This window comes from Calliopsis andreniformis, chromosome 1, assembly GCF_051401765.1.
Source record: "Calliopsis andreniformis isolate RMS-2024a chromosome 1, iyCalAndr_principal, whole genome shotgun sequence".
In the NCBI taxonomy this organism is placed as follows: Eukaryota; Metazoa; Arthropoda; class Insecta; order Hymenoptera; family Andrenidae; genus Calliopsis; species Calliopsis andreniformis.
In genome coordinates this window covers 14,681,484-14,753,572 of record NC_135062.1, presented here as the reverse complement: position 1 = coordinate 14,753,572, position 72,089 = coordinate 14,681,484, and the positions used below count along the sequence as shown (strand labels likewise).

At 47.4% G+C, this 72,089-nt stretch overlaps 1 protein-coding gene across 1 annotated transcript; it reads right to left on the bottom strand.

The window, feature by feature from the left end:
- Positions 1-33,746: 33,746 nt before the first annotated feature.
- On the bottom strand, positions 33,747-66,833 carry LOC143188391 (homeobox protein abdominal-A homolog). Its single transcript, XM_076392608.1, has 4 exons — positions 66,080-66,833; positions 61,307-61,339; positions 35,264-35,281; positions 33,747-34,147 (listed from the first exon to the last, which is right to left on the bottom strand). Exons 1-4 carry the CDS (start codon positions 66,831-66,833, stop codon positions 33,747-33,749), a joined length of 1,206 nt encoding a protein of 401 aa, XP_076248723.1.
- Positions 66,834-72,089: the final 5,256 nt, after the last annotated feature.

The window sequence follows — 72,089 nt, the reverse complement described above, 5'->3', positions numbered from 1 at the left end:
TGCGCCCTGTTAAATGGTCTTGATCAAGACCCCGCTGGAGTCCAGTAACGCGAGGCGTTCTTCGAGGCTTGGTTTTTTGGGGAAGGAGCTAGTGGAGATGTGGAATAGAGGATAGGTATAGCTGACTTTTTAATGGACTTTTTGGATTACGTCTTCGTCCCGTGTTTATAGGGGCGGATAGATAGTATTTATGGGGAAGATAAACGATCGCTGTGTTCCTCAGAGAACCGACCCTCATCCCTTTTAATGAACTCGATCGCCGAGAATGATGTCTGGTCCCCCTTTCAGCGGCGATTCCATTGAATTTGGAAAATGGAGACGTTATCGGTCGGGCGAGTTGCTGAAAAAGTGATGGCTGTATTGAAAGTTACATAATCACATTTTTCTTCTTCGGTGAGATCGAAGAGGGGAATCCTGAAGCTGTTTCAAGGACACTAGCGTTTCTTCAGACCCATACGCCTTATAGGGGTCGTAATGGGAGAAGACAGTGGCTAGGTACACGAAATCGCTATTATCTGCTATCGTATTTGCCCAAATCTGATAGCACTTTCAATGATTCTCTTAATCAACATTTACCGAGGCAGCAGAATCTGCGCAAACGGCGTAACGAAATGAAAAGCGTTTAATTCGAATAGGTACACCTAATTCTCGCTGTCTGATTGTTTTAGCGAAATATTCGTGCCAACTCCGACGTCCTTTTACAAGAATATTCCCTTCGAATTCACTGTTCTTCCCGTTTGCCAACAGAGTATGAAATCAAGCTTTGGCTAATTCAATTTCTTACTTTTCTTTATTTCAGACGATTCGGTAGCTCTATTGCAGGATTGCCAGCGGCCTTGAAGCTCGACGAAGAGATCGTTGAATCAGGTAAGGTGTCGATAACTACCGAGAAACGTCGTTGACGAATTGGCGAGGAGTCGAGACGGGGGATGGGGGATGGCGATAGGATCGCAAGGTGAGGACAGATAAGGTTGGCTCTATCGAGGGAAGTGGTAGTAAGTAATCCTATCGGCGTGGTGGCATGCAAGGAAGAAGACAAAATGGCGGTGGGTGAAAGGACGGAGGAGAAGAGGCGAAAGGGCGACTTTCCTATACGCTCACGAAAACGCCGCGCGGGCTACCAACTTGATAGCGTATCGCTTTCCACGGACCCAAAGGTTACCGAATCGTTTCGAGACTATCTTAATGGTCGGATAGATCGTTTGATACTATGGGTGAGTCGTAAAGGCTATTGCTCTGCCCTCCGTCCTCCCCCACCACGTATTTCCACCCCCTCTGTGCCCTTCAGGGGCCACAGGAAGCTGGCTTAGCGCCACCCGGATGCCTCGTCCCTCCTGTCTCTCTATACGCACCTCATTTATACCTACCCCTGAAATGTCGACATTGAACATCGACTAAGTCGACCAGGAATTGCATATTTTAATAATTAATTATCGAATGACTTCTATTTGCTTCTTGTAGTGAGTGGGAGTGAGTCTATACTACCACAAAGTTATGAAACTGTTATATAGCACTATATTCAATGACATTTTTCGTATTATGTAATGCAGATTATTGTACTGAAATACTTTGTTGATCCTAAAATCAGTTTGAGATAAAAATTCAATACTTTTAATGTTTTGTCACACAGTGTAGACTTAATGAGTGATATTTAGCGCTGGAAGTATCTTTCACGTGTTAAAACCTCCAAAATTGGACCAGATTTGGGCTCATAAAAAGTTGCTGAATCCCAAATAAAAACAGGACTCTGTAACGCGTGGGGGGTTCCCCCGGAAAAACGAGAATCAGTGAAAATCAACCCCTGCCGCTCGCGCTAATGTATCGTTAATCGCTCGTCCATAATTTCCAGCCGTTCGCGGTCCTTATCTTCGTAAATATTTCGACAATTTCCGGCGGCGAGCCGCGCCCCGTTTCAGGGCAATATGTAACGCGATTCCCGCAGGTCGTATTTAATGGCGTTAACAATAATTAAAAATTATGCTTACGGCCACGGCTTAACCCGCGAGCTTGTACGCGAATGCCACTGAAAATATTCTAAAAATCGATCGCTAGGAAACCATCGCCGACCTCGACGCACTCTCGAACAGTGCTCGAAGAACTCTTCGACGCTGACGTCCCTCGTCGTCTTCCCTTCGAAAAGTTAGCCTCGATTAACGTATGAGAGACAGAGGGGGACGCGAGGGGGATGCTCGTGGCATGGTTCTTCGCAAACGAGAGAAGCCGATATTGAAACTAATTAATATCATTCTCCCCTCTTTTGCAGTGACATTTATACGCTCGGAACAATGCGAGCGGCGTGTAACTTAATTAAGGCAACGACGCGGACCTGACCGTGGCTTTGCGGCTACCGTTTCCCTATATCCGGTTCGCGCATTATTATCTAGTCGGCTCTCTCCCTTTCCATCCCTCGAACCCTGCCTCTCTCGCGCCCTTTCGCAGCCCCGTGAAACACCGCAACGCTCCGGCAACCTCCACCCTTCGGGGGCTGGAAACGGAATTGTATTTGTTGTTGCTGCGATGCGTACCGCGGCGCGTACGTTTAACTGCCGCGCTCTGTCTTCCGTTAAATCTGGTTCCGGCGGGCCGAGAAAATGGCCGAATATTCATAGATATACACCGCTGAAGATTCGCCGAAGGAAATTAACTTTTCGATGGCGCGGAATCTAATTTCGCGTTATCGAGGCCGGCCGATAATTCACGGGTAACGACCGCTCTGGAAAATTGCCGGAGGAAACGCGTCGCTCGCCTCTCCTGTTCCCTCTTTCTTGTGAAAAATACCGTAAGATATGTAAATCGCGAGAACGCTTTTAATTCTATCCGGATGGGTCGGGGAATGAATTTCTTCTAGGCACTGGGGCGCAGGAACAATGACACTTAAGAAGTTTTCTGAGAAATTACCCGAATCACGAACAGGTACAAATATCTGATTTAAAATCCTCCTGTAGAAGCTGCTCTCGAGTAGTAACAATACTTCATGGATTAGGTTACCCTTCGAGTAGGGGAATAAAAATTCTTGACACGTGGAAACTTTTTACTCGTCTCAATTAGGACGTCTACCATACAGATGTGCCGCTACTGATAGACACGTATCACACAGTTCCACCGCTCTCCAAAATTGTATGTATCTATCAGCGGTACTCAGAGTTAATTAAACGCTATCCAAAATTCGGGGAATGGTAGAGCACAATAAATCACTGATACCGATACACGATTAGCCTGCGATAATGTAGTCCACGAATCCTTGCCCAGTCCGAGACGAGTTCATCTAAGAATCCAATCGTGGAGAGGCACTCCCTGGTGTCCTCCCAGCAGGCCAGAGCCGTAATACAAGTTGGACTATCATTAGCGACATCGAGACTGGTCGGGCAAAAAGCGAGAGCGTGTCCTCGACAGTGACTCGAGAGCCGAAATCGTAAACGGCGCTTGTCCGTTTCGACGGTTTCGCAGGTTTGGTCGGCAGGCCTGCCGCGGGACGTTAAAACGTCAGAAGCCTGATAGGTAGCTTGGTAAGGCAGTGCGCATAACTGCCTGATTAAAAGTAACGACTCGGACGTAAACAAAATTTATGGCCAATCACGGAGCCACCTACTTTACGTCGTCGGCTACCAGCGCGAGACGAAGAAGAGCGACTTGCCGACGCTCTCTTCGTTCGATCCTCTCCCTGTTTCGGTGCCTCTCTTTCTTGCTCGCTCCTTCATCCCGCCCCTGTCATTCAAAAAGGTGTCAACGACAATCGCTTTTACGAGATACTTATTAATTGTTACTGCGCTTTTACGACGACATAAAAGCGCGGTCTACGACCGTTTGAGTGGGCACGGCGATGTAAGGGGGATTCCCCCGGTGGATTATTGCCTCCGATGAGGCTATACGACGTTTGTATAGCTACACACGACGCCACAGACTGTCTCCTTGTTGACTCGAAGACGGGAAAACAATATAATGACTGAGTAGATGCATACATTTGCGCGAGGAAGAGGAGATGGATCGAACCAGTCTCGGTTTCGCCGATACCTGTAGACCTGTTTCGTTGTTTTTCTCTTGCGCGGAATTTGTTTGTTTCGCGCGACTAATCGAGAGGTAACGATGGAAGAATTTCTTAATAGCCTTGGCAACTTTTTTTTTTCTCCTCCATTTAATGGGAATATTTGCCCGATCGATGAGTATACATTTACACATATCATCGATTGAGACATTCGAGGCTGCTTCTCTTCCTTTTTTTTTAAATTAATTATTATAAAAAGTGACGTTAATTTTTCAATTAAGTTTTTAGTGGTTTTTTGGAGGGGAAATCGAAGAGAGTAAGGTTTCATCGAAATACTTAGTTTAGGTGGGCCTACGAAGCACCTGGCTCGCATGACAGCATGTGGTGCTACATATGCGTCAGGGGCCAAGGAGCAGGCTGTCCAATTGAATCATTCAGCAATTTCTCTGTATATCTAGAATATCTATTTTCAATATCCAGCGTCGTAGATTAATTACAGAACTATATAAGAGCAATGGTGCAGCTTCTTCTTTACAAAGCAATCTGTATTTATCAAAGGTTCACATAAAAGCGATACCTGTTATGTGAAACCTCCAACACTTGATTTATCCATGAGAGTAGCCATTCATGACTCATACATTTTTCATTTCCTTTAGAAAAATACTATCCACTAGATACTATCATACTACAAAATAAAATCACATCATTATCTACAAGCAGTCATCTATCCAATTAACCTCATGTTTTGCCACTCTTCCTACTGACTTCTATTACCATCAAAGAAACTATTATACTTGTACATATCTAATGAACAAACACTGCGTCTTGTGTCTCAAGATTCATCAACGACCTCCATCGATCTTCCTCCGACGCTTAAGGGGAACTTTCCTCTCGAAAAGTAGCCAAAAAAACGGCAAAGCTTGAGAAGAAAAGGGAAAATTAAATGTCGCGCAGATTCGAGGGCGAAACCAAAGAGTTGTAAGAGTCGACGGAGGCGGAGGATGATGGCGCAGTCTAGGTTTTAAGCTTTGGATAACGACAACGTAGAGGCGACGGTAATGCCGGCGCGCAAGTAAAAGAGAGTTTTTCTTTTCCTTTGGCTCGTAGCCCCTGCCACGGCTTATCTCCCTACTAAATCCAGCAATTTTAATACGCGTTTCTCGGCAATTTCCGTGCTACACGTTCCGCCGTCGACTTAGCACCCCTTCTGACTCGGAAACCTTACGCTGCTCCTCTTCCCTTCCTCCTTGTGCACCCTCACCGTCGCCTCTCTTCAACCCCCTACATCTTTCCCTGCACCCTTCTTTAAATAAACTTTATTTTTACGGTGCTATTTAAAGCAATTTCTGATTTCCCTTAATTCATTACGACGCCGTTCCCTATAGCCCTCTTAATGCGCTTCGGGCATTGTTGGCATTTCTCATTTCCCCTCCTTCAGCGACAACCTATCCCGTGTTCGATGTCGCGATTCCGGAATTCCATGAGATTTGATTTTTCCGAGGGCTGATACTGGATACTCACGAGGAAAAGGAGCGGAATTCATTTCTTTAATAACTTGATCGCTCGTTAGCAGACAGCTTTTCTAAGGTCCCATCAAATGGCGGTGAATTTCGAGTGAAAGATTCCTATCGTTGTGTGATCTATAGCAGTGAAGAACATTCACGAGGTGTAGTAACAGCGCTCGCCAAGAAATTGTAGAAATTTTTGTCGCGACCACGGACGAAAGGATCGCTCGGAGTATCGCAATAATCGGTCATAAAGACGCGGGTTAATAAACCGATCGAGGACTGGTGGCGGGCACAGTCGGGGCTCCCCGAGCAAACTTTCTTCCCGGGAAATTGAGTCAGATTTGAGTTATGGAATGGCGTTCGTCCCTCGCGCGGGAATCGCCCTGGTCTAGCGGCCACCCCCCGTGTCTATTTCGACCCTCCTCCGCGCTCGCAACACATCTATCGCCATTACCCGGGGAAATGGCTAGAGGAGAGGGGAAACTTGTAAATAAAAAGGAGTAACGATGACGTAACCGTCGTTTCGCGGTCGGCGGCGTTGCCACCCGCCCCCTCGCTATCGATTCGTGCGAGGAGCAGGGCGTCGATAACAATCGATTATTGTTTCAGGAGTTGCTCGTAATAGGCTCGATGTCTTTATTTTCCTCCCTCGGTTCCGTGCCTCGAGAATTACCTTCCCATTACCAAGGAAACGATCGAGCTTGAGACGAGATGTATCGAGACGAGTGTGATAGGTCGCAGCTCCGCGAGAAGACTGTCAGAAATCGGTGATATTATTTCTTCAGTATAGTTTGTAGTGAACACGCATTATTATTAAGGGAATAGAGACTACTATACGAAAATGAAAAAAGAGTTGTAATAGACTACTGGTTAGAACCTACTCCATAAATTGGTAATCACTTTTGACAACTTCCTCGCAGGGATATTTGAAAGATCAGAAAGTATGTAAATCATCTCGCGAATTTTCTGCAAGATAAACCCCGAATCACGGCAAAATCTTGGAAGGCAAGCAAGGATTCTCACGTTACGTCTACCGCGCTCCCGGCAATTCGTATCAGTTCAGATCATTATACATTCATACCCCTCCGAAGAGGTTAAGCGGCGAGGCGAGTTTCTACTTCGCAGTAAATTCGGGCTTGCGAGGCAATTACTCCGGCCAGCCATAACGGGCGATAGTTTAAGATTAAAAGAGAAGAGGGCAGCCTCCCTGCGCCGCCATAAAGGTGGAACAGGGGTGACAGGGAGTCGGTCGCGCAGGTAGGCGACGCGATAAATATGATTTTTGTGTGAAACCGTCTGGAAGATGCGGGATTTGATCACCAGGGGTGGTCCCTGCGCTCGTACGTCACCCCTGCGGCACGATCCTCTTCTCCACCTTCCAGCCACCCCTCGCCCCTCTGGACCCCGACCGCATCATCGAGAACCCCATGCACAAGCAAAGAAATTCAAGGTTCCCTGGCGTCGTTCGTCACTTCGTCTCGCAAGGGGACGAACAGCTCCCTTTCTCCGCCACTCCCCCTTGTCCATCCTTTCCCCCTTTGTCTACCTTGGCTCCTTTCCTGACGCATCTTAATCTAGATATACCCAACCTCTGACCCCCGTGCCTTCTCTCGGCTAACAACTAATCCTGTCCTCTACCTAAACCCTCCCTCCGCCGTGGCCCTACCTTCTCGAGCGATCCCCCTGTCCATCTACCTACCCTCTCTCTTCTCCAGAGACACCAGGACCGACAGGTTCCTGCGACACGGTCGTTGTTTCGTCGTTTGCAGTTGAATCCCTTTCTCTCTTTCCAGACATACCTCCGCTCTATTTATGGGCCAGCGGACAAGAGATACAACAGCCAGCGACTCGGTAACTGTCGTTAATAGAGTCGTCCTCTCGGCTAGCTTGCGGAGGCTGCGACCGGTTATCGAGCTGATTCAATTTTGTAAGTAAACTGCTAATGGATGGAGATTGGGCGAAACGAGGGTAAGTGGAGAGATGACTTTTATTCCAGGGCCGCGTGAAACATGCGTCTGTTGTTAATAGAGATTGGGTACGTTGAGAACTGCGGAATTTACGTTTGTTTTGACGGTCTGAAGCAGCTCCCCGTATTTGCGCCCGCCGAGACGCAGATTCAGCTACCGCGGTAGAATTTTACGAGCCGATAGCCGGGGACACGCGAGAAAAGTATAAAAAGCTTGAATTACGCGCGCCTGTTACGCGGTAATCTGCGTCGAACTGAATTTATTGCGACCACCGTGATCAGAGTTTAATAGAGCGATAAATACGAGCTCCCGCGGCTGATAGTACGCGTCGCGTTGTCTTTGTTCTCTTCGTCCCCTCGAAAGGAAAAGAAGCGATAATTAAGGTGCAGTTAGAGACACTCTGGTAGTACTCGAGGAAGCGCTACGTAAAAATTTGAAACGAGGTCCAGGAGAGCCACTCTTCGGGAACTTTGTATCATCTATTGTTCCTCCCGACGTTGCTGCAACGATGCCTGCGCCGAGATTCGCGGAGATTTACGGAGCAAGTATAAACATTGAGAAGATTACGGCGGAGCTCATTTTAAGTTCTAACGAGCTCCCCCTCGGCTCGGTGTCGGCGGCATTATCAAATAATTGAGAGATGTAACTCAGCGCTATCTGCGCCGCGCCCTCCCACAACGCCCTCCCTCCACTGTCACTCTTCCCTCCGCAAAAAGCCCTCTGGAACGAGATCGATTCTCTCTTCGGCTAACTCGATGACCTCGTTCCTGATAAGTCCCTATCTCCGAGGGACCTTGGAGTCCCGAGCAGACGTTTTAATTTCGATCTTGACTCTGTAAAAGTTACGATCCCTCGCTGTTTGGGTGTCAACTCGTTCCTGAGGAGTTCGAGGCTGAGTTCAATCTCTCGCCTCGAGGTTTCGATCTTTTTTCCTAGATTATTTGTAAGTGCCTCTTTCGCGGAGGGTCCAGAGGACTTTATTCTGCGGCAAGCACGCGACGTTAAGAGGGGTTGCTTGGAAAGGGGCGAGGGGGGACGGTACCCCGTTGAACTCTCTGGTGTAACGAGGATGCGGATCCTCGTGTGGCGCTCCAGCGAAATATAAACAAGATCCGCGCAGCTTAATGCGTCCCGTACGTCACGTGGAAAGATTAAACAGTTAATAAGAATAAGAGTCTCCCGGAGCGTGTTCTCTCCCCCTTTATTCCTCGAACGGGGTTTCTTTCGCAGGTCGCCGCCGACGGAAGTGGAAGCGAGAGGAGAGCGAGTAGGTGGAGAAGGAGGGGGGGAGACACTTGCACGGGTGGTTGGAGGGAAATGGCGGCCATCTTTCCCACGGGCTCTTCTCGAGAACCAATCGCCTTTCTCCGACGAGCATTAAGGCGGCAACTCCGGCTGAAGAATTGCCTCTGCCACGTTAGACACATTTTTCTCGCTTTTCCTTTATTCTCTTCTCTGGCTCCAGGAGTCCCGGGACTCTCTCCTCTCTCTCTGTCCCAGGGAAACCCGTTTTCCCTCCATCCCTCCGTCCCTCTTCCGCTTCGCGCACCATCTCCGACGCGTCGTCGTTTCGCATCTCTTATTTTCTTTGTTCACCCGGACCAAGCCCCCGCATCCCTCAGCCTCCTCTTCTTCTTCTTCTTCTTCTTCGTCCTCCTCTTCTTGGGCTGCTGCCGCCGCCGTCGCTTTCTTCTATTTTTTTTTTCCGCCCTTCCCCCGTTATGTATAGCTATAGCACAGAGGGGTATAATAGTGTTCATCCCTGAAGTGAGCTCCATCGAGCGGCAGGTGGCTGACCTTAATAACGCGCCACGCAACCGTTCCAGCGGCCTCTCCTCGGGGGTAAAAAGAAAATCGTCGAGTGTGCCATCTATGAGACACGTCGGATCCAGGATTTATGCGGTGACACGGAATCACGGAGATACTGCCGCGGAGAAAGCGGTCCAGCGAGGGATGGGGAACCAGGGGCGAGTCGGAACTTTCGAACTTCCAGCTATCTCCTGTGGGAAAGTTCCGAACAATCGATGCACGAGTGCCCTTCTCTACCGTGTCTAATAAACAACTTGTAGCATTGGAGGACGAGGACCCTGAATAAGGTGTATAAAAATGGACCGAGAGTGTTCGTCGCGTCCGAAAATCTCACGCGATGATAGAATGTCGTTGATTCTGATGTTGGCTCATTGTGGGTCTCTGCACGAAACTGGTGTCTACTTTGGGGCTCTGTTGTGGCTTGAGGATCTGTGTGGTCCCAGTTACCATTCTGTATTGTAATCGTTGCAGTTGAAAGGTGTAGAAAAATAAATATGAAATATGACTTTTGTGGAATTCTTAGTTCAATGGAAATTATTTAATCGTTAGTATAAGTGGGTTCCAGAAAAATGGTCGAATGAGAGGGAGCATCCCTACCATATAATTTTAAGTTCAGAACAAATTAAAGTAGAATTAAAAAATATAGCTGAGAATAAATTTTTGTAGTTTCAATAAAAAATTCGATATCTCTTGAATGAGCTCTAAATTACACCTACGCATAGCTCAGTATTTGCTGTAAAAAAATATTGGCAAGATTAAAGATAATGTAACAGTGTTAAATAAAAGTTACATATCGTTAAAATACATTTTAGAGGCGCTGTTATTTATTTAAAAATGTAGCAGTGAAAAATATAACGAAGAGTTTAATGCGAGTTCAAGCGGTCGAATGCAAGCACAGAAAATGTTTTTTTGTTGACTCATATAACGCGGTGGTTGGCATACGTGTCGCTGCAGTGCTGATACGATGATATTCCGATACACATAGCGATTTTATTCGTTTTATGACTTCTTTCGCTGCCACTATAGGACATTTCCAATTCATGAACGAGCTCACTGAACCAGTAACGAATACTGCGCTGCCATAGGTAGTCGAACAGCGTTAACTGGAGCTAGGAAATACGTAATTGTATGCTCATTGATAAACCTTTTATTTTGTAAAAGACAAAATAACGAAAATGTATATATATACTTAAACAATGCAACTGAGCAAGCAAAAATGATCAATTGAATTACTTAAAAAATAAAAAGTCTTTCTACGAACAACAAAGATTCCCTACATAGATCCAACAATAAAAAACAAAAATTATTCACCACATTCAACATGAAAGTGTACGAAATCTAAACGTCTACTGAGTCGACGTTCTGTACAATGATTTCATGCGAAATAATGAAGGACGGCTGTCACAAGGTAGATAAGCAAGTGTCAAGCCCTTTTTCATCTTGGTTTCAGTCAAAGCTGAATGGCCGAAAGTGGGATAGGGGATGAGAGGCATGGGGAGCTCTTTTCTTGACTTTATGGCAGGCAAGTTGCCCGTGCTGTACCGGCAGCACTCCGGCAAAGTCGTCAAAGACTTTTACGAGCGGGTAAACGGGATTTAAAGTGACGATGATGCAACCTCAAGGTGCTCACTTTATCCTTGACGGCCTCATAAATGTAACTGATGACATTGCCAGATACGTTTGACTCGTCTCGTCTGTTCTGTGCCGCCACCCATAGAAACACCGTGGATTTTGTGTTGATGAGGACGGCACGAGACCCCACTTATGTAGCCGCTCGTAAAAATCAGAAGGCCCATTGAACTGGATTAACTTTTCGCGCCTCTCGATCTATGTTCCGCTTCCCGTTTAAACTTCCTTCTGTACTCCCGCCTCTCATCGTGCACCTTTTTATTTCAATAATTGTTATCGATATTAAACTGACATACTTCGCGGTATATTTTTGATATAGTTAAAATTGCGAGTGAGATAAAAAAGAAATGTAAAAAGCATATTTGCTACAATATGAAATTGTATTTCATAGACAATGGGGCTAGCTATTAATTCTGTAAGTTACAATTCCCGGAATGCCCGTGATACAAATTTTCATCGAATATCGATTAGGACGCGGTGTTACCGGAATTCTAAACAGCGGAAATTAAAAATCACTATGTACCGCAGCAGCCAGTGGCGCCACCTCCCAAAAGGAACCTAAAGCAGTACATGGGGCGTTAAGGAACTAATCGACGGAGAGTAACGACAGTCAGGTGACGGTAAGAAAGTTCCATGACACACTCAGAAACTATTAAGACCTGTTATCTGATAGAAACCTGAAACAACTAATCACAACTTCATAAATAAATTTTTATTCTCGAATTAATTATATCTTTTATTCATTTACAGCTAAAAAATACCGCACTGTACAATAAATACGTCAACACTGATAATATGGTAGAATAGTAGGTAATAAAAGATTCTATATGCACAAGCTAAGTGAATGAAATTATTCGTCATAAGTAGCCATCAATAAAACCCATTGAAAGCTTACAGTCATTTGTTTTCGCAACTGTGTCACTATTGGATACATAGAAGCAAACATACAAAGAGACAAACGGAAGAAATAACATAAAACGGAGTGACTGAGATATAAGAGCAATCGTAAAACGCGGGTAATACCAGTGAACCCCCATTCGAGCGCTTCCAGCACCATCTACGATCGCTTGCCGTTAACACTGAACAAAGGCACAGTCGAGCGATGCAGAAAGTCACTAGCAGGGAGAAAGTATTTCAGTAACGTGACGACAGATGGCCCGATACTCCTCGTCGTATGGTCCCTCCCGTGAAACGGTGCGAATTCTTTCCCCGTTGATTTACGATCGAATTAAAACTGACAATTATTGTTATTGTGCCATCATATAAGGAGGTAACAGATAATAAATTCGACCGTAAAACGTTGAACTAGTGTGGCTGCGTTTTGTAAGGCTGGTTTAGTGCTGAGTCGCGTGCAACAGCGCTCGTTAAAACAGCCGTAAACCAACGTAACCGCCCGCGGTGTAGCTTGTCCCAGGACGACCGATGTCTCGCGATCTTATGCCCCTGTCAAGAATTTTCCTTTTAAAATGCCCTCTTTTCTCGCTATTGTCTATACCTGGGCCACGCCTCCAGTATCACTGCATTCACAGTTATAACAAAGTGCACACGCTTGAGTGGTCGTATAGTGATTTTTTATTTCCCTAGTGGAATAGTCTATAAATTCTTTATTGCAAAGCGTGAATGGGTCTGACACGTAATGACTTTAATAAACAGATGTTTTCGCGACGCTTGCATTTGCGTGGAACTTAAAATGAAATTCTTACGACGTAACGCCCACCTTCACAGTTCGACGTTTATTTAGATGCCTGATAAAAGTCTTGAGAACATGTTAAAAGGTTGTCAGCAATGATGCTGATCGTTAAAGTTCTATTGGCAGAATTAGGTTAACGATTTTAGTTACTAAACGGATGAAGGCTTTTAAAATTGAGGAATTTAACTGAATTTTTTTTAGGGAAATTGTTTTTTTACGGTTTTTGTATCGGAAGTTACCATGCGATTATGCTCCGCGGACATTACAGGAAGTTCAGCACCTTACCGTTTAAGTAGCTGACGTCAATCTAGTTTAAGCATCGCCCGTAAGAGCGGCTTAGTGACCGATTCCTTAACGATTACGTCTCCTTAGAGTAGGCTACAAAAACACAGTATATACTCTATACTTATTCATATTGATCAAAATAGCATCAGTAAATTAGTAACAATAATCATAAATACATGTAATGTACATTTATAAAAAAAATTGACTTTTATAGAACTGATTTGAGAACTGCAATTGCACCAAAAGTTGTTTATTGTCAGAATACATAATATTTGCATCTCTGAAAGTTCTATTAACAACGTTAGTTTAACAAATACTATCAACAACATTATTTCAACAAATACTAGCGAGACGAACTATAAATTGGCTCGTCCAATAAAAAACGGAAGAGGCTGTTTACACCCACAGCTGACAAAAAAATTGTTAAGGGAAGATCTATGATCCATGTAAGTAATTCGAGATGAAATGCATCTTTATGGGGTATAAAAGTGAAGGTACCCAAACAGTGTTTAAAAATCCTCCGCGAGGAGTCCCGACGCTCGTCGCAAGAGAGCAACAGACATGCTCCGCTAACGACTTCCGAAAAAACCAGCTGGAAGAGCGCGCTGCGTTCACGTCGGTTCGATTGGCCAAATATAGATTTACTACCTTAAACAAACGCACAACTGAAAATCGCCACGAGCATTCTCGCTGTCCGACGTGTCACAAATCTCTCCAAAAATCTCCCCAGATTTATGTGTCACGATCGCGGCGATCACATCGATCTCGGAAAGAGAAAAAAGAAATCCATATTTAAACCATCGCTTGATTCGCGTGGTACCGCGTATCCGACCAATCCTGACAGCGTAATGGCCACCGGTCGAGCAGGCTGAGTTGCTGGCGCCGCTCCTAGATGTCGCTCGCGTCGACGGTCGTAAATCCTCGCGAGATTCCGCCCCTTGCACGACGGTAGGCGGTGCCACGGCCTTCCGTGACGTCATCGCTCCCCCCTCCAGCCCCTCTATCGCACTCTCGCCCCCCTCCACATTCAACGAACAATCTTCGCCACCACCACTACCATATCATTTCCACCACCATCGTTTCCCAGTTTCCACCACTACCAACACTGTCAGTGGCGCTCTCGGCGCTGCTCGCCTTCCCACCAGCCGCGTTTCTCGGCTCTCCACGAGCACGTAAGAGCGGCGCGGTGCCTCGGGTGGGCCAGCACCCCCGGTCATCTTCATAAATGCGAGTCGGCCGTTTGGAATGGTATTGAGGCTAATTCGAGCGGCGCTTATGCGATACAGTGTTTGTTTACTGCCCGCTAAAGCGGCCCAGATTAAATATAAAACAGTTGACAGAGCGTAGACGTCCGGCTAGACGGAGTGGCGGCGCTAGCCTGAGCCGCGACGCGTCCGACGGCCGTCTTTTCTTTCTCCTGCCTCTTACCGAGCCTATTCGCGTATCCTCGTCCGCTGTTCTTCTGTGTTCCTATCGTTTGCTCGTCTTGGACCTGACGAGTGCCTCGTTATCGCGCGTCAAACATTCTCGTTTCGGTTCAAGGCTCTCTCATATCGCTAGACCTACTCGAGGATTCACCTCCTGGGTTCGCCACTCGTCGTGTGTATACTTATGCCAGTCGCGTACTGTATGTGCACGCTAGAGAGGCTGCCGCGTTAAATGGGTCTAAGCAGAGCTATCCACGCTGGATGACAACGAGACGAACGCGCGACGCGTGTTTTATCGCCGGCACAGGCTGCGTGCTGCCATGGCACGCAATATTCTACCGGCCAAATTGTGTGTTACAGAGAATTGCGGGGCTACTATCCGTCTCGGGGGAAATGTAGACCTTTAGTCTGCACCGCCGGTTGGATTGCGTCCGCGGAGACGGCACGCCACTAAAAAGATCAATACGCCATCCGAGCTCGCCCGTTCATCGGAATCTAGATGCCGCGCGGGTCCTGATGTCCAAACGAACGTGACCAATTGCGCTGTCTTCTCGTGGATGGTTAAAACTGTGCTAGCAAAGAGCGTAGTCGCCTGTAGAAGCATTTTGCATTCTTTAAAAGATAATTATATAAAATATAAGCGATAATATTCTGAATATAAGTCCGCCTGGTAGTCACCCATGGTCCATACTTCTGAAAAAAATAGGGAACAATTGGAATAGCCAGTTTTATGTTATAGAAGAAACAGTTCTCCCAGGAAATTGACGTATTACCTACCATATTTCTTAGAAAATTCTGACTTTTTCACTTCACTGCAGAAGCAAATGGCTGTAGGTAGTTTCAAAGTATATCACCAGTAGCAATTCTATTAATTGCGGCTACGTCCTTGGAAGCGTTACAGAATAAACACAGCGATTGTCTCGCCGAGGACACGAATAAGCAAATATCCTGAGAAATTGCTGGTCGTGGCAACTAGTGCCAAAACGTTCGGGCGGAGACGACGTCTGAGAGACAGGAGGAGAGGGCAAGGGTAGAAAACAGAGAGATAAGTTCGATGCTGCAAAACACTTGTATCTCCCTCTGCTCTCCTACGAAACGGTTCAGCTCGCCGAGGAATCACGGACGATCGGGATCGCGACGGCACTTTTCCATTGTTCCAGAAATATTTGCGTGTTTACTACGAAAGTAATGCTCTTTTCTTGACTCCCGCCCCTTATCTTCGCGGTATGAGCCAACTTACCCCGTCGTGTTATTACGCTCCACCGCAGATAGGAATCTGCCCCCGACAGTAGAATCTATGTAAATTATCTTTCCACCTAACTTCGAACCCTCTGCTCTCCATCCCTCGCGATCGGTCCAATCGATCGATTTTGAATAAAATTCGACGTCTAGAAATTCCCGAAAAATTATGGTAAATGGCACAGCCGACTGCGCACGTCAAAGACAGAAGATAACGAAACGTACTTAATACTCGAAGGGTGGGACCGTCTTCACCTACTCAAAAAATCGTTTGACAATCGTTTCAGGCATGTTGGCAGCTTGTAAATCTGGTGTGCGTGTGTATACGGTATTAACGTTAACATAGGTAGCCAGGGTGCGTGCTGGTCGGCGTTGGTGTGCCTGTTTTAACGCGTGTAACACCATATACAATGGCCGTAAATGGTATCAACAAGTGGATGCTTAAGTGCCATTACGAAACGTTGATTATGGTCGTATATAGGCCGTATTACGTATTATTCGCTGGTGCGTTAAGATACCAGCGCGTGTCTTCGCGCGTTTATTTTATAATCGAATAAAAATGATGGGGCCGCCTAGATAGGGACGAACTCTGGGGGAACGCGACCTACACAGTAGAAACCTTCGCGAAACGTTAGCAGGCGTATCGCGATTATGTTTACAGTTACGAGAGCACAGTGTGCGGAAAAGGAAGATGAACTGTTCATTTCAGTGGCATATTATGGTCAATGTACTTCATCCTCTTCAGATTCCCTTTCCTTTTTTAGTAGTAATATTCAAAGGGATTAGAAATTAATGGGACCACTTAGTGGGTTGACGAAAGTTTAGAAATTTAAATAATGTTATCTGAAATACAGTATCTTGAAGAAGTTGTCCAGGGATCTTAATTAAATGCTTCATAATTAAGCGTTCCAAAATACAAGGGGAGCCGAATAAAATACTGTAGAATACCTCCTGTTGAAATATCTCAACTAACATTCACTTCTATGAACGGGTCAGTCCGTGATTCATCCTCGTCGGTATCCTCTAATGGAGAAATCACTTTGCACGTTATTTCACGTCAATGTGGGATTGAATTAAACTCCTCCTCGCGTATAAAATTAATAACAGGACGCGGAGCGCAACTCGATTATTTAGCACCCGCGAAACTCGGAACCATCCATCCTCCTTCGGCTGTCCACCGTGGCGAATAAAAATGATCGAGACGATCGGCAAAGAAGTAGCTGAATTCTGTCATCTTTCGAATTGGCTGTTCACGCGCTCCGCGACGGGGGCTCGCAAATTAATCGCGATCGGCGTTACGGCAGCCCGCGTTTGATTCACGGTTGTTTATGGCTCTCGAATCGATCGTTTATCGCCGCCAGTAAATATTTATGTTCCGTGAAAGGATCGCGGTCGATTATGTAGCGTAAACTTGTACCACAGCCTGGCTAATCGACGTCTCGCATTATACCGCACGATTATTATGCTATTCAGCCTTCGATCGGTTGTCACGCCAATGACAACGATGTCATTCTCTCGCGGGAGGCCAGAAAGAAACCTCCACGAAATAGATACAGAGCTCCATCGTTCGGTTATCTCTGCCTACCGTACGATTTCGCAATTCGATAGGTTGTTCGGTTAATTAGACGATTGCTGGTTTAATCGATCGAGAAAAGCGAGTGATCTTTCGGCCCCGACTTTCTACATTTGGCGGAACGGTTCATGCATGAGTAATGCTTGAAAAATGCTTAATCGCGGAATCGACGAATCGATGCTCGATTGCAGGTGGGTTCGATATCGCGGGAATTCCGAACGACCTGAAATATCGTTCCGATGCAGTGCTTCAGTATCGATAATAACTCGACTGGTCTTAGTCAAAATTTAAGACTGTCGATAAAGATAGAAAAACATTAGGTAAAATGAGTAGGTACTGAAAAATGCGAGAATATATATTTAAAGGAGTTCAAAGCGATATCGAAGCTGTATTGCTACATGCTTATAGGAAGTCAAAAAAAAATATGGGGGCATTGGTACGTATATTAATTGGGACTGCTTCTCAATAATGTACAATAAAATAGTAATGCAAGAGTATTGAAAATTTATGAGTGATTTTAATAATACATTCGACTTGCTTTTTAGTTTCTAAATTGTTCTTGAGAAGGGGTTCCAGTGTACGTTTTTCACAAAGTGTATTATACTTCGTGTATCTCAGAATCAGGTGATCCACTATTTGGAATACTTATAGAAGAATTTTTCAGATTCCCTCGCAATATATTTGAAACTTGAGTGATACTTTTTTGACTCACAAATTTTTACCCCGAAACATCATACACAATATTCTATCGGATGAAACAGTCTACTTTTCCATGTAACATTACCATACGAAAACTAGGTGTGGAAGTACTTCCCTCAGTTCCTGTATTCCAACGACTGCACTGCAACAAATGCCACACACGAACTTCCGAGCGTCTAGCGCCCTAACGCCGACCCTGTAAATCGACGCCCAGACAGACCGTTTACTTTCCCCATGCTACGTGACATTGTTTAGATAATCAAACGGTGCATAATCGAGGTTCCACTGCGCTGGCAACGGTTATGATTACCATCGCGCAGCAATGCTCGCCGCGAGTATTCGCCACTCGAGAACTCCGAACGCGACCCGCCCTGCAATAACCCGAGCGCGTCGATGCGCTGCCTCGGCCGGGGCGAGAAAAAGGAAGGCAAAATTGCTGGGGATTGTAACATGTCATCGCGCGGGGGAAATATTTATACAAAATGCAGAGGATCGAGTCGCTGGACGCTGCGCTCCCTCCGAGCCTTGTCAAATCCGTGGTCCCCCCTAATCTGGCCGCGCGCAATTTACCTGGCAAGACCCCGCCAATTATGCAGCGAACGACGAAGAATTTGCGACTCTGCGCGGGGGACAGGGTCGCGTTCGCAACTTTGTAGGCGCGTGTGCTCGCGGAACAGCCTCGTTAAAGGCAATCTAGTCGTCCTATCTGGTGTCGGGCCGACCGAATCTCCGAAAAGAAAATTACACGTGCACGGGGAGAAAGAACAGAGGGACAGGGGAGAAGTAACGAGCGCTGTCGTGTCCGCGTAAATTGTTAGCTATGGCGAGGGAGGGACCAGCCCTCCCTCGGCGCGCCCTCGCACCCCTTTTCGGACGTACGGCGCGCTGGGCTTGCGACGTGTCAAAGGTGAACGAGAAAATGTCTAGTCGAGTTTTCCCTGGGCGTTCGCGTCTGGAGAACGTTCAGAGTCTTTTCTACGCGATTTACTGCAAGGCACAGCTTCGAGAACGTTATGCAGACAATGGGATGCTGAATGGATTCCAACGATAAATTATGCGCTGCTTTCGGAAAAGGCTCGAGCGAAACTGTCGTCTTTGGAGGAGGCGAATTCGACGCTGAGTTTTTCCCTCGATGGAGGATGGTGTGAGAGGGGAGGCAACCGTTGTTAGCGAGCGACGGCAGCCATAACGGGGGTGAAATCAATATTCCGACGTTCCGTTATTGGGAATACGGAGTACTAAGGGCTTCGTTCATGGCTCGGTTTTGAAATCGCGTATCTTCGGGCTGGGCATAATTCTGATCTTTATTGGGTGTTTAACCATTCACTGGCGAGGTACAAATTGCACCGTTTAAAAGTTTTGAGTAACTTAGAGTAAATATTCAAATATTTAAATTTTCTAATTCCTGAGAAAAAATCACTATCTCCTCGTGAATAATCCTGAATAATCCCGCTTTATAACAGCATATGTGGACAGCGATAACACCATAACAACGGAGGGTTGATAATTCCACGAAAGCACAATGCACTGCACATAGAAGAACCATAACGATATCCTTCGAATTTAAATTCCAAATGCACGAACTCAGTTCTCCGAGGCGATCAAGTTTTAAACGCTAATAAAATTATTCTTCCATTTGATCTACTTCCACGTTAACTGCACATATTTCGAGCACTGTTACACAACCGTAAATATTGCACAAAACTCAGCGAGCACGCTCGAGGCGAGGAAAGAGCGGCGAAATCGTTTAGAAAGCACGAACTCCTTCGAGCGATTAACCCGAGACTGACAAGGAGAAACTTTTCACGATCAGATATCCCGGTTGACGGAAGAGAAGGCTTCCGTCATTGGGTAAAAAATATTTCCCTTGTGAAACGTTAGGACCTTGCCCGCGTGGGGAGGAAAAGGAAAGTCCGTTCGGAGATCAAAGGCCCTTTCTTCAACCCTGTCCTTTTTAAAAACGTGAAATTTTTATGACCGCACTTTCGCACCGCAGTCGACGAGCCCCGACACAGTAACTTTCTTCTCGGGGCTGTCCACCGTAGGGAACGATTCAAATTGTTTCAGAGGGTAGTTTGCGCGCTTCCTCTCGTACCGTTCTTTCATTAAGACAGTCCTTTCTTCCCTAGGAAAACGCCTTTCATATAAGACTTTTAGTGGAGTTATTGTTTGCGATGAAATCCTCAAATATAAATAAGAAAAAATAGGGAGCCAGGGAATCGAGAATTCCTCCTAATTCTATTTTATACGTGAATGTAACCCTGAACTGGTGGGGTGAAATTCTGAAAATGGCTTCTGTATCAGACGAAAAAGATTATAGATAATAAACAAGAAAATAAGTAACTATTAAAGACACAAGTCTATCAGGAAGTGGCACAATAATCGAGGAGCAATGTCCCTGTAAAGCGACTTTAGAGTCAGTGGCGACCAAAACGGGACATTAAGCAAATAACCGAGAGCCCCGTAAACTCCGCGCGACCAAGTAATATGTATCGATGATCATCTGACCAGTTGTATTACGCGTAAATTGAAATCCGTATTTAGGTGACTATTATAGCCATTAAGCCGTCGCGTTAACGCGACCATTTACGTACGAATGGGAAAGCGGTTCGCGAGCCAGGTCCCAGGCCTCGATCGAACAAATGGAGCACCGTGGGCCGTCTCGATGCCGCGGAGCCACCTAAAACGCCCGACGATTTGCATCGTGCCACGCTCCCGACCGAGCCACATAAACACCAAAAAGATACGGTCTCAATTAGCAACGGCTCCAAAAGCTCCGCGCGAAACGGGGCCCACGATAAGAACTCGGGGCCCGCGCGTCCCACTTACGCGCTGCGCAACCACTGCCTCGAATTATGCATCGCCTCGACGTTTGAGCGATTCCGCGAATCCTTGCCCACCTCTCTTCCACGCGAAATTAACGAGACGGCTTTTAGCTGGACCCTTGGACACTTTCCGCGAGCTTCGGCTTTAATCGGGGTACCTTCTGTTGGGAGGAATGTTCCTTGATGCATCCAAGCTGAACCATTAAGGGATGTATTTGAGAGAAAAGGGTACTTTATCGCGTTCACAGTTCATCAGAAGGGTACTAAAACTCTTCGTTACATTCGGGAAGTTAATACAAGGTTCAGAATTGTTAAAAATTTCAGAAGAAAGAAAGTCAATCATCGAGAAGATCTACTGAGCAAGAATGTAATGGAAATATCAAATTATCCTGAACCACGTGTAGGTCATGGGATCTTAAATGTGTTATACCTAATGACTATCGTGCTTGAAGCATGTAATTTCATCTCCCAAATTTTTCAATTTTTACCACCACCAGAATTGTTCAGTAACGAAAGAAGGACACTAGAGGCCTGCTTAAGATTCACCATGGCAGTCCAGGCAAGAAAGCTGAGGATCTTCAAATTCGTGGAGGAACAACTGTAGGCTGGCGAGTGCATAAGGTCAGGCAGGTTCGTGGAAAGGCGCGCGTACACGCTCTGGAGCTTGCATTCTACAGAAGAAAGCGATCCGATCCTCCTTAACAGAGGTCAACGCGAACGGACAAGAACCGCGACAACGAGGACCGTGAAAGCGATAACGAGGACCGCGATGTTACGACCGCCTGAGATAAGAGGCCGCAAGAAGTACGAACAGCGACGATAAATCTGTCGGCGCATAACCAGCGTGGATGCAGCCACCGTTGCACCGTTCTCCAGCGATCGTAGAATTAATAATAGCGATAAACGGATTGGCCGAGACTGGGTCGTTGCGTGCAGCTCGTCTGCCATCGCCGCTTCTGTTGGAAGCCGTAAAAGTGCTGAGAAGCTTTCTGTTTTCCTTTTTTTTGGATACGGAATTTTGGAAGGTTATGTAGATACTGAAAAATTTAGAATTTGGAAACCCTCAGATTTTGTCATGTAAATATTTGAAAATTTGAATATTGGAATATTTGAAAATTTGAAAATTTAAATATTCAAAAATTTGAAAATTTGAAAATTTGAATATTTGAAAATTTGAATATTCGAATATTTGAAAATTTGAAATTTTTCAGTATTAAAATTCTGATATTTTGAATATATGCTAGTACGAATACTTGAAAATTTGTAAATTACAAATAGTCTAAAGTTGGAAAAGTCGAAAAAGCTAATGCAAGACAGTTCTGTATAGCACTTTCCTTCGACCACCATGAATTTCCTTCTCCCCTACGTGTATCGCCTGGCGATTACGCGGTAGAACAATCACAGCTCGACAAGGAGCCCGCAGGTCGAACAGACCAGGCGAGTAACACTGGGTAGCCGTGTTTCGCGATCCGCTATCTGCAGTTTCACGTCGAGTGACAACCGTGTCGGCTCCCGGAGCGATATACTGGCCTCCACTCTCTTTCGTCTGATTCCCCCAGCCATCAGGGTCATTCCTTACTTTGCGTGGCAAGCAGGGAAGCATATGTGCATCAAGAGTGGCTGTAAGTTGCATGGTCCAAATGAAAGACGCAACTAGGAGGCAGAAGGAGCGGGGTTGCTGGACCAGTCTCCTCGCTCTCATCCATTTATCCGTTTCGGTTAAAGCTCCCTGAGGGAGCTCGCACCTTTCACCATCGTCCAGCTTCCTCCTCCCCTGACAGCTCCCCAGTTTGACCGCCACTTTTCTTCCTCTCTCTGGCATCCGGCCGACGAAACCAATAACCGAGGGAAGGAAAAACGGGATAGAAGGCTCGTACGCCAGGAGCATATATATTTCCGTGGCGACGTGGATATATGGCCGAGCTGGTCGAACACTCGCGCGCGCTCGTAGACGTTCGGTAACTCCAACCCCACGAATTAATATTCCATCGGCGTGGCCTATACCAGTCTCGCAGATTGCCAATGCCGTTGGCTGCGAACCCCTTGGACCCTCTGGAACCAGCGGACAACCGCCAGGATTCGTCTCATTCGTCATCGCGAACAATACCGTGCCCCCGACTGGTCCAGCCTCCTCTGCCACCGTGGAAAATAAGATTCCACCGCGCGGCGACGCAATTTCGCGACTGATCCTGTGAGTTACCGCGGATCGCGACCCTGCACATTCTTCAGCCTCGAGCTGGGAAATCTTATTCGCCAGGGAGCATCGAGGGGACGTTCTTGAATATGGAGGATGCTACTGATTATTCGGTGTAGCTATTAATCCTTGTGTACTGTTCGAAGCAGAGGTGGAATCTAATTTTGAAGGGGGATTTCCAGGGAACAATTATAGAAGCAACTGATTTCTAGGAATTCTTATGGAATGTTTTTTATAGGTATCCCAAGATAGTTTATTTGGATATTCTTCAGTAATCTTCAAGAAGAAGCCTAAAAGTAACTTGCATTTAGCGCTGTTATACGAGAATTCCTCCTTAGAATTTACCTACTGTTTACTTTTTTTATGAACTTGCACTAAAATGTAAATGAATCGAATATTGTATCTACATACGTACACAGACTTTATAATTAGGCATTCGTACAGAGCACAAGGATGAATACCACCAAGTTTTTACACATTATGTACCTATTTTATAGGTACCACCCGTCACCTTTGCACACCAAAAAAGTCACCCTTTTATAATCCATATTTGCACAAGAACTTCAAACAGATACTACCCAATATCTTCAGAAGACCGTTATTCTTCATTCCCCGATCCACCCTTCGCCGTACTACCCCTTACATCCTCCCTTCTTCCTTACATCGTCCTACGCTCCCAGAGGGTCGTCCTTGGATCCGAATGAAGACAGCAACAATATTTCCCAGGCATCGGTCGTAAATCGTGCGTTTTATTAATTCAGCCACCCCATCCACGGCTACTCGTAATTGCCACTCCCATTAAACGACATTTTTCCCTCGGCCAAGAATTTACACGGCGACTGGTCGACGTTCGTAAATCCTGGCGTCGCAGGATTCTCGATGTATTTGCGCGATAAGGCAAAACGTCAACGCGGATCCCGCAGTATCGTTCGTTCCCCTTTGCGTGGGCTGCGTACGTGAGGCAGAGGAGACGAGATATGGATAATTGGAGAAGAGAAGTTGTGCTTGGCGATAGGCCGAAAGCGGTTGCTCGCGTTCTAAGCTTGCCACAAGGATAACGAGCGCGGTTGCGCATTCCGATAAACCTGTTCGCGGAAGATTATAATTTGATACGTAATCGGAAGGTTTTTCATTTTCCCACAGCTACCTGTTAATTTATTAGAATACAGTGTACCGTTTCAATAACACAGTCGATATATTTTATTAACTGCTAAGGAAACTCGGGTGGAAAATTACCGTAACGTCCCCCTTTCGTAATAGAAAACTACTCCCGATTGATCGTATACCGTTCGAATCGGTTAATCTTTCGTGGTTCGCTGTTTATTCCTTTCTAAACGATGCTTCTATATATATAATTTTACTATAACGAATAATAATATTACTATAACCTAGAGGAGTCTTCGAGAAGAGAAAATAGGAAAGGGTCCCGAAGGATTGGTCGTTGGACGCGTTGGTCGATTGGCGAACAATACAAGTTAAGATCGTGGAATGAGCGTCGGGATTGTAAGGCAAATGGGCGAGTGGCGCATCGGAAGAGGACCTGGGGAACCATGGCGCATAAACCGATACGGCTGTTTCGGAATATCTGCAGCCATACGCGACCACTCGATGGTTCCATTTCAATGTTCCGCCCCTCCGAGCGTAAAAGTGGCGAAAATGCGTCGAGAGATGGGGTGGGTTTTGCGAGGGCTGCGACCAGGGCGGATGAGAGGGAAGAGAGCCACGGCGAATAATACCCCTGTGGCTGGGAACGGGCTATTCGAACGTGAACTCCGCCACTCCTCGAATTAGACCCGGGGAATCGAGAGGAATCGCGAACGATTCGAAATTTTCGGCACGGAGCGCGTTAAAGCTCGCGCTTTCATTTTTCAAAGCGACCATGCTTACGGAGTGCCGCTCGATACTCCGCTTTCGTACAATTTTCCGCCAGTTTACGTCGCGGTGTTTCGTTGATTGGATTCTGTGTTTCCTACTTGATGCTAAAGTAGTACGCTGTTGAAAGAATTGGATTCTTAGGGGAAATTTTTAACCCTCCTTATTGATGGCATAACTGAAATGGCGTACTTTTAATTATTTTAAGAAATTTCAGAAATTTATTCAAGAAATAGTGTCTCTAAATCTACTTTCCTTGATAAAAAAAAATAGCGACTTGCAGGTATTATTTACAATTACTGCGATTCAGACCTGAAAATAATTTAGTGAAAAAATTCCAGTGACGAAATTGAGCATCGCAAAGAAGCTCTCGTGATTAGGATCTCAAGGCAAGACAGAAGTGAACGCACCCGTAATTTACTATACGCTTTTATTTCGTTTGTATATCATAGATATAGCTTATGAGTATAATTCTACATCAAGTTTCGAAAATGGATACATTTACATTCATTGTCAATGGATTACCTTTTCGCCTGTCACCGTCGCCGTCTGCGTCAACGTCAACGTCATCGTTCGCCACCCTCGCGGTTCATCACCTCTCGTCGTACGGCTATATAATACTAATCTTGAAATAGTCAGTAAGACATGAGACTCCATTATTCCGTTACTTTTATTACTTAACGTGGTAGGTAGGTATTGAAGGACAGCTACGCTCTCTTATCGTTATAGTTATTACATTAATTAGGTATCATCCAGCGGCACGCGACGAGCCGCGACGCATCCGCTTCCGCGGCGTTCGCCCGAGGCTTCGAGCGGGTCAATCGAACGACCGAACGTTCGGTACACCGATCGATCCATCGATCCGCTCCGGCTGATCGCGGCTCCTCGCTCACTGAGCAACGTTAACGTTACGTAGTGTTAATATTTACATCGAAGAAACTCTTGAAGTAATACACGGCTTTCCATTCACTTTAATGTAGGTACAGTAAAGACGATAATTAAGACCTAAATTCACGGTTTCGATATTTCGTTTCGTTTCACCGTCGAACGGTATCATCTTGTGTACGTGTGTATGCGTGGGTGTGTGTTTGTGTGTGTGTGTCTGTCCGCTCAGCATCAAGCGTTCGCACAGAGTGAGGGGTTGTGAACGCGTACATGTACACGTCTGCGTCTGTATGCTTGGGCACGGTTTCTTCCGACGAAATGGTTCACGAGCAAGACTCAAAACGGGTGCCGTGAGAGGGGAGGGGAAGAAAAAAAAGGAGAAGAAAGAAAACGAGGAACAATGGCTCCGTTTCTTGCGCGGGAAAACAATAACGATCACAGTACGTCGCGTCGAAGCGTCCGAGCACTCGAAAAGAGAATTTCTACCATTTACCGAGTCCCAGCGAGCCGACCAGCTCGCCGATCAGCTCGCGAACAGGACAAAAGAGTCACGACATGTGCACAAACCCGGCTCTACGCGTGGCTTTTCCTTCCCTTCGCCGACGACGAAAGTCTTCCTTCGCCCCGCCGACGATAAAACCACCGCCCGCTTAATCCTCGAAACAATAAACAATACACGCGCTTAAGTAACCGCGAACACGCCGCGGATAGAGTAATAGAGATGAGTGAGTTAACAAAGCACGCGCCTCGGGAGTCGCACGATCGTCTCACTGGGATGAAGTCGCGGGGCCCTCTCGGCCCCTCTCCGCCTCTCGCGAGCGTGGAATTCCCGAGGCGCCATCGACCCGTCGAACAAACTGACGGGATACTCGCCGCGGCGTAACTCGCGGACATGGAACTACCGTAAAAAGGAAAGAAAAAAAAATAAAAGAAAAGGAAAAGGGGGTCGTAAACGTAATAGCATTCAACGCGCGCGCGAGAAAATGGGACAGCTGCCAATAAAAGAAACAACACTTAGAGTGTAGACCACCAACCGGCTTGACCGGCCTACCGACTTCCGGAGTCGATTGCAAGCCTCAGTTCGATACTTCCACCGAGGAGGCTTCGGGAAGTTAGGGCCCTGCAGCTTGCACCCGACTGGGGGAAGCGCAACACACGCCGAAGAGATCGTAGGATCCTCTGAGACACGCAGAATAGAAAAACATAGGCGGAAATAATATATTACAACCAAACGCACTTGTTTCCCTTAATTTGTTCGACACGGGAGACGAGCTTTCGCGACCACGATCTCCCGTTTCTATGGCACGGAGGACTTGCTCCAGCGGAGCAGGGAGTCCTCGGACACGTGGCACGAAACGTCGCCTCCCGCCGTCTATAACATTTAAATATCTATACATAATGTTTCGAGGCGCAACAATCCCGCAAATCGTAACCGAAAAAGAAAGAAGACGAACACTCGTCAGTACCGTTTCTATCATTCTCTCTCACTCACTCTCTTCCTCTTTTCGCATTTAACAAAAAACAAATATACGAAAAAATATGTAAAATAAACAGTTCATAAATAAACAATGAGATTTACAGGTATAAAAAGAACAGACAACAAATTCTTCCTTTTCTTTTCGCATATTCTACTCGAACCAGCGTTCCGCGAGACGGATCGCCCTATAGCTTACTTAAAATAACTTCCTTCCTTTTTTTTTTTTGACATTTTTTCCAATCGGTACGCACCTATCCAAGAATAGATCTAACTTTAATTTCTTCGTTTAACCTTTTGCCACGTTGCTTACGCATATCTATATAATATATCTATATATGTAGTACGGCGCGATTCATGTTGAATCCTCTTTCATTCTTCCTTTCTCTCTCGTTCTCTCCCATTCACTCTGACAGGATTTCGATCGATCTCTGCTTCACACCCATGCTCCGTTTCGTTCCTCGAGGAACTGATGGCCTCCCTTGCGATCACTCCTCTCACGCACACGCGGAAAAAAGAAAAGAACCGTCACTGACATCGGTCTCGACCAACGTTTGAGCCACACTCTAGTGTTCGTTTTACAACATCTATATCTCCTTAATTCGGATAAGAGAAGTCTTGACGTGCGCTCGGGACACGCACGCTCGTTCGCCTGTCGTGTTCGTCGTCGATTCGTGAAGCGATCTCGTTCGTGGTTACGCGAGTTTGGCAAGTCGGGCAATGTTGTACTACCTTAACACGATTATATCGTTTTGATGCTGTTCTCGTCGCTGTCGTTTCCCTCTCTTTCTTTTCTCGTGTTCCTTTAGTAACCCTACATGTATGTATGTATACGCATAGACCTAATCGATATAGTTTAAGGTTCAATATGATACATCTATATTAATAAATGGTAAGAATAGAGCGAGTTAAATCGTTTGGATGTGTGTAGGAAAGGGGATGATTCGGGGTGGGGAGAAGGAGTGATGAGGGATGGGGGAGGGTACGAGGAAGCGTTATGAAAGTTATATGATATGATTACGCGTCAATTATTTGGAATAATATCCTATAACAGTGTAGATGCCATAGATAGCCTAAAGATAAGCCGAGAGAAAGCTTCGTATGTGGACGGCGCCCGCACATTGTTTTTACTCTAAAATTCTTCGTCTCCTGCGATGATCCTCCGTGCCCGAATGATTTGGGAACGCGGCTTCTCGATCCCGTCGAGTCAACAAATTCCTTTTTCAATAACAAAGAGACAACGCGAAACAGAAAAGAAAATAGCAATCAACATCGACGATCTTTTTCAGGACGGGAAACACAACAGACTCAACCAGAACGATCGAATAACAAGGAATAAACAATTCAACTATTTGCATAGATTTTCTTTCTCAACAAAATAAAAATATCGACGGAATCGTACGCAACGAGAAACAACGGTCCTTCGAACAGAGAAGCGTGAAGCGAGCGGGACGGAAGGGGAAAGGGGAAAAACGGAAACGCCTCGATTCCCAAATCGTTCGTTCGCTCGGCCGAGTCAAACGCCTCGACGCCACTTTCTCCGAATGAGGAGCTCGCGCGAATACGCCTTCACGCTCAGCTACTTTCTTCCTTCCTCTCGTCTCATTCTCGTTTCCTCGCTCGAACCGCGATCACTAACCATTAAGACTTAACACATACGTACGTATATATAACACGGCCGCTACGAATCTCACCGTTTGCGAGTACTGTACAAACTTCTCGACTAATCGATCGTGATAATAATTATTAGTTACTTGTTTTGTTTCTTTTTTACGTATATCCCTAATTTGTCGGACGTATTCGGCGCCGCCACTTCCGCCAGCCAACTTCCTGGCACTGCCCCGCGTCGCTCTAAGGTCGTACGGGTGTAGAAGAAACGGACGCGAAACGGTTCTAAAGAAGAAACGTAACTACGCTACGCCGTAAGAAGTAAGAAAAATAATGTCGATATCGTTGCTAATAATAAGAATTCGTAGATAGAATCACGCGTAAAGCTTCAATTTTTTTGCCTTTTTTTTTTTTTACAAATAATTACACCGATTCTCGGGACAAGTTCTCTCCCTAAAAATTCTCTCCCGTTCCTCTACGTTCCTCGTTTCAATTTCTCTCTTCCTCCCTTCGTTTTTACGTATACATTGAGCCGAAGAAGATTCAGCCGCGAACAGAAAGTCCCTGCGAGCTGCGCCGCGTTCGCTAAGCTATTCCGAAAAAATCGACAAACTGAGACTGCGCGGAGCGAAACCGATATACGACTTTACGATCCGTCCGATTCTACCGCGGGGAAGATATAGCTGTGATCGCCACAGGTCGCAATAATACTGTGCGTTGCCTCGGACTCGCTTTGCCAGCGGAACGAAAGGAATCACGCGGCGAGAAACGAATGTGAAATTGCGAGCGGAAAGTGAGCGCGGGCTTTCGGTAAACTGGAACACGGAAACAAAGTACGGTTACTCTTAATTAACAAAAGCGTCGTAACAAAACCAACTACTTAGAATTCTCTCTAAAATAAAAAACGAACGAAAAAAAAAACAACGAATTAACAAGATTCTTATAAAAATTTCTCTGTTCGTCGAACAGCGTCAGTATGATCGGGACCCAGGCGGCAATTACATTACTCCGAGTGTCTCTCGTTCCCTAGAAACGTCGATTCCCCAACTACCGTCCGTATCTTACACGGGTAGTTGACATTCCACGTGAATCGCGTGTCTCCCTCTTGTTCCTTCGATTAATCTTGCCCGTTACACGGTAAAACGCCATTACGATCACGGGTACTTAGGTACATCGCTATGTGGGACGAGGGGGTTGTTGGGTTCGGGGTTTGGAGGGGTTCGGGGGAGGTATTGGGGTGAGTGGATCACCTCACGATCGGGTTTCTGTGTGTAGACTCGCATGCTCACCTTAATCGTTACGTTTTACGTACGGCGATATTATCACTAATAGTACTTTTAGTTTAGAGTAATTAGCGGTACAGTATTAATAATTGGATACGGTTCCTATCCGCCTCGTTTCCTTTTTGCTTTCTTTTTTTATCTTCGATCACTGATTTTTTCCTAAAACGATACTACTTCGTCTTGACTACGGACGTCTATTGTTTTATCTTATTTTTTTTTTTCATTATTTAGTAGCTGCTCGCTGTCCTAAAAATGTTCTCTTTCATCCCTTTTTTTTTTAACGTAACAAAGTCTTATTGTTTTCGTCGTTTTTTTACCTTTGTGTGTGTCTATGTATTTCTTAATCGTTTCGCTTTCTTCGTTTACCTGTTTCTATTTACGTACGTCATACGTATCCTAAATTCTTACGATTCTACTATCAAAAACTTTTATCTTGTTTTCAGTTTCCTCTTTTTTTTGTCCTTAGAGCACGATACAACAGATTTTCATCCCCATTTGTTCATAAATATATATATATTTTTATATATATTTATATGTATATAATATATACTCATTACTTTTAATAATATATAATACGGTATTGTGTACACTATGATTTTACATCGTAAATAGATTAATCACTGGACGATTCGTACAACAGATTCCCCGCCTTCTTGGAAAAGAAACGTTTCTTCATCTCTTGGTACGAGTTACGTATATGCTTTGCAACATTTCAACGATTCGTCACGCTCCTCTGTACACGCCCTTTCCTTGAACGTTCGTTAGAATGATTCCCGGCAAACGAATACCCGATGAAACTTAACGATTTACGCTAGAAAGATAAAAAAGAACCGCGAGCAACGCAAAAACGATCAACAGGAATACAAAAAGAACACGTTCAAGTGATCTTCGAGGCAAAATGTTTCAACGATCGATCACGAACTGAGGAAAAATCGAGAACAACTAAGTATCCTTCTCAACAGTATATACATATATATTTAAAAAAAGAAGAAACAAAAAGAAATTCTTCCAATCAACGTCCGAATCGAGAAAAAGATCGAGAAAAGGTTCGGAATGCTTTGTACGAATCGCGTTTTGACGGGGGAGGAGAAAAAAAATAATTAGGTGATAATTTCTATAATCTGAAGTTCGCATCTCTTTTTCTGTGCTTCTTTTTCCCCTTATTTCTCGCGTCCTCTTCGTCACGAACTCTACGTAAAGTTAATTAGCAACAACGGCTTTCTATATTCTATGGAAAAAGGTCTACCCTGACACCAAATTACGTATTTAATGTACTAAGAGCGAGATACTCGGTCCGGTGATGTGTCTTTGTTTCATCTGCCTCTAGAACCTGCGTTCGTGCCGTTCGTTCTCTCCTCTGCTGTCTCCTCGTCGCGTTTCCACCCCTTTCTTCCTTCGGTCGCAGACCCACCCGCGCGTTCCCATCCCGCGATGCGAGACCGTGGCAAGAAAGGGTTGCGGGGGAAAAAATCGATAAAAAAATATAACGTGTAGCTAGGCTTCTCAACACGATCTAATCGATACAAACAACGGTAACACTACGTAAAATTAACAGAGGAAAATTAACATACCGCCGCGAAGCGATTAACGTTGTCCAGATTGAACGAAGGGAACAGAGAAGAAAGAAGAGAAAACAAAGTGGAAAATAAACCTTTCTCAAGGAAAACGTCGCGACACGGACTCCTCGACGACCATCGACCATCGCGATGCAGCGGAAGATATCTAACGAGCTTCGATCAACTGCCTTGGAGGGAGTACTGCTTTTATGCGCGTTAGCAAAACACCGTAGCGATATCTGCCGCGATATCCTCCGAGATCTAACAGAAGTGATGAACGAATGCGAGATGCTCGTCGACTGGCCAGCCTTCCTGACTACCCAATCTTTTAATACGAATTTTGTGCCATGATGAATGGGAAAGATCGTGTTAATCGACGGTGCTTTATTACTCTCCCTGGCTTCATGGATTTTAACGTGTTTTCAAAGATATAAATTCTGGTGTCTTTTACCTGTCAATTGGAACGCAGACGAAGTAACTCGTCATTTGAAAATATCTTCATGATCGAGACGAGTTAATTCGAAAGTTGAATAAGCCGCTGAAAGTGCTGTAAAATAAAAGGTGAATTAATTTGCCTGCATGATGCTCCAATTTGTGTGAAACTTTCTAGATAAGGAATCGGAAGAAGTTTAATGCGAGCGATCTTTTTTAAACTCTCCATCCATCAATTTTCACGGAAGATGCCAGTGGGAGCATAGAACGATCTCGTCGATTTTTCAACGCTTCCCGAGTACAGAAATGCAATCCACGCCACGAAAGCGATGGAAATAAGAAAATAATAAAAAAAACGATCTGCAACGGGGTCCAGCTGGATCGCGCAAAAGGATTTCTGCGTCATCGAGCAAGATCCCGTGGTTTGCGCGGACGTCAGAACGTCGGAAATATTATCGGTAGCGACTTTAACTCGCCTAATTACAGCGCGAGGTCTCGGAGGTAATCGCGAGCGTAAACCACGGCTAATTAACTCTGTAAAAGGAGCTCCAGCGAATGGCATCGGCGATTTGTACCACTAAATTCCTCTCTGAGAAAAGAAGTCGACCAGCGCGTACTTAAGCATGCACGCCAGTTTCCCCCTGATAATCGTGTCTTGGTATCCGAAGAAGGTATGCGCGTGTCCAGGGAGGTATGTATTCCACGTTTGCCCGAGAAATACGTTCGTTGCTCGAACGAGCAGCGTCCAGGCGAATCGAAGCTCGGATACATCGCGCTATCAACTTATCTCGATGGTACGAAGTGCACCACGAGGCCTGAAAATTGGCAAATTCTGTACGCGGTGGAGACTACAAGTCCCAGGATAGCTGACTCGGAGGAGGATTGGGTCAGGTCGTCGGTCAGAGTTCGGAGTCGCGACGTTCCGAAAGATCAGTCCCAAGGATCGTCCACGTTCCCCCGCCCGCGCGGCAACGAGTTCGCGTCCCCTTTCTCTCCTCGATCGTTCGGCGCAATTCGACGAATTCTTCGGCAGCCTAGCTTAATCACTCCCCCACGTGGTCTCCTCCGTTAATTGATCTGGTCGGCGTAAACAAGCCACGACAGGGCGGCGTTACGATCCTTCAAAACTAATTCTAGCTGGCTCCTGGCGCGCGCCTGGCAGTTGTCATCGCGCCAATAACTTCCTCGTCTCTGCTCCTGACACCGCAGCCGCGATGACTCGTCGCGCAGCGCCCGATTAACAATTCTACATTATACGTTCTAGGAATCAGTCGCAGGCTGGGCCCGCCATTGGGCCCAGCCAAAATAAGTACGTAGTTCGAGGGTGTGCTTCTCGCTTCTTCTCAGCGTACTACTACGGTCACTAAACGTCTACGGTTACTTGCGCCTTCCGGTGTACCCCACTTGCTCCTTTCTTCCCATAGAGAACAAAAGACAGACGGCTTGAAACATCGTCGCTTCTCGTTCGGTTCCCCTCGTGTCCTCGTAGAATGAAAGAACGTCGACTCTTCAGCGAGATGAGCATCCTCGTCGCTTCCTTTCGCTTTCCTCCCCGACTCGGCGCCGAAAGGAAAAGAAGACAGAGATCACGCGGGGCCTCCCACGCGGGGCCCCGTCCCGAGGACCACGGAGAGTCCCCTAACGCTATGGCCTCTTCGCGCGCGAAGAGGGTCAAGCGTGATGGTTCGAAGGTCCTCTACTTGCGCGACCTTACCGACTACGTGGATATCGCTTCGATGTTGGTACCTAGGCTGCGTCCAGTCTCTTGTTTCTTCTTTAAAAGAAAGACAACCGGCTGAGCAAAGTCTCCTATGTGGGCACTTTACTGACCGCCTTCAACAGATCGCTCTGCGTCTTGTCCAGACCGCTGACGTGGTGCTGTTGCTGGTGCTGCAGCGCGGCGCTCTGCTGCTCCTGCTGCATCTTCGCCTGCTTCTCCGCCTGCTGCTTCTTCATCATGTCCTGCTCCTCCCGCTCCCGCCTGGCCTGCTCGTTGATCTCCTTCACCGCCCTCAGCTCCTTCTTCAGCTTCATCCGCCGGTTCTGGAACCAGATCTTGATCTGCCGTTCCGTCAGACACAGGGCGTGCGCGATCTCTATTCGCCGCCGTCGCGTCAGGTAGTGGTTGAAGTGGAACTCCTTCTCCAGCTCCAGGGTCTGGAACCGCGTGTAGGTCTGTCGACCCCTACGCCTCGGGCAGCCGTTCGGCCCTGGAAACGTCAGAAACGCAGATTTGCCTAGGTTAGTTTTTTCATGTAGGAAGATTGGCTGTTTTAACCCTTTGCACTACCCACAGTCAATTCGCCGCGATGCTTACCAACCTGGATGGGGGGCCTCCTTGCTCTGGACGAACGAGACGCGATTCAGGGCTCGATTTATATGGATATCTGTTTGATATGACTTCATTGAGAATACCCGAGTGACGATAGGTGTTTGGACGAAGTTGACTGTTGGCTTATTTCGTAAGCTACGCAAGAAGTGCAAAGGGTTGGCTGTCTGAACGCTACTTGGGGCGGGATACGCTCGAAAATAAAAGTCTCTGGTGCTGACGCAGGTTTCGATTTTGAAAACGAGGTTTGTTCGTTATGGTACTTGGAAGTGACGCAGTGACTCATAAGTTTATTCAGGAGGAATGACTAAATTCCACTTGTTTGTTAAAATTATGTTAATATTTCGGTTGCACCTGAACTAACTTGTGAGTCACAGCTTGAATTTAAGTATGAAAAGTGACTAATCTGAAAGAGGCATAAGAACCATAAACTATCGAAAATATAAGATTAAAAAAATAATCCCGATATCTAATTCTCTTGTTTACTCGAAAACAAGTAATTAGACGACTAATTGCATACATAAATCATACTTTAAAAAATACTAGAACTCATTTGAACACGCTCATGGCCTTTTCTTGACCTCTTGGGCTTCCCAGGGTTAAATAATCCTAAAGGACCGTATCCGACCACGAACGTCGCTCTTCATTACGCAAAGTTTTCTTTTCCCAGTGCTTTCGCAGACGGGCCTGCGTGCAGGAGTCACAAATCTTAACTCTCTCCTCGCTTTCTCTTTTTGGGGAGAAGGAAAAAAGCAGCGCCGTCAGATGGTCAGTTTATTGCGGGGGTTGAACGAGGTAAAGGAGGAAGAGTAAAAAAAGAAAGTTTTCGGAAAAGTTCTGGTGCCCATTGTCCGGAAAGCGAACCCTTTCTTCAAATGCCTTTTGCACGCCTAACTTTCTCCTCCGTCGGGAGTCAAAGTCGTAAAACGGGGTACGCAGGGTACGCTGCATTTTTTATGGTGTTTAGGTGGCTATCGAACCGTGTTGCCGCACTAACCAGGTAAAAACTTGTCATCTGGCTTGTACCTGAAGTCGCTGCCTCTGACCCCTCGTAAAGCTTATTCAAGGCAGCGTGCTGAGCAATCTGCTCGAAATTCGCAAACGAAGGATGCTGCAGTTTTCAGCGACGTCCTCCAATTTCATGTAGCAAATATGCAATATTTTCTTGCTAAACTAGTATGTTAAACATTCATAACATCACCTTCATTAAAGTTGATTAGTGTACTGATTATATGAATATTCATGTCGAATTTAGTAATTGGCTTGTTTATTGATACTGCAAATCATTCTGTACCACTTATCTACTTAACTGGTGACCGCTACGGCGACAAGAGTATTAACAGCATAATGAAGCGTGTTCCTACAGATAATTTAGCATGTTGCTTCGACTATTTGCGATCGATGTAACAGAAGAAGGCGCTTGGCAATAGTAACAGAGAAGCCTGATAAATTTCTCGCGGGCAATTTTCGCAATTGGCTCGGGCGTAATTTTACTTTCGGTCGCCAGCACAAAGGGGGGAGGACCCGTATTTTCGGTTCGTCGCCAAGAAACCGGTTCCTCGGCGCAATGAGCGGACAGCCATAATACCATCATTCTCGAGAAGACGCTGAGTGGCCATATTATTGCCCCATGATGAAGCAAATACGTGCTACTGGCCAATAAAAGATAGCAAGATTCTGCGTTCAGCGCGATTATCGTCGAATCGCATCTTGGCTACTTCCCTATTACATTGATACAAAAATAATCCCCAACATTGAGCCACAAATAATCACCAAAACAACTCTTCTCATCTCGTTAAAATTCGCAACAGCCTCCCCATATTTCATCAACGAAAAGCCTCCTTTCCGTATCATCCACGCTAAAATAAAGACAAGCTGTCTGACACACGAGAAATTCGCTCGACTCTGTTCGAAATTCCCCAGTCACTAGCACCTCGAGCCGTATTTCCTCATTTGCCTCTGTTCTCCGCGGAACGAGCGTATCGCGAGCATCCGACACTTCCTCGCCAGGGGCCGCGAGCCCCTCGTCATTCAAAACAGGGCGAAAGGAAAAAAGCAGGGTCGAGGGGTGTCGCGGGGGAGGGCTGATATTGAATTCAGCATGGCCGTTGCAGCGGTGCAGGGTCCAGGATTCACTGGGCGCACGTCCCTGCCTCCACGAATCTCTCTGGTGGTGTGGTGGTTGCGTTCGCGGCAGCAACAACGCAACACAGCGGCGGAACGAGCACCCGTGGGATCAGCGCGCGCGAGAGTCGAAGAGTCAGCGTGGCTCGCGGCGAGCCTGCGCGCGAACAGCAGCCGGTGCAGCCACAGGGTGGTCGCTGAGGCTCGAAGGGTGGGCCATAGGTTACCTTGGCAACCAGAGGGAAAACCATTCCATCCTGCTGGCGGCACATCATGCCAGGGGCGAGTCAAGCAGCCAGAAAACCCTTCGCTGCATCCTCCCTACCGCAGCCCACCCCAGCCTCGCCTCTGCTCCTCGAGCCACCTCGGACCTGATTGTGTCCCCACTTCAGACGCCATAAATATCCGCGACCCATCGCTGCCGCGAGCATTAGCAACAATTTCGCTGGATCAAGCTAATCTCCGTGCACAATTTATAAGGATAGCCCTCCTTTTTCTCGCCCCTCCTCAAAGACAGGATCTCTCGCTAGGACTGGCCGCCACCCAGACTCGTTTGCTTTTCGGGAATTCGTTATTTATGTTCCCTCTTTTTCTTCCTAGCGTGTTTCCTATGGGGCAGACCTTTTGGAAATGAGAGGAGATTGATGTTTATAGATATGAAACAGGTAAATGTTGAGGAAAAGTCCGAGATGCGTGATTGTCCCTTCGAATAGATCGTTCGTCCCGCGATCGTAGATTGTCTCCAGGTCTAATTACAGCAGACACTCGTTTGACCTCTGAGAGATCAAACAGGAGTGGTGACATTGATTGGCCAGCTCCACGCGGTCTCTGCTTAAGAATTCTCGCTAATTAGCGGCTGGGTCGCGGGTGATTTAAAAGCAGAGGAGTTATAGCTGACAGCCGGCGGTCCATTTGGCAGAGGGCGGGAGAGTGACACGGCTCGGCGTGTACACGGCAGCAGGCTGCGAGCGAGGAGGGCGAAGGCCTGCGCCTAATTGCGGCTATATATTAAGTTTAATATCTGCTTTCGGTCGCCGCACGCGGCCTCACCGCGCCTCGCCTCCGCGGGGGAAATTGCGGAACTTTGCACGACTGCGTCGCCTCTCCCCAGAGCTACACCCCTATTTCCACTACCAAGATTCTATCGATGCGCCCCCATCGCCTAGCTGCTCCTCCACTCCATGGGAATTTATTCCGAATCCGCGGATCGAACTTTGAACCCTTAGATTGCGTCTGGGAGCAATCTAAAATTCAAATTAATACCTATCGTTGGTTTACTTCAAGATGGAGTCAGGGAAGTTCATTTTCTAGGAAACCTAAGAATTCGAGAGTGTGAAATTTCAGAGCTTTTGTAGCGGAATATTATTCATTATTCTGGCGTTTAGCAATGAAACTAACTTTAGTGCTAGGAATATTACTTTTTCGAATATTTATTTTTCACACTGGGTTGCATGGCTGCACTGCAAATGATCATGACAAGCATCAGGTTCCAAAGGATGCACAAAAGTTAATTCCCGATTCCGATTCCTTTAATTGCAGGATTCAAATCGAAACCATGATCGAGTAATTTAATTGTAACGACGTGGAAGAGTCTTCCCGCTCGTAATCACAATCGTCAGATACATAGCTACAAGTAATTAAAGCAATTCGATGTCGGATACGTAACAGTTGCGCTTCGTTTTTACACGTTAATTGTAATTATGTTGCAGTGTTTTATTACTTCGCTTATTATTCTGCTCCATAATTCTCATTAAAACAGTAATTACGTTTGTTGCCTTTGATGCACGTCAACGAGATAATGATTTCCAGCTTCCACTCGATCACTACGTTTGTTGCCTCCAGGCTCGTAAAAAGGGGATAAGAGTTACAAGAAGGAAGTTGGCTCGCGTATTTTTTCCCCTGCTGGACACACCCCACGTCACGCCACGATCCTATTCACCGATCCTCGGTTTCTTTCCATACTTTTTACCCCACGTGATAACCAGAGAAGCAATAAATCGCTTCGACGGTGGTTAATGTCAGCATCAGGTTGACCATCGCAACCATCGAGCCAACATCGCTGCGCTCCGCTATCGAGGAAAGGGGGAAAACCGATCCTCCCGCGTTCTCCTCGCAATACTTGTCAACGTTTCATATTTTTATTCGCGCCTGGCGATCGCAAATAATTCCGTGCAATTACGAAACCCGCTAAATACCCGAGGGAATATCTGGCCGAGTTTTTGTCGAGTGGCTTGACGCAAGAGTCAGGGTTACGCAATGCCGCGAAAAACGCATGGAAATCGGCAGAAATTGCAGGAATCGGCACGAGTTCGCAACCACAAAGAGAAAGGTGCATGCCGTGCAAAAAAATACCTAATTCGACCTGTGCTCGGTTAACGGCCGTAAAACATAATCGTAATAGCGGGGAGCGTTTCAGAGGGATGCAATAGCGACAGGAGGGTAGTCGAGAGGGCAACACGATTACGATTTACGAATCGGAAAATGACCGAGGAGCCGAGGGGAAGCGGCTTCAAGTGGACAGTCGTCCGCTCGAGCTGAAATGATGGGGCGAGGCTGCTGTACCGCAGAGGCAATAGGACCACGGCTAGTCGTAAATCTAGCCTGGCGATTAAACGTCAGCCGCTTCGTACGCGCCTCCGCGCGATTTCGACTCTTCCGCGCGGTCACGAAAACAATAACGCAATTTTAACGACCATTTTAAGTCGGTTGGTTCGAACAGACGCGTTATCGGGCCAGTGGGCGCTTCGCTGTTATCGGTCAATGCTTTTTCACCGTCCTTACGATATCGGGAGTCTTTGTTTCGTTACGTAAATTTTTCCGTCACCCCCTCCTACACCGCCCTTTCACGAGAGGTCACGAATCAGCGGCTTTTTGATGAACTCGAGATGCAGAGGATGATACTCCAATGTTGCAACAGTCTAATAAAATCTCAGCAGAAAGCTGATCACCCAATATCAACTAGAGTAGACTATTGTTTCTGGTATTCCAGACAGAAACGAGATGTGGAATCCAATCCCAGTTTTTCTTTCTGGGAAGGCGAGGCACCCCGACGCGGAAAAGCGCGCGCTCGTAACCTGCAACGCTCGGCCAGTCATGAGATACCGAGCGAGCGAGATTCATATATGGTAATTTTATGCGCGCCGCTGATCGCGAACGATTATTATAATCGGTACACGAAAGGGTTCGCGATTAGATCTACCCGTGAATTTAACCGTGACGCAGCGGGTAACCACGGTGGCGCGAGCTCGAATAGGGCAGCGTCTAGGCTCGACATTCGATTCGATCGCTCTAGCGGGCAGGATGACGTATGCTCTTTGCTTTGGTCTTTCGTGGGCCGGGCTTCATAAAATTCCGAGATTTATCCGCAACTAAGAATCGGTTTCAGATAGCCATGAGTTGGTAACTGGTTGCGCGTAACGAACGCGGAACTGCGTTCGGCTCGCGTTTGAGCGCGACTCGCCATCCAATTTACTTGCTATTGCCCCTTTGAGCGGAACCGAGGGCATACCTGAGGAAGCTTTAATGGATCTCGATCTCATTAGGAGAGCCGAGAGCGATCAGAGCGCCTGGCTCGCGAGTTACACGCGTAGGTATTTTGTGACTCATCCGAATTTATGCGAGTAGGTCTTCGTTTTGGAAAGGCGAGGGGATCGAAAAAGCGAGCAGCGAAACGACGAATATATGGGGACGAGGTGGCGTCACGCAATGAGACGAGTTGCCCGCGGACAGTGCGCTGTCCGTGTTTTCGGTGGTATGATAACTCAGGGACGTGTAAATAATGCCGAATAAAAGCGACACGGCTAAGTGGAAACGTACGACGAGTAAAACCCGGGACGCGAATTTACCGAGCGATCGAAGCCATTCTGCCTGTCAGTGGCCGTATCCCGTTTCCATTTCAAACTGCCCTCTCCTCTAGCGCCCGCCCCCGTGAGCTCCTTTCATCGTCCACTCCACCGATCTCGCGTTCTATTTCCAGCCGACCGACTAAAGTGGGCATAAAGAGCGCAATATGTACCTATTCTGCTTTATATATTAATCGTTTTACGTCATGCGTGTGTGGTCCTCACATAAACACGTCAGGGGGACGAAATTTTCCCAATTTTCACTGCGACCTGGTGTGAAAACTAGCGATCAGTTTTGCGTTTCTTATTTTCTTGGAGATTTCAGGACATGAATATCTGACAATTCGAGAACTTGAAATTTTACCTAAATATTTGAGTTTATATCTGAATTGATATCTATAAAATGAAATTTATAGGTATTTTACAGTACACAATGAAGAATCAATGTCCCGACATTCCTAAACTGCAATAACTTCAAAATAAGGATAGGTATGTATACGCGGAGCTGGTAATATTGCACACGAGATACATTCTGACACAGTAATACTTTTCCATATACGGGGGTACGTTGATTTTTCAACACTCTTAAACGTCAATAGTTCCAACATACGTCGATTCACTTATCAGATATACCTAGTTCAGTCACAGCTGACTCTAGTACTAGCCATGCTCAACAAAGTACAGCAACACTGGTAGAATTCGATTTTGCAGTCGACAGAAAGAGTACGCAGCATTGCGTGTCTCCGTCTATCTCTGTCTACTGTCTCTCTACTCGTACAAATGAGTGAGTGATGTTACTTCGCCTCCACGCGTAGGGTCCAGCTGGCAGCATACTAATACTAGAGTCAGCAGGGTTCAGCCAATAATACCCTACGTCTGAAAGTGCGTGTGAAATCAGACGGCCATGTCTCCTGTAACGCTACAGATCCACATTTTTTCCAGACGCAGTCTTACAAGCTCTGTCCAATACACGACTCACAGTTTCACCTTCCAATTACGAGCAAAAAAAAGGCAAGCAATCGATTGGCTGCCTAGGTCGCTAGATACCTGGGCAGGAACGCGAAGGGAGGGCACGAAAAGTGCGAGGGATTAGCCGGATAAATCGTGGCGGGCAGGAATTGCGCCGGAGACAGAGGGGGAAAAGGGACAAGAGTGGATGGCGCGGAGTTATCGTGAACATTTTTCTCGCTCCGTGTCTCTTTCTCACGCAGGCGTCCCTCTCCCCTCGGGTTCGGCCGTTCTAGCGGAGGCTGCAGTGACCCGAGACGGCGATCAAGCGATTCGTGGGTCGTGGCTGGGCCGTATCTTCTCCCGTTCCCCCCGTCGCGGAGCTGTCTACATTTTTCACCGGCTCGAGATTTTATTCGCCCGCAGTGCCGCGAAATTAAGCCGTTTTGAGATATTTATGAATGGATCCGGCGAACGGGCACCGCTGGACCAGCCGCCCGCGAACAAAGAGGAACGCTTCAGATCGTCTCCCCCCCTCCTCACCCCGCCGCAGCGTCGTGCACGATTTGCGACTGCCGCGTCGAACTAGTGACGCCGCTGCTTTTTCGTTCATGCGATCCTCTCAATCCCACCCGCGCCATCGTCCTCGGTATTGTCTATGGAATTCCTCGAACGACGCCCGGATAGCAGGCATATCTGCTATATGACGTCACGTATCCGAATGCATTAGTCGTCGATCACGCCGTGGCTGTTTTTAGAAGCCAGACAGGGACGTGATTAAAAGTTAAAGTCGATGGAAACACCTCAGGACCTTTTTTCGGCTCTTTGGTTTGGCGTTAAACTGAGACTGTGTTTGGCAAGTTTTCGTCGGAGGATTGAGTTGATCGACCTTAAGTGTGAATAGGAGTTTGATCTAGCGTGGAGCTTGTAGATGATAGACTTAGTTATTTGAAAATGAATATTTTGAACTCAGTGAATTAAGATGCACGAGTGTTTTCTACAGACTCGTGGACATACTGACGAGTTTGTATTACTTATAGTAAAGTGTTTTCGTGAAGAACCTACTGACAGTTTAGTGACAGGAAGTATGAGGAAGAATAATAAGCTTGACTCTCAAGATAGCTGGGTTGAGATAGTCTTGATAATCCGAGCTGCGAAGGGGTTAGATCCTCAGGTCACCATTCGTGCGACCGTAGAATCAACGTTTGCTCTAAAATAATTCCAAGATACAGGGAATATATTAACGAGTTTATAACATGGAAATAGTATACAGGATTCACCGCTGTAAGCTCGGTTTTTGTCTAAAATTCGCATTCCCCCGACACTGATAAATTCCATTTTAAATTCCAAGCCGAGTAGACGGTACTCCATTCGCATTTCCTCGTGCACAGCACGCATTCCTCTCTAATAAACAAATATCTACTCAAGAGGAATGGTAAAAGGAGCCCCCTAATTGAGACTATTCTAACTACGTACGTATCTTCCTTTTCCAGGTACTTTTCTTTCTAAACTCAACGGTGTTCTCAAAGTTTCGAGCGCGCCAAGTGCGCAGATAAAGTTATCAGGATCTTCTGTTCCATTCGCCCGACCGGAAGTTTTACGATAACTTCGATCCACTCGGGAAGAAGGCCCCCTTCCGCCGTTTCCCGACAGCGCCGATATCCGCGTATTTGATGGACGATCGAATAGCAATAAGCCTGCGAATTTCTGGGCGCGGATATTTTTCTGAACTCGCGTAATCACCTTATCTATTCACGAAACTCGTTATTCGTGTTCTAAGGTCCTAGACAGCGGCACGCGTTGGAACTGAGTAGCGCGAATAATGACGGCATTACACGGCGACGATATACGTAACGTCAATAGCGGCTTGAGGAGCGTGTGGGCGATGATAAAGGATATTTCGTTGGAATTTGCTGTCGCAGGAGCGTTCGCGTCATCGACGCCGAGAGATTTGTGTTCTAGAGTCGGACTGCGAGCCTGTTTATGGGAGAGAACGCGACAAAAGGTGGAAGTGAATGCAACTTCACGAAAATGGACAATAGGATGTCCATCTGCTCGCCTGGTCTAAAAGCAGTCGATGAATAATTACGTGTTCTAATCCCCTCTAAAGCAAGCTGAAGTCAGAAAGAAGTTGAAAAAATGAAAAAACACTAATTCAGAATTTAGTTAAAGAATTTCTCAAATAACAATGACTTCTACCGAGTATAATTTTTACTTAAACTCATAAATAGTTTCTCACTTCTCCTGAAAGATATACACAGATACTCTGAGTCGTGTCACTGCAGGGATACATGTGCGAAATATTACCAACGTGACTATCGAGTTTCTTTAACACCTCATATAAGTCTAGGGCAAAAGACTCTGAAGGGGACCGAGAGCAAGAGGCAGAAGAGACTCGATTGGCCCACGATCGCTCTCAACGTGGGTGTTTTTAATCCCCCAGGACAGGGGAGGGAGAAAGACAAGGGCCAAATGGCGAAACGAGGGTACAGGTGCTCGCGCGCTCCTTCGTCAGGCTCGACTGTGTGCAGGCCACAGCGTAGCTCCCATCAGGACTGACCAATAGGTTTATGTCCCGATTGGTTGGACAGCGAGTTTCCTTCTGGTGTGCGTGCCCGCGTGCGACCTGTACGCCACACACACACAGGGCAGAAGGGTGTGGAAGGAGGAGGGTGGATATATATGAGGGTATAGCGTTCGTATATATACCGGGTGGTAATAAAGGATTCCGACAAGGATGGATGGTGAGAGGGGGAAGTTCGCTCCATTGTTCCCGGTGGAACCCAAACGTCATCCATAAGGGTGCCTCCCATTATCTGCCGTGTATCTGCCTCACGCACACGCGTCCACCGAGCCAGTAGGGACACGGGGCGCACACGAGCGCAGCAGCACGAAACTGGAGAGAGATCGAGTCTGCCCAGATGCTCGCGACATGGCGGTACCTTTCACGGTGTGTGGAATCGTATCTACATGGCGGCCGACTGTGCAGCTATTCCACCTCCACCGTCCCCACCTCCTCGCTCGGCAATAGGAGCTCTAATCTCCCACGAAATTGTAAAGTCACCTTGGGAGTGAAATTTATAAGAGGCCCGAGCTGGCGCGGCACGGGCTCCGCGCACCCCGACGAGTCTCGAAAAGAAGCCTCGCCTCTATAGGCTTCTTTGTTTTCTCCTTGCAACAGTCACTCCAGAAAATATTGCTGTTTACGACGACGCTCCGGTGAAAGATGATCCACGCTTCCTTTCTCCCCTTCGTTTTTTACTTTTACGAGAAGTCGCTTGTATTTTATCGGAATTGCGTTACGTTTTATGGCGCGAATGACGCTCAAACTTGACCTTCTCTATTGACAGCCTTTTTGTCGTTTGGAGAAAACACTGTGACTCATAATTATTTATTTCATTCTAGAGCTCGAAAACAACAGATATTTCAAACGGGGTTGAAAAAATTCTGAAAATTATTGCCGACTGTTATAGGTGAAACAGAGTTTAATCGTAGGTGAAATCACTTTGGGAACCCGTTTCGAACGAGACTGAACTGACGCAGAATTGGTTCAGAACCGTATACAATATAGGCGTTATTGCTATAATAAAAGGTCGTGGAACCATCGCAGAATCTTTTTCACAGTGATTCACGAAAATCAGGACCGATATGAAACTTATTTTTGACTTCCAACTTCAAGCTAAGAGAGCAGCGTAATTAATACGTAATTGTACAGATAAATATTAAGCTCGACAGCGATTTCTCAGGGAACAACAGCAGGTGGAACGTGAGAAAGAATTCCTATTGCATTTGTTTTCCACCGCTGGCGATTGTGGTGAAACCGTGCGCGATAATGCGAATGCAATAGGATCACGCGTGAATTGCATCACCGCTGCGACCGAGTTGCGAGCGTTGCTGCTGGAAACAGCATGAAGGCCGACGAATCAGAGATGCCCCACAGCCGTATCAATAAATCCCAGCCGAATACGAAACGTTAACGGTACGTGATCGCGATCCATACACGGGACGCGAGTTATTCCCGACCCTAATTAGCATACGCGAGGTGCTTAACGGGCTCGTCCATTTTTTCTCTCCCAGCCATCGTTTCGCGCATTTTCCAGTCGCTATGGGTTGCAGAGAGGAAGAACGAACGGTGCTCTGACCTTACTTCAAAGCTCGAGTAACGAACTCGTAACCCACCTCTGTCCTCGTTTCGAGCGTCGTCGAAAATAATAACCGAAATATTTTCCTTGGAGTGGCATTTTTCCCCCTGGAGCGAGGACTACACGCGCTAATTGCGTGTCACGGTGTTCGCATAATTCTCGACACGAAGTGGGATCGCAGGGAGCGGCTGGTCTCGCGAAAATAAACCAGCCGGCAACACGCCAATTCTAAAATACACGTAATCTGGCGCGAGGCGGGGGTCGATAGGAGCCGGGATTAAATTTTAATTTTGCAATAAAGAATGACGTATTAGAAGGCTGTTGGCAAACATTCCGCCCCTCGTAGGAGCCGCGAGGGAGGCGTGCCTGCCACCCCTGTGCGTCTGACGAGCGGCTGCCGTCCCCTCGGCCTCCGAGTGGCGCGTAACGGGCCAGCAGCGCGAACAACCACCCCATAGAACCCCTAAAACTCTAATTACGGCCTTACATTCCCTGCCGCTCGTCTTTCCGCGCCCCTTGCCAGCCCTCCACCTCATATTTCCCGACATTCTTCCTCCCCCGTGGCCGCGAGCCTCGAGAGGCAGCCCCCTTTCCTCGGGCACCATTACATGCAAATGCCGCCGGTTGTCTCTTTCCGCTAATAAAAGTCGTGGCCGCGCAATTTAGAACATCCGACGTAGAGGCGCTACGGCTTCCGAAAGATACTCGCCGAGACACGGGGAATAAGTTCGAGGAGAGGCACGGACGCGTCGAGGAAATTATTGCTCGTCAGCGGAGAACACGGCCGCGATCCGACGTTTTATGGTGCCCACTGGCTGCGCGCGCCGTTTCAATTGTTGCTTAAAACGCTACACAAATTACACGGAAACGCCCGCCGAATACGCCGCCCTTCCGAGGCCCGCCTGCGCCAGAGGCTGTAAAACGCTTTTACGACGCACCGCGAAAAAACCGGGCTATCTTTCGTGTCGTACTTAGGGTTGCACAATTATCGGGACTTATCGGTGAACTATCTAACCCTTTCGCCATCGCTGGACGGAGGATGTTAACCTTTTGTGCTTGGAGACGTAAACAGCTCTGGCGCTGGACTGTTACTGGTATACTGCTGTGCCGCAAGAACAAGTCAGAGGCAAAATTAGCTATTTACAAATAGTCTGAAACCTGCATGTGGTGTCCAGAGCCAAAGTCTAAGTCCACTGTCTTTCTGTGTGACATACACTTTGACTCTGAGCTCTAATTGGCTGTAGCGCAGTAGGTCTATCATTTTCTCATTTAACAACAGTACGTGACATATAAACTATTCTAGGTAGATGAGATAGCTATATCTTAGGAGATGAATTTGCCTCATTAAAATAAGGAGAAAGATTCTCTCAACTCGAAGATCGTAATTCTTCAAGAAATAAGGCGATAACTTCACTTCAAGCAACACTGTATAATCAACTCTCATCTATTCCATTCTAATCGAAGCTAGATATGCTATCCAAGAATTCTTGCCTTATTGAAAGGAGGACCTGAAAGGCCAAGATCTTAGCGAGTAGATACTTAGATAGACGAAAGCAGAAGTAGCCATCGCCGCGGTGAGAAACGTTAGGACCCACATAATGTTTAATCAGAGCACGTTGCGGCTTTACGACATTAGTCCCTGTTACGCACCCTCTGCCCTCTACCCTCCCCGCTTTCTTCCTCCTGTTTGCTGGAACGGCACCTTCCGGGATCCTCCAGGACATTTCAGAATTTACAGCTCCGAAGTGTTTAACCTTCGACACGAGTTGGTCGAAATGTGTTTGCTAGCCCCCTTTTCTCTGCGAATCTATGCTCGGCAGCGGGGATGTACATATTGGTCGAGGCATTATCGCTCCATCGAATCGGGAGGAACGTGGGTCGAGCGTCGGGGCATACGAGAAGAGTGTGGAGGCTGGAATATACTCGTTCGAGATAACTTCGTACGTGCAGAGTGGCGTTCTTCTTTCGAGAAATAGCCAGACCTTTAGACACGATATTTCAGTGGTACTTTGGCGAACTTGGACGTCCATCCTTGGCAATTTACTAATCAACGATTCGTGCAAAGAGATTGAGAGGAAGCAGAGCCACTGTTGGCCTAGTTTGACCATCAGACCCCCTTTCGTTCAGCCACACACGGTTAACAGCCTATTTAAGGTCAACCAAGTTCATTGCGGCTTATAACGGGCGTTATTGAGTTCAAGGTGAACGCCATCTTCGAAACCACTAAACAGATAATACGCTCTAGGCGTCCGCCAACAATGGACAGTAAAACTTAGCATTCGATCTGCAGCCGTCCACGAGGTCCTGTCGTAAATCTAATACAAGTAATTCCGAGGGTGCGGTTTTATCGCGAAGATTTATCTGTCTCCTGCTCGCTGCATCAGGGAAAATAAGAATCGACTTTTTTCCTCTTCCACCGCTATTTTTCGTGGACCTCGAGCACTGTCAATTTATAGCCCGCCCACAGATCCGCTAGACAAGAACCGAAGATTCCCTCCAGCGACACGATGACTGGCTCAATTCGTCCCAATTTAAGATATAATCAACTGTGACTTCGCTACTCAGAAATTAACGACTCCTCCCATTCTGGATGCTTCGACGAAGCTCAGGTCTCTCTCAAGCTAACCCAGTGGCTAATCCACAGGATTTAATGCAAACTTCGCCAAGGGCCGCAACTTCGCGGGGATTTCGAAAAGAAGTGGCCCGCGAATGTGACAAGGAATTATCATCGGCGTTTCCTTAACTCGAAACGAAATCTGCGCACGATCGTTCCACGCCTGTGACTGCTCCCGGCGAGGAAGACTTCGCTGGGCAAACATTCGTATAATAAAAGTCGCAAGATAGGCGAATTCCTCCGGGAGCTGTAGCGACCCCCACGCACCCCCGCAATGTACAGTCTGCTCTCTCCCCTTTCCTCCTCGCGCTTCCTTCGTTCGTGCTCGTCTCTCGGGCACGCCACGAGGACAAAGGTGATTCCCCAGCGCATGCGCGCACGCCGCCCGGTCCTAGTAACGATTCCACCCTCCCCTATCATAACTTGTCTCCCCCACTGTGCTTCCTCTCGCCCCTCGTTCGACGACCACCGTCAGCCTGACACCAGCTACAGTCCCTGTGTATGTGCAGGGTCGGCGAACGCACACAGCTGCAACAGTTCGCGACGTGGGAGTATTGGTATCGACGTGGGCGATGGGTACGATCCGATTTTCGATTCTGAAGTTTTGGCGAAAGGGGAGGGTGCAGGCACGGATATGAAATGAATGATATTAGATTGCTGCGCGATGAATTTGTAAGTTTATAGGATTGTAGGTTATAGGGTGTTCACTGTGGAAGATTTGTAGTATCTAGATACGTTAATATAGAGAAGAAATGACTCGCGATGAGAATTGAAGAAGAACTTGTGTGTATCTTGTTTCTGAAGACACCTTTTCTGAGACTTCGTAAAAGGATAAACAAGATCGATACACGAGTAGTCCCCGAGGGCGTGATCGGCAGCAATTAAAGACCACGACATTAATATTTTCGTATCACCCATTAGACTTCGTTTCATCGATTCCAGTTACCACGTAAATTCTAATGGAAATTGAATAAAGCATAATTAATTCTCACCAAGCCTACAATCTCCTCCGATCAAGAGCTCGTTAAATCTGTTCAGGGCACGGAAGAATTGCCATTAACGATCTCTTCCCGAGTTATCGGAATCGATGGGAGTCGCGCGTAAATTTCGAACGATCCCAGAACCAAGCTCGCATGAAACGCGAGGAAATGTTCCTTTTCGAGGGTCCCCAAGCGATACCGCGGGCCCTTAATTACGTCCCAATTAACCAGGTGGGGACCTCGTGTTCTTTTTCTCCTCGCCGCTCGAACCCATCACTATCGACGAGAACTGCACGAAAGCAGTTTCCACGAGCGGCGTAGAGAACCAAATATGTCTCTGTGCACAGCGATACGTGCACAGTCTCCCTCTCCCTCCTGTACGTGCGCCCATGCATCGAGCTCTCCGGCGCACACGAGCGCACGAGACACGAACACTGGCACGGGGGAGGGCACACAGACGAGGAGGATGCGCACATCGACTGCTGCTCGGGTTGTTCACGTACGTAAGTATAAAGAGAAGAGGCGTAATATCCTCGAGCGGAGCCGCGGGACGGTACAAAAGCTGGAAATGGAGCCTTTAGTTTTTATCGAGGGATAAAAGTCGTGATAAGCTGTATCAGGGGTGTACCGTGAAAGAGCACGGCGACGTACTCACGCGATATCTAGACCGGATCGGTGGCTGTGTGTGCGCGCAGGCGTGCATGCAGAGGCCCGTGTACACACACGGCCGCGCGTGAGACACGTCGGTACACACATCGCAACCTTCGAAATTTCGGGGGTTATCGGTACCGGAGATATTCCGCGTGCTTCTCTCTCTTCGACGACCGCCGGATACACGACACTCTTGCCAACGAATTGTGGAAAACGGAACGACCCGCGTTAACGTCATCGATCGATCGGAATTTCTTAATTGGCGCACAGGTTTCGTTTAGCCCAGCCATCTCCCTGTGCGTTTCTCGATACCCTGTAGTTGCGGACGTTATTACGTACCAGTTAATTAGGCTTTCCATTTCCCTCGATTAACAAATTTTATTCCACCTTTTATACCCCGACACGAAAACGCTGTTGGTTGACCAGGCTCTTGCTTACGCGCTGTCAGACACGAGAGAGGACTTTGTAACAGTTTCGGCCAAAAGACCTCGTATGCAGTATCATACTTTCTCCTCAGAGGTATAAATTTGCTGCAGAACTAAAACCCTCAATTTGGTAGAAAATCTAAAGATTTTTACATCCTCTTCTCATTGAACACAAACTTAAAAAATGTCACTTCCATGGTTTTGTTTTATAATCCCAGGTATAGGTGTATATATAAGCTAGTTGACTTGGTACTCGATCAGTAACCAGTAGACGATTACTTCAATAAATAATAATTTTAAAGTATCTACTTATTTATCTATTTTGTTATTAAAAGAAATTGTATGATATAAGGAGATATCTAAACTTATTGTGTGATCGATTGGAGTAAGTTCATGTACCACAATCCTATTATTTATTAAAGCGATCGACTACTGAGTACTGATCGAGTATCAAGTCAATTACCTTATTACACATACGTTGAAGTATATCTACAATGAATCTACAACATTCTCACCACCTTCCCCCCTCCCGTGCTCAAAACTTCATCCAAAGGTCAAGAGCAATCATCAGCTACCCAACAATTAGAGCCGCCTCGAACGCAAGGGTGCGTAAATCAAGATCAGATCGTAACGCAAACGGTAAACATCGTAATTCTGATCGGCAGTAAATCTACCTGGGATCGAGGAGGAGCGTTCCAACGCAGTCCCTCTGTTCAGGGTGTATCGGGCATCCAGAGGCATGGATTATACAGGCGAGTCCCCAGAGGGGGGTGGAACTCAGCTCCCAGCTTCGCAACCCTCGTGCGTTTCCCTCTCCCTCCTCGTCCCTCCCCCCGAGGCCTCCTTCTTCGTCCAGCTCTCGCCAGCTAAAGGTCTATATCGCGCACCGTCAAACCTACCCGAATTGCTCGTCGTCGTGTTATGCAAACGAGCACATTTGTTACGATAGTACTCGCCAGGGGGTCGTTCTCCACCAGCGCGGCGTGGCGCGCACAGCCCGGGAGTAACACAGCCATCGAGAACTCGCCCCGGCCTGCTTCGCGTTCCCTGCCCTCGGCGAGCACGTTCTCCCGCCTGGACAACGTCGTTCCGCGTGTCAGCGGTACGTTTTCGTTTAACGACGACGTTCCTCGCAGCGAGGCAGAAGGAGCATACCCGTCACGCTCCCGTTCGTCTTCATTAACCTCTCTGCTTGGATTCTTCCATTCTTCTCGGGATGGTTGAACGCCCCGATGTTATTTGTGAATTTTAATTGTATCGTTGGGGACAATTGGGGGATCGGGTTCCTCGGTAATTCTGGGAAACGACTCGAGTACTGTGCGTCTGACCCTTCAACTGCGGATGCTGGGTCGTTGTAGAGTGGCTCGAGAGGGAGAACAGAATTCAGATATGTATGAACAGAGCGATCAGTTTATCTCGAAACCCTCCAAGTGTTAGCAGTGTTTATTTATGAGCTTCTAGGTAAACTGATCACCCTGTATAAGGATGTATGGGATTCTTGAGAGTATCTGGTGGTAAAAATAGAGTCTTTTCGTTCGACAAGGTCCCAGGATACTGGTTTTCTACAAGTTCGATAAAGTGTAAATGAATGTAGAGTCGCGATAAATAATGGCTGTTTTATTATATCGCGCGCGGTGTTCGTAGGAAGGAGATGTAGCCCATTGTTCTCGCCACATTGATCTCCCAGATTAATTTGCCGTTTAATTTTAATAGCCGATCGAGCAGATCGAGGATCGTCTAGGCGGAGGAATTCCACCGATATTTAACGATCTTCGCACATCCTTATTCGTCGCATATTTCACGGGATCGTTCTATCCTTGTCATAAAATTTTATCGACCGTGAAAATAACACTCTGACCGTGTTATATCCGCCAAGTGACATTCTCCAAGTTTTAACGACCGTCACGCACCTCCGTATCTGCCAGTCGAGAACCCTGCTTTTTCGATTTGATTTTTGGGACCTCACCTGTCGATGGAGCCAGCGAGATCCACCGACAAATGCCAGTGAATTTTTTATATCCTACGAGGAACGTTTACCTAGCATTACGAATTGGACATTTTCAAAAAAGGGAATCTCGTCGAGTCGAGACCAGGATCGCGAGGAAGACAACGAAGTCTGTTCGTATATACGCTCGAATAAAATGTAGAATGTTCTCCCGTCTCCATTTTGAATCAAGAAAGTTTGCATCGCGTTCTACCGCGCGTTCAGGGCGAACGAGAAACGGTAAGGACGGTTTTCAAGTTTCGGTCGCGGGGCGCGTGGGGGAAGAGGGGGAAGCAATTTTTCTCTTAAACACCGCGCTAAAGTTGGAACTTTCGGCATAGAGATGAAGACAAGTTCGACGGAGCTCGACCAGCGACTCGGAAGAATAGGATATCCGACGAAAACTCTGAACGAGATGTTTGTTAGGGAAGAACTTTTAGCTAATCGCGAAGAACGGGAGCGTGGGCGGGGGAAATAGGGACTCGACATTCAGCTCGAAAAGGCGAGAATTTCCCTTTGTACATGTATCCCCGTCGATGGAGACGAGTTTTCTCGAATTAGCAACTGGATCCCGAGAGTTAGCTAAGCACCATCGAACAACGGCACTCGGAACGACTCGAGGAACAACTATTCAACTTCTGCCGAGGACGAGCAGAAATTATTGAGCCACTTTTTCACGAATTCCTCCGTAATCTATAAAATTCGAAATCCCATGCGAAAGAGACTGCAAAATAAAATCCTGCGAGAAGCTTAGAGTACAATCGCACTGGAACGGCTGATAAACCGTTCAAAGAGTGAAATTTCGACGTGTCAAGTTAATAAATCTTCCACTCGACAACTATATTTATGTATACAGCTAATGGAAAAAGAAAACACTTAACCAACCGATAACGCCTTATCAGCCGACTGTTTTCGCCTTTGCAAATTGCACCTCTCTCCTGACGTAAAGCCGAAGTAATCACCCTAGAGTCGACACTAAATTCCCTCGGAGAGGCAATTATTTTTCCCAGTAATTCGAACAGAGGCCTCCCGAATTCCCAGCTCTCTCAATTGGTATGCGAGCCAAGATCCAACCTCTAAACCTAAGTTTTCATTAGAACGGTCGTTCCCGCTATCTCAATCCTCGTTCCAGCTCGGGCATAATCGTATCTCAACGAAATCCTGTTAGCAGCCAGGACCATCGCGGCCCGCGCTATTTTACCCGAACTGCACACTCCCATTGTACGCTCGGCTCGGCCTTTTGCGCAATTTCGCGAGCGCGAAATGCTACCCGCCTCGAATATTTACCGCACCCTGGCACGATGAACCCACCGAGCCGAATCTCACGGAATAATTCAGCGAGGGAAACATATCTAGCTGGGTTGGCACGGCGAAAGGTCGGGAGCGATACCGAAACCGAAAAGCATCGCGATTCCTCCCTGTTCTCGTTTCTCTTCGCTGGATTGCGAGCCCCTTTCGAGGGAAGCCCTCGTCTCGGGGAAAAATGGCGAGCACACGGGGCATGGAACAGATAGAGACCGCCGCCAGGGTAATTACGATAAATCGCTCCCTTCTTACGATAATTATCGGCGGTAGTGGAATGGGATACCGAGTCCGTATCTCGAGCCGCGCTTCGATTTTTCAGGCCCTCCCTGGCTGGCTTGCGCAAATGGCAGCGCTGAATATACGATCGACGACGCGCGCCGCTCCCTGCTACCCTGGCGATCTGTTCGCTGGACGAGTTTATAAATTAGAACGCTCTTTGCGCTGCTCCCTGCGCATCGGCCATATACAAAGCTGTGGACATTGCTGCTTTCTCATGGTGCATTCATTGTTTTTAGAGTCCATTTTTTTTCTTGCGGAAAGAGGGAGAATGTTGATGGAAGATTGCGGGAAGTAAGTAATTTGGGTTGATTAATCATGGGACTATTGAGGATTGTGGTAGGTATCTGAGAATGGGAAGTCTGTTATTTTAAGAGTCCTGGGTGCGATTGTGCAACGAGCTTCCTGTTTCTTTGGCATATTCGCCTGTTTTAGAGGGACCTTAAACTTCAGATGTGAGAAATGTCAGTCGATAGTGACTTACACAAATTATTCCAATTCGAATGTCGTGTGAGTCATTCAATTAACAGCCGATAATTTAACGACTGAAGTTTGATAGTCTCGACGACATCAAGCCTCAAACTGCCGAGTCGTAAAAACGTCTGAAATCTATTAACGTCGGAACCATTCGCGAAACAGCCTACGCTGCTACTTGTCTAATCGCATTTCGTTAACTTGTTTCTGGAATACGAACGTGCGTCAAAAAAAAACCCTGCGAGTAGGCTTGAAAAGGCCTTTGGAGCGATCGATCCTCATGACAGATACGAACAACGAAGCCTTTACTTTCACCCAGCAAGAGGAACGCCATGATTTACGAACGTCGGTGAGAGGCATCGACTTTTTGGCTGGCTTTCTTTCGTGGATGGGGTAAACTTTATTGCTTCTGGAGGGACGGGGGAGAAAAAGCACGCGACTGCCTGCAAAGGGTGCGGTGAAAGTTGCGTCGGGTTAGGAAAAAACCGAGTCTTAGAAGAAAGGTGAAACCATAAAAAGGGCTGGAGGAAAGTGGCGACCTTGTGGAATTCAGGCCCAGTGAAATTTCGCGTACTCTGAATGGCACGAGCTGGACGTTCTGCTGTTAAGTCAGAAAAAATGTTTCTCGGAGATGATAATCCTATTTAGAAGGCTTTCGAGGTCATTCATTTACGAGAGAGCACCCGATATGATCGTGCAACTTTGTGACTATGTATGTAAAACCGTAACGACGTGTAACGACGCACGCGACACAATCGTTTGCATATCATCGTTTCTAAATAAAGCATGTCTCGTTGGGGTGTATGTATAATAATTGTGAGGACTCCATAAAAGGAAATCAAAGTGATTATACACTATTAATTAACTATAGTCTCTGGCCATCGAGTTAGGACCCCTAATTCTCAGTAATTCAAATATCTAGGTAAATTAAAGTGAGAATAAGTAAAAATAGATATTACAAGTTTTATAGAATTTTTTTCTGAAAGACTTAACTAACCGAAAATTAATATCAAACGCGTTACTCTCTGTCTCAGCTTCAAATTAAAAAAAAAAATAAAGAACGAAGAAGATTTTACAAGCTTAATAATTTTGACCAGAGCTACCTAACTTGATGACCAGGGACTGTACGAAATCGAGAGTGAATGAAAACGAAACGAACGAGCTCTCATAACAGTGCTACTAAAACACGAATTCATACTGTTTCAACATCACTTCCGTCACGCACAGTTGATATCCCCGCGGTACCACTTCGCTTATCGTCGCGACGTCTGAAGCCCCAGCGCGCTGTCGACGAAGCAAGAAAGGGGAAACTATCAACGATCGTTAACGAGTCTAATTAGACCCGAAACTGTCTTGGCCAGAGAGCAGGGAGAGAAAAGGAAGCGTGGGTGTCTCCAAGTCTCCACAGGGATTACCTTGAGCGACCGAAAATAACCATCGCGATGGCTCGAGGTCTGCTTCTCAGTCGGGGGACAGAGATGGACAGTATTTTTTCAAGGCGAGCCGAGCGTGAATCTACGGTGACATTTAGAATCGGTCCTCCGAAGGATTTGACTGGTATGATGGGTCTGGCACGCGACAGAACGGGGTACGCCGTCGTATGACCATAAAATAAGCGTTTGGGGTGGCGCAGGCGGAGGCCAAACCTGGCTGCGCATAAACACTTATATAACAGCAATTAAACTGCTTTTAAGGCCCATAAAACTGCAGTTTCAATAATCTCAGTGACAACACGATTCTGACCTGACTCCGACTTCGGCGATCACCGCCGGAAGCGGGGCTCTCGCAGACGACCTTGAGGATTACCCCTAAACTCGCTCGTTCCCAGGCCTCTGCCCTCGACGGAGGGAGCCAAGGGGTAAACGAGAATCTTCGCGTGAAACCAGAGGCACGATTGGTCGCTTTATCGAGAGTCAGACGTAGCAGAGGTTGCCGACCGATGACATCGCGAAATTTTCACTTCCATAACCCCTTGCCTGAAGAGACAAGATTTGATGTCTGAAATTTCAGCAGTTGTCGCTCTCCTGCCGCAGAAAATGTCGGATACCTGGAGGACCCAATGGCAGCGCGACCGAGAGCGACGGGCTAGGTGTAAAATAGACGAGACGCGGAGAGGGGCAGGGAGCAGAGGTGGGTGGAAACGAGCAGCAGGCCAGGTAGGGGCGGCTGGAACGATGAGATGGGATAATACGGACGCTGCAGGACGCGGCAGCCATCATCGAATGCTAATGAGGGGTTGGCGGCTTTTGGGGCGGAAGATTCAGTCCGTGCAGTGGCGCACTGTTGCCAGAGAAACGGTCTGATTATAAATTATACATTATCTCGTGCTAGCCCCCGTGTACACACGGGGATCCAACTAGGCGTCCGTGGGCTACTGAGCCCTCGCATCAAAATGCAGAACGTTTAACGAACCGGAGGATAGATTAGAGGTCCGCACCGCTGCGTTATTGTCGCCCACTGGCAAGCTAAAATCGCGTTATCGCGTTACAACCCTGGATTCACGATTGCTGATCGCGTCGTTTCGGATCGTTGTGGATTCGGGTCTTTTGTCGGCGGGAATAATTGAAAGATGTGCAATTCGTTGCGCAATCATGGGTCGAGTTAAGCCTGGAGGTCGTCATTTCACCTGCATTTAAATAGGTACGTTTATGCATGTGCTTGTAACTTTGATACGTGTAAATCGTTGTGGATTATTAAATTACAGATTTAAAAGTCCGAAAATTTGAGGAGTTAGAAGTCCGAGAGCTTAAAAATTTGAATATTTGTATATTTAAAAATTTGAAAATTTAAATATTTAAAATTTTGAATATTTGAAAATTTGAATATTTAAAAATTTGAAAATTTAAAAATTTGAAAATTTGAAAATTTGAATATTTGAATATTTGAAAATTTGAATATCTAAAATTTTTTAAATTTGAAATCTATAGTATCAGAACCCTCAGTCCCTGAGTGATCCCACTTTAGTTTGCTCAGAGCTAACAAACACATACACGTGTACACAAGTCTTAACTACACCTTTAAGACCATAACCTCTAGTTAGAATTAAATAGCTCACCAGTGACGTTACTACCATCATAACTATATCCCAAAACTCAACAGTTGGATCATGAGGTCCAATTGCATCGAACGACCAACGTTGAGCAACATTCTCACCGAGACGTGAGGTAGCACAGTCATTCCGTCAGTGAATGTTTCGCGATAAGGGAAACGGAGCAAATTCAGTCTGTAATTTCGAAGGATTCTACCATGACCGTTTCTTTTCGTCCAGTTACAGAAGGTAAACGGCTTCCTCGAACGACACAGCACCACCAGCGCGGGTTAATCAAAGGGTGGAAGAGCACGGAACGCTCTGGCAGCCCTGAATAAGCGAACAGGAATGTCCGCTAGCGCACCGTTGCCTGGCAGATCGAACTGTTTATAAATTATACATTATCTCGTGATAGCTGAGCGTACACAAAACCCGACTAGACGTTTGCTGGCCACTGAACTCTGTCGTGAAAGCGCCAAACATTCGGTGCCTAGAGGGAATGGAATGGAGGAACGACGCGAAGGACTGAATTATGCAATCGTCGCATGGATTCCGAGCGTTTTCCAATTTTCCTTCTATTCATAGAAGAAACTATGCGGGACGGTTGCAGAAACGTCCCTAATGAAGATAACTGCGAAGCTACTTTTGCAGGAAAAGTCGCTTTACTAATAGTTCCCGAAGCATTGCATACTTGTGCACGAGGTTCATCCTTGCGTTATCATCGCGCACGAGCGCTCTAGTTGCTCCACTGCAGCACTGCCGCGTTACCCTTTCTGGTATAACGCGAATAATAAGTTTTCGGTCGCAGCGGAATTTGGTCGCAGTCCAAACGGAACTGTAACGCAACGAAGCGGAGGAAAACGGTCTCGCGGAATATCCAACGGAGCCATCGGCAGGCCGCCGATCCCTGACCCCAAAATGCACCGCGTGCACATACCGAGAGTGAAAGATTAGATACGTGTATCTGCGAGTTAATTCTGTCGTTTAAAACGGATGCAATTCTTTGCTAACTTTGTAAATCGCGAATACGTGGTCAAAATTCACCCCACTTTTCCTTAGGTCTTGCAGAGGAGAAGTCAGCTAATTCCAACGTCACCCTTCGGTATTTCGAGGAAGGGAATAATCTATACATAATTTTTGCCTGGAGCTCGATTCGAAGGAAGCCTGCACGCCGTCGCGACGGTGGACCTCGAAAGCCACCCAGTCGCCAATCCCAATCCTGAACTCGAGAGCGTAGTTCGTTCACGTAGCGGCGATAGATTACGTCCATAGACTCGGCGACGGATATTGCAGCGAGTGGAAGAAAAAGAATGACGCGCTTGAGTTGAATTCAAAGCGGCAGTCTTATATGTATATTGCTTTATGGCCAAGCGGAATTTCGACTCTCGTATTTCTATATTATTAAATAATCTACGTTCCCAAAGCGCGATCAAGATTTCAAAACCGTAGCTTGTTCCCTTCCATTACCCAAGATTAATGTCAGTTCAAGAATACTCAACGTCGAGGAAGAAGAACGAGGCGACAAATCTCGGCGAGCACTTTATCTTCGGCCGTTACACCGCCAATAAAGCATCGCGCGCGACGCGTTATAAATGTCTCGAGCAATTTCACGAAGGAATCGTTTAGATAGTCGGCGCTCGAGGAGTGGGGCCGCGGCTTTCGAGCCGCGATTATCGATGCAAAAGAGATCGGTGGAAAAGGAGGTACGCCGCGGACGAGCTGCATGCATTATGCATCGCGCGTCCACGGAGCTAACGTTGATTCGCGTACATAACTTCAATTACAATTAGTCGAACATCCTGGGGGTCTACGCTGCGCGACATTCCCACAGGTATTTCGGCTGACGCACCCCAACTTTCAAATGCATTAACGTCACGTCCCTCTCGGCGAGGTCCGCGCATGCACGGGCAAAATGGCTGTCGGGAAAACAACGGCCATCCGGACCTGTTCGCGCCAGAGTGTTTATAAAATACGGCTGGATCCATCCGCGATAAGAGGAGTCGGTGGCGAGGTCGAGATCCCTTCGCCAGCGACGTTTCGAGACTGATTCCTGTCGCTGCTCGAAATCTGGCATTGTTTCGACTCTGGGACAGAAACGACCCCAGTCGACTCACTGCAATATACACCACTCGATTCCGTTATTCTGGTTTCGTAGCGAGGATACGGATGACTCGGCAAATATTTACGGAGCAGATAATTTTAGGGAGAAGAAAAGGTGGATCGGGTCAATGGATCCTAGATTTGATGGAATAGCTCTAGCCAACTGTTCAAATAGCGATTCATCGTTTGAATCCCAGCCAGTAAATCCGCGGGACACGCGAAAGGATATATCTATCCGCTGTATGAATAAATTGTTTAGAGAAGATCGGTCGCACGCAAAGAGGCGGCGTGTTTCTCTCGGAACGAAATCGCGCGTAAATTCTCCAGTGAGACTAACTGTTCCCATCGCGCACAATGACTGCCTCCAGATCGGGCTGCTCCTATTTGAAACGATGATCCGATGTAAACAAACCATCGCGATAACTCCAACGCCGGCAGTGGTTTTAATTTCACCTAATCGCTGTTTACTACGTCATTGTGGGCCCCGTAATAGGCTATATAAAAGATAGTCGCGGGGATAATTTGCGGGCAGCATTATCACACGGTGACGACAGGTGTAGTTGGCCGTATACATGTCCTTCTTGCATGCGCAACCAACATAAATGAACAAGAGGGGGGGGAGCTGCGAGTATGGTGGCACGTGCTACCAGGATTCGAGCAAACGAGCCAACGGCCGCGTGTCCTTGACTTTTCTTGACACACTTCGGTCCATATGGGTCGGCTGCTCAAGGACACCGTTCTTTTTTCTTTTTACACCGCAATGAATCCGCGAACGGCGCCATGTTGGAAAAGGAACTGCCGCCGCGGAATGATCCGCGAGTTCGAATGAGGTATAGGCGCGAGGATTAGCTCTAAAACAACTTATTTCAGCGAGCGTAGCCCGTTAAGCGGGACCACGAGTATCTAAAGTTTAACGATGCACGAACGTTGCTTTTATCGTCGAGATCCCTCTGGCGGAACAGTGAACTTTTACAGGCGAATCTTCCGCGGGGCAGAGTTCATCTTCGAACTCGTTCCGACCGCCGAATCGAGTGTCGTTTTCCTGACCTTCGATCGCGCCGACGCGAATAATTTACCGGTTCTTGCACCCATGGGAGGGGAGGAGACGGTGGAGGAAAGAGAAAGGGGGAGAGACAGGTCGACGGAGATAGCCACCATATTGGCCGCGATTATTTCAGTCAATAATCTCCGTTTAGGACGCGGAAACGTGCCGCTGGGGTTCATAAAGGCGGAAATTTGACCGGCGGCTGAAATAGGAGCCAGGGAAAAAGTGGTAACCGCCTTGTACGATTACGCCTCGTGAATGAAACTGGCTCTTACGGTGGAAAATATGGCCGCCATATGTGGCGGAGCCGCACGCTTGGGAACAGATTCCTGACTGCGTACGCCCGAAACGAGTTTCGCCTCCCTGGCCCGCCTCGAGCCGACGCTCCTCGTCCGAGATTTCTGCACGCGATGAACCACGCTCGGCGATAACCTCGTACTTTAACGCGTTTAACAGCGCAAATAAAATGGCCCGTGTATGAGTTCAGTAGAAATAAATGATTAAAAGAGGCTTATGCAAATGCTGTGCCTCAGCAACCTTGTTTTCGAGTTACGTTCACAGATTTTTAGTGCACGTTTGTCATTTGCGGGAGACGCTCCAAAGTAACCATCTTGGGCTTCGATGCGAGCCTCTCGGCCACTTATCCTTGACTTTCCGATGACTTTAAGAATTACTGCTGTTAAGATACGAGATATCGAGAGTTAATTGAAAACAGTTGCGCATAATTAATTACGTGAGCTCTGTCTGCAGAGACATTTTCTCCACGGTCCTTTTTCTCCAGTTAATTATTAACAAACTTCCAGTCGGATTATTTTTGGTAAATAATGCAGGGAAGAATGCAACTTCGAGGCAAGGTCAAGTAGGATAATATACGAGTTATAATTATTTTCTACAGCAATTATCCTCAAAGCTGCACTAATTCTCTGCGCGGTCGTTTTATCGTCAGCCTCTCGGTCCGAATGGTTTCACGACGCGAGAGCGAGACTGAAAACCGGCACAAACCTCGTCTCCAATATCAAGATACGCTTCGAACAAAAAATTTCCAAGGCAGGAGGTTCCAGCTAACGGCAAATGTTGGTAGTGACAATAAGATAATACTCACCGCACACGACTCTGTCGAAGGGGCTCATCCAATCTGCAAGTAAAAATAGAAAGGATCGTAATTAGAGAGAGAGTCAACGTCAATCTATCCCGATACGGTACTTATCGAGCTCTTTAACCTCCCCCGTGAGACGCATGCACTACCGATAAACAGGCCACACACAATGCCACCGACACAGCGCAAAGGGAAAAGAAAAATGGCGACTGGCGAGACAAAGACGCAGAGGGGAACTCGTTTCCAGCGGGTACGCAATTAGAAACTAGGAAATTCGCGGCAGCTCGACACGCAAAGCTCCCGCAGTAACTTCTACCCGCTGGAAAGGAGGATTAAATCGAACGGATCGTGAACGCTCGAGCGTAACAGGCTTAATCCCTCTGTACGCCCTCTCCTTCTCTGTCTATACCTCTAAGCAGCTACCTCGACGTCAATCGTCGGTTCTGCGCCGCGTTTAACACGCTCGGGTTCACGCCCGAAACGCGGCCGAAACGCGGCCGAAACGCGGCCGAAACGCGGCCGATCAAAGGAGAGAACCGTTTCGAAACCGGTCAGTTAGAGTAACGTCTTGCGACAGAAGTCGCTTGCGACGATTCGAATTAACAGCTATCCCGCGCTCGATCGCCAACGCTATCTCCATACCCGACTTATCCCGATAAATCTCGACTACCGCCAGCGAGCCGATTCCCTTCGACGCGTAAAGTTATTCTTACACACTCGTAAAACAGATAAGGACTTTATTGAATCACGAATAGACACTTCTCGCGAACGTTGTCCGATAAGGTTGCGCCACCGACGGAGGGAAGCAGTCGTCAGACAAAGTGGGTCCATAGTTAAGTGAAGGAGGGGGATCACGTGTCGGGAAAAAGTCGACGGCCGCCCTCGTTACGACGTCGAGGCAGATGCTAGGGGTATTCGATTTAAAAATATTTCCCCTGACTAGCCGCGGATGCAGGCTACTCTCGAGGGTTTCCTAAGCCGCGCAAGAAGATGGACGGCCGCGCGGTACGCCGAGAAACGCAGGCTGAATCGCGGCATCGTGGGTCAAGGTAGTTAGAACGTGATTTACGGTCGACGTTAGAACGCTGGTGCGCGAATTACTCGCGAATATAATTCGAATCCCTCCGTCGCCGTCTCTATCTCGAAGGGGCGAAAAAGCATGAAAGGCTTAGCGGTTTAATACGTTATAGGAACATTACGGTGAGGTGTTGATAGCGGCACGGTCTTCGGAAAATAATTTGCATACCCGACGATTACAGCTTCATCGCGATATATGCGCGAGCAGCGGCCCGAACGAAATTTCGTCGCGGGCGTAGTTTAAAATCGGCTAGAGGAGACGTTAATACGCGGATCGCGTGAACTCGCCCGTTAGCGCCGGGTGCAACGCGATATTTTAAGGCGGCCCGTTCGTCGCGAGCGGACCAACCGCCCCGATGAGATCGCTGCAATTCGAGCGAATTATAGCGATGCTGGCGACTCGTGGAATCACGTCCCGACGATTAGCGTTATCGCCGACTCGCCTATCATCATTGTCTCCTCTATCCCCCGGCTCATTACACTCGCGTCATTCAAACCGACGAAAATCCATTTGAAGCAAATTCTAACTTGCTCGAAAAGTAACTGCTTTTCTATTACTTAAATCCCATGCGTGAATTACTCGAGCACGAGAATTCTCAGGTGTCTGTTCCCTCTCAGGTGCGTCCACAAAGTCAATTATTTTGGAACGGTCTATTTTCGGACGAGAACCTTGGAACGAGCTTTTTTTTCATTAAATTCACGGCAGAAGACGCGAAGCGAAGCGGGAAAATTTATCGTCGTCTCGAGGGCCACGTCGCGGTTAACAACGGACACGAGAAACAATGCGGCGCGGATGCGTTGGCAGGCTTTAAAAATACACGGCGAGCTTTTCACGCTTGTCGAGTCGTTTCTTCGCCAGGTTGCTCGCTTGTTCGCCCGCGAATACAGACGGTTCAACGCCGTCGGCAGTCTGAGCTAATACGGCAGGGTCGTGGACAAAGAGGCCTGTACAGGCTTGTGTTTACGTGGAATACATTATGCGAAACACGGAGAATAGCTGGTCGCGGAAACGCAGGAAGGTTTTGCAGGCATTCGATCGCGCCTCGAGCACGCTTCTCTAAGCGACGCCATTGTTCCCGTAAATCGAGCATCGTGGGTCGACTTGAATTTCAATCGGGATTACCGTCACTGCGACTCTTTCCTGTTTCAAGCGAAGGAATCGATGTTCTAATGGGGATCAGACAATTAATTAAATTCGTTTTTATGTATCATGCTCCCTGACGATTAGCAGCGGATTGAGTACCGTGAGAAACGTTTCTCCTTCACTGTTTCCTCCGTTAATGAATGATTAATTACGGCGATATTAATTAAGATGCTAATGTTAATTGACTAACCGCAAATTAACGCAGCAAGTACCTGGATAGTGCGATAAAAGGTTTTTTTTACGAATCTTATGGGTCTTTTTATGAATCTTTATAAGCTCGTATGTAGATCGATTTATATATCTGTAAGGAGGAACTGAAATTATTACTAATGCAGAGATAGTAATTAGCTCGGTTAGATATTCGTGCTCGACTCGCTCGAAGGCGCTTTTGAAAGTGTTTTTTGTGGACTCGAAACAGTCGGAGCTGACTATGCCGGAGCGTGTGTCGTCTAGAAAAACCTAACTGCGAACACGTGTACCGTAGGTCAGTTTATATTTACTCTCGACGATTTAGGTATATACGAATGATCCAATTACAGAGTACCTATATCTATGTCGGCGTCTTTTTGCGAGTTTAATCGCAAGAGGCCGCGGAACAAATAGGAAACCGACGAGCCTGCAATTAATCTACAACGACCGAACAAAACAATGATGGAAAGTAAAGAGGATTATAAGTTCTATATAAATAAGCGTTACATTCGTCCGTCGCGTGTTTCGTTCAGTCTTGATCGGTCATAAAACTGTACCGAGGCTGATTTACACGGGACAATAAGTCTGTGCTTGAATCAAACCTAATTTATCGTCCCGTTAATTCATTACTCGAAACGTGGCCGCGATTTGACTTGCAAATTCGCGCCATTCCCAGCGGTTCAACAATTCAGAGCGACGAATTCATTACGTTCCATTTTTTCCCCTCACGATTGCTCGCGTTCGCTACTTATTTTTGCGCAATGATGGAGATCCAGATGAGTTACACGGTTATCTACCAGTGCTTTATTAAGAACGACATCCGACGGCTGTTAATACGTAGCCGATAACGTAACAACGACCGAGATGACGTACGAATTGCTGGATCTCGGCAACGCTAATTCTATCATTGACTATTCTTTCTGATGGTCGATTTAGCGCCACATTAAAACGCGAATGATGGATATATCGTTCCCGCTTGCTTATCGCCGTTTTGCATCTTCCGTTGCGAAAGAGGAAACGCTGGCGAACCGTTTAATAGGCATAGCGATCGCGATGGACGCGGTTACTCGAATGGCAACGCTTGAAATGCTTTGAATCCTGCGGAAATACTATTCGTATTTGCGTGGCGGACATGGAGCAAGGCCTGTTTCAATCTACTGTTAGGTTTATTGCTTAGGTTTGTACAAGCAACCCCTGTATAGACTAGTTTCACTCTGAAGATGGTATTTCCTGTATGCAACTGGCTCCAATGACTAAATGCATACAACCTTCTTGTAGTACCGATGCAATTTATTACGTTTGTTCCTTTATTGGCTATAAGATGTGTTTGTTGAGCACTGTGGCCAGTTGCATCTTGGAAACTTAAGATGGTTTGAAAATTGGAGGGGTTTGAAGAGATCTAATGGTACTTTGCGACGAAAGAAGAAAAGAATTAGCATGCTAAGAGATTGAGGTCAGTTGAAACTGTGCGAATTGTAAGAAGGTTAGGTCTGGATTAAGTCTAGATGTAATAGGAACTTTTAAGAACTTGGTTACCATGTTACAGAGGGTTTACCTGCACCAATCCTTCTAAATGTAACAAGAATCAGCAGTCATGAATGTTAGTGCAAAGCTCACAGAGAATCAAACATCGTTAGATCGTTCACAGAAGCGCTATACTCTAAACAAGAGCAAAAGCAACGTAACTTTCAAGCTCCCCAATGGAACACAAGATTGAATGTTAATCTCTAGCTAGAAGGCAAACCAACATATGTCATACATTTACTTAAAGCTACGAAGATGAAATTTATACTAAAAGAACATTGATTCAACATGCCCACGACCGTAGTAGACTGGGAAAACATTCCATAGCATACAGGTAGGTAGGTACTTTGTTTTCAGTGTTTTCGTAGGCAGAAGCTACAAATTCCCAACCTCACAAATTCATGTGATTCTAATAGAGAGATTCATTACTGTTACATTAACAAACAAGTTAAACCAATATCTCAAAGGCCTAAATCAATCGAAGCTCCAAAACAACCCCCATTCTCCGAACCAAAAGTATCTCCTACATAGTAACACAATCCATGCTATTCCGTCTCTGCTACAAGATACATGTCCCAATACCTGGATGCTCAGGAAACCCGTTCCAGCAAGCAGACAGCCTAAAAGTGCTCTGGCCCGATACTTGAACAGTAATCCAGTAGCTGATTATTCTACCTTACTACATCTCTAGGCATCGTCTCCTACTACGTACATTAGAATCGAAGCAGAAGAGAATGAGCGTTAGCGTCCAGGTAGCAGGACAAGATTAGCTACTGGGACACTGGGCTCCTAACACAGTTCATGCTGCTTGGACATGGAGACTAAGAGAAAGAAGAAAGACTCACCGGTGATGGACATCCAAGGGTACCGAGGTATGTCCGAGATGCCAGGCTGGCCGGTGGTGGGTTGTTGGCAGGACGTCAAGGGGTCGACGACGGCCGACGCAGCGGCGGCTTGGTGATAGAACTGTGCCGCGGCCGCCATGGACGCGGACGCGGCGGACACGGCGGACGAGGCGGACGCGGATGACACCAGGCTCCCGGGCGTAGCTCCGTTCTGGTGGTGATGCCCGAGGGTGTAGTTGACCATCGGATCGGCGGACGTGGGCGCGACGTTTCCGGTGAGGCTGGCGGTGTAGCGGCAGGACTTGTCGCCGGCGGTCGCGGCGTCGACGGCCGCGGCGGCTGCCAACGCGGCGCTCGAGGCCGCGGTCGAGCCGAAGCCCGGCACCATGCTGGACGTGGCGCCGAACGCGGCCGCGGCGACCGCTTGCTGCTGCTGATGATGATGATGCGCCGCCGCCGCCGACACGTACGGATACATGCTCGATGTGGTGCGTGCCGCCGGTGACGTGGACGCGGAACTTCCTGAGTGCTGGGGACTCGAGCCGGTCGGGCTCGGCGAATTGTGTTGCTGCGCGTAATTCACTGCCGCGGCCGCGACTGCAGCCGCGGATAAGCTCGACTCTAGACTGGCGGTGGCCGGGCTGCTGGTGCACGCCTGGATCGTGCCTGGGTTCGCGCTCGAGAACAATTGCTGATGATGGAACTGCTGATGGTACTTAGGTAGCATACTATCGATTATGAATTTCGAACTCATAGCGGCAGTGCCGTTCACGGGGCCTCGATGCCGAAGACACGCCCGGACACGGGGACCGGGTCGAGTGCCTCAACACCGACACCGCGCCGCTGGCGAGCCTGCCAGCTGCTGCTTCATCTCTTCCGCGCACTTCACCGGGACGTTTCTTATCCAGGGAACGATAGGACCTTCGCGCGCACTTTTCCTTTTCGATCTCTCGCTCCCCGTCGCCTCAGGATTTCTTTCACTGTTTCCTTCGTCTCCTCCCGATGCTCCGTTCCTTCGACTTCCTCGGCGTATCCGTTTACCTCGAACCCCCACTGCGATTGCCACTTACGCAACTTTGCACATTATCACAGAGGACCGATAGAACCGGGCGCGATATTAGCGTAGGTCTCGCGACGACGGGGAAGACACTCCGGGTAGGCGTCGCGACGTGCTTTTCTTCTTCAGAGCATCGCGTCGTCGGCGGGCAACGTGGCCGGCGAGGATGGCCCTCGACTGTTACGGAGTCTCCTTTATGGTTATTACGATTCCTTCCGCGACGATGTTCGGACGATAATGCCAGCGGGTCCTTTCGTCTTCAGGTCGGGCCCACCCAGCTGATCCGACGACGGGGCAGCGGTCCCAGCGAAGGAAATTGGGCTTGCGACGGCGTGCGAGGCGACGGCACGCGGAGAGAGAAGAGAAGAGAAGAGAGCGTGGCCCCTGTCAGGTGTTAGAAGCCGTTTCTTGCGTACTTCTCGGATAGTCGACGAATCCTTTATGGGCCATGCATGAAGGTACTATAGCCCCCTATCCCGAACGCCGCGTACTACAACCCACGGCCAGCTAAATGTAACCCCTTACAATAATGGCGCCGCTTGTCTCTCCCGTTCTCTGTTCCCCCCTCTCTTCCTGCGATCCACGAACGCGCCGGGGTACCAGCTGGTAAACAGAGCCGACCAATCGCGCCGCTCCCTTGTCCGTGGCGGGCCAATCGCGCTCCGCCTAGGCGCGCCAAGATGAATGGCTCTCTCTCTTTCTCCACGCTGGCTCGCCTCTCTCTGATCTTCGCTGCTGCTGCTCCTGCTGCTGCTGCCTATGCTTTCGGCTCTCTCGCTCCCTCTATCTCGCCCTCTCTCTCGCCCTCTCTCCTTCTTTCCTTCTTTCTCTCCACCACGCTTCCACTCCGCTCCGCTCCGTTCGACGTGGTCTCTCTCGCCAGTGCACTCCTGCTGGCCACGTTGCCTTACACTCTCCGCACACTCTGCCTCGCAATCTTCCACGCTCCTCTCTGTCCCTCTGTTTTGCTCCGATCTCTGTCCTCTTTCTCCACCGTTTCCTTGCCTTTCCTCCTAGCGGTCCCGTCTTTTTCGTGCCTCGCGAGTTTTTCGAACATTAGCCCCGCACGCGTTCATCCGTTTTTTAGCCTCCTGTCCTCCTTCGATCTTCAGACTCCCGCGTGGCCTCTCTCTTCAATGAGACAGTAAACGCGTCGCCGTGCCTCGCAATTTTATATCGATCTTCCTCTGCCCTGACAACTTCCGATTCACGCTCCTCGAACTCCCGATAATTTTCCAATTTTCCAATTTTTCTTTCCTCTCTCTCCCCCCCACTCCGACACCTTCTTATCCTTCTACTTATCCGTTTCACGGAGAACGCTCATCGACCTCCGCCCTTCGATGGAGCACCTCTCGAAAGCAAACCGAACACTCTCGGCGAAACGCTCGCTCCAGCTCGAATTCTCTGATCCAATCAATTAACGAGGAACCTTCTCTCCACGCTCGCTGCTGGCCGACTACAATCCAGAGGGCGCTCCTTCTCGATTCACCGCGGAACCGCGAGCCTCCTCTCTCTTCCTCTCCGCCGCGGCGATATTGCAGGCGAAACTGGCGCGTTTCGTCGGCGTCGTCTGCTCGACTCTCTTGGAAACCACTGAACCCGTCCCCGGTTGGGATAGTGGCGGCATTCCTGCGTTCTCAGAGTGGTGGCATCGCGATGGGGCAAGAAGCGAGACTCGGCTCGACAGATACGGGGAAGGGGACAGAGTAGCCGCGGGACAGGGGAACCAAAGGGGAGCGCCGTCAGGGGGACGATCGGGCAAGAGGGTGGAAAGGTGTAGGGGCGCGAAAAAATTCTAAATCGCGAGCTTCCTCTCGATGGAGAATCTGTGTTATGCGAATGTTTGTGTTTTTTCCCTCGAATCGATCGTATTCGGTACGAGCATTGGGACTTGGCCTGGGATATCCCAGAGGTACAGTCGTGAATGAAAGTATGTATTGGTTCAACTAGCTTTTAATTATGTTTCAACAGTTTTGATGCTTTTTTTAAGGGGAAGTGGTAGAATGTAACTTGGAGGGATAAAAGTGGGTAAATTATTTTTGAAAATTATAAGGAACTTTGTCTGAATGGGTTTCTGAAACTTGCGTTGGTTTTAAAACGCAAGAGTTGGTTGAATTCTGCTGCTACAGATTTTAGGATTAGTATGTGGTACGATTCTCTTTTCAGGTCATGAGATAATATTGTGGGAGTAAAGCTAAAATTGTTATTTTTTAAATTTCCTGTCCTCTTAAAAAAGTTGAACATGAAGTATGCTTGTTTATTGCTTGACAAAGAGGTTTTCCTAAAATGCGTTTAAGTACTTGTTACTATCAAAATTATGAAGATTTATCTTATATCGTAAAGTTAGGATCCCAGGAAATATGGCTCGAATAAAAATGGAAAAAGTATTGTTCTGTAATTCGGATTTACATCACCTACAAAATTAAAAGCTAGTACCGATACTTCTCTGACTGTAAAAGTCACCGAAGTTTGATCACTTACTTCGGAGTCGTTTTGTTCCCACTTTATGAACGTTTAATTATTTTTGTCGCCATTCACTTGCCATTACACGGAGCGAACGGAGCTAATGTATTTAAGAATGCATCGCTTGTTTATGGTCTCCAAAGGCCAAGCTGCTGTACTCACCTTGACGATGCTCGCTCCTGAAACACAACAGGAATAAAAACCTCGTTAGCAAATCACTACAAAGTGACGATTCCGCTGAAAGATACACATCTGTCTACTTAATTCAATCATTTCCCTATCAATAACAGGTTCCCCTGTGACAGAGAACGAAGCAAATAAATTCGTATCGTCGAACGTTCCCCCTCGGCATCGCGAAGACTCTCAAGGCCTCCACGAGAAGTTCTCATTCGGGCCCAGTGATTTACTACGTCGATTACAAATTATCCCCCGCGCGATCCTTTAATTCCTCTCCTGGAATGGTGGAGAAATTGGGAAAAAAGGGGACCAAGGCAGCAGGCGTGGCATGCTCAGGTATCTCGAAACGGGCTACGTCAGAATATCGTAGGTATGTGGTGCCTCGGAGCCTAATCTATGGAGATGAATGTCCCACCCCTGGCAGCGTCCTCCAGCAAGCTCGATTCTTTAAGACACCGCCTGGATGATATCCGACATGGCAACTCCGACGAACAAAAGGAGAAATGCCTGTTCGCCTGCCTTTGTTGGCCCGGCGCGGCCCAATAGATGGGAACGATACAGAAAACGACCCAAACAACAACAACGAACGGTTATACCCTTTTTTATACGCGTGGAACACGTGAACTCGTTTAATCTGCTGCGAGCCGCGGCAACGGATCCAACGGGCGAAAGATAAGGGACTGGAAACTGCGCGGCATTTTGGCGAGCCACCCTCTTTATTGCCCTTCGACGACCGAGATACCTCGCGATTCGTTCGACAATTACCGCCACGAGGGGGGATCACTGGTATTGGGGGCGATAAATATTTGTGACAGGCAGACAAGCCCTCCTTAGATTTACGACGCGGGTAATTAGATCCGGCTACCACCGAAACCTACTCGTTCCGAGCCACAAGTAGCCCCTGAGAAGCTTAACCCGCTAATTGGGCCGTTCCTCGACCAGAAACCTCTTCCCCCATACGTGTCGTTAGATATAAACTCAGAGATAAAGCTGTCCACCAGTAACGGATAGGATCTGCAAACGCCATCGTCTTTCCACCTCCGATATCGAACCAGAAACACGGTGCACGGAGATAGAATCGCAGGAGGCCGACTTCGTGCTGCGATCGCCGATTCACAGCGAGGCCAGGATTACGTAAGTACACGAGCAGGCTCGAGACAAAGGTCCCAACTCGTCGAAATTCGACCAATGCCAGACGAGGGACCAGCCTCGTCGCAGGGATCGTGACAAGTCCCAGACAGGACGAGCGCCTCGGAGCAACCGGTCGCCCGATCCTGTGCGTGTCTCTGCACGCAGACTCTCGTGTTCCACGACGTGGCTGTCTCTCGAGCACCGCGGGGTGTAAATTGCGACCGTGGCAGTGACAGGCAGCTAGACAGACAGAGACAGAGGAACGTCCTCGCTGGTATGTGAAAAGATGCACAGGAGGATAAAGTGGCGGTCTGGTTCTTCTGGAACCTCGACTCGTGGAATCCACGGCCAGAGGTTTTCGTTCCGCGGCGGAAATTTTCTCGATGGGGCGAGAGGCGGTTGGAAGGGAAGAGGAATTGGGCGGTGGTCCTGCAGGATCACCCCCGACCCAGGGTTGAGCATTCTGGGGTGACGCCCTGGCGATCGGATCAGAGGCACCTAGCGCGCCATCTTCGAGGAGATAAAGAGAATTCCCGAAGCGTTGCGCCTCGTACAGGCATCCTCTTTGCCCGATCAGCGGATCCTGAAATTTAGTGGCGAGGGTTCTGTCGGCCTGAACTGGCTAATATTGCCTGTCGACCCGGGCCACGTCTCGACCTGTTCGTATAATTTGTAACGTTGCACGGGGTAGCGTTTCTGCAACGCGTTGTTCCCTGAGGTAATTTGGCGCTGTGTAAGTCATATTGCATGAGAACGCGAGGGAATTAATTTCTCGGAAGTCTTTATTGCGTGCTGCGAGGAAACCTTACAATTATCGTCAAACCTTCTCGTGGAACATTGAATATCGATAGGGTTGTCGAGTTTTCTATAGACTCGTAATTAACTAAATTTAATAAATTGTATCTGAGACTTTATTACAAAGTTTATTAGGCGTCTCGTTTGACAAACAGTAATAGTCGGTTTGTTGCAAACGCCAGTACTGAACGGATGAATCGGCTGATTTGTAACGAATTGATACTTCGTTGTCATCCGTTTGTCGTTAACAAGGGTCATTAACGGCGAATCAAAGCGCTCGGCGAGCACTAAATTGATCAGGGAGAACGAGAGAGAGACGACGATACGTTGGGAACGAGTGAACGGTATTTATTGTCGGGTTAATTTTGCGCGAATAAAATATTACAC

Bases quoted from the DNA above. Each gene is read 5' to 3' on its own strand.
- LOC143188391 (XM_076392608.1), bottom strand. From the start codon at position 66,833: ATGAGTTCGAAATTCATAATCGATAGTATGCTACCTAAGTACCATCAG. The intron at 61,340-66,079 runs GTGAGTCTTTCT...TTTTACTTGCAG, and splicing joins CCCTTGGATGTCCATCACCG to ATTGGATGAGCCCCTTCGAC.